The following is a 53,413-nucleotide window of genomic DNA, read 5'->3' on the forward strand; positions in this document are numbered from 1 at the left end:
CTCTCTTTGTTATGAAACTTTTACAACATACCTCACATTTGAGAGGCTTTTCTATACCAAGAGTATAAGCATGTCTATTAACTTCAACTCTAGTTTGAAATCATTTTTTACAAAATTCACAACAAAAAGGTTTTAGTCCAGTGTGAATATATTGATGTCTTTTCAAAGTAACTTCGTGCTTAAAACACTTGTTACATAGTTCACACACATATGGTTTTTCGCCAATATGAGTTCTATGATGATATTGTAGGTCACATTTACAAATAAATCCCTTTTGGCATAATTCACAAACAAATGGTTTATCGCCAGTATGAGATAAAAGATGGGTTTCTAAGTTAGAATATTTATCATAAGTTTTACTGCATGATTCGCAAGTATAAAGAGATTCTCCTGAGTGAATCAATCTATGTTTAGTAAGCTCCCAATTCTCATAAAAACTTTTGTTACAAATTTCACAACTGTAAGGTTTAATTTTAAAATGAGTCATGTAATGACGCTTGAGTTGATTTCTGAGGCTAAATCTTTTGACACAGACATCACAGGAATGAGGTTTCACTTCAAGATGAACTAAATGATGGAGATTGATGGTAGTTCGTTTAGCAAACGATTTTCCACAGTCCTTACATACGTACGGTCTCTCTCCAGCATGAATACAGCGATGAGAATACAAATTACTCTTCTGACTGAATCCAGAATTACAAATATCACATATAAAACGTTTACTCACCAAGCTGTCCATCTTTAAGGAATATCAAACTTTTTTTAGTAAATTTTTAGTACCAAACGACATAAATTATGTCAAACATTGTTCACAGAAATACAAAAAATAAAATACTAAAAATACTTAATTCAAAATTACAATTCTTGTGAATAATATAAATTACCTACTGTTTCATAATTTTAACATAAAAATGATTGATTGATTGAAAGATAATAATATGATCGCATAAAATGATCGATTTGTTACCTATAAAAATGAGCAGAAAATATTTTTATTTTTGAATTGATTCTAAATAAATGTGTTTTTCTAAATTCCAGATCCATAAAAAAAAAAAAAAAAAAAAAAACGGAATCAATACAATTTTCTTTATTATCCTTATCTCTATCGTTGGGGCTACTTAATAATCAACCAGAAATATATTTTTTACGAACAGATTTTTTTTCAAAGAATCTTTAACAACCATGTTAATTTGAAATTTCAAAAATCTTTTCCAATCTATATAATTGGAATGATAAATTAACTGTGACCGAATTCAGAAAAGCACAACATGTTGACATGTTTGAAACTGTTTTTACTGAACATTACAGTTTATTGTCAACTTCAGAAGTAGCAATGGATCCTGCGTATAGGAATCGAATTTTAAGAAATAAGGACTATTTATCTAAAAAAATAAGTTTAGATAAATTAAAAAAATATTTAAAGAAACATAATATTTTTACTAATGCTATGTTGGATGATATTTATAATTCCCCATCTAAATACGACTTTTTCATAGAGCTAACCACAAGAGGTCCTGATGCTTTTGACAAATTTCGTCAGGTTTTAGTGGATGCTGGATATTCTGAAGAAGCTAAATTTTTGGAAACTAATTCACCTAATACTGATCTAACATTGAATGTGATCGCTAGAAAGCGGTTATGTTACAAAATGAATTCGAAACCGTTCATTGGACATTGCTTTATAATAAATAACGTCAAATTTGAGTCTCATTCGTACAGATATGGTTCAGATGTAGATGCTGAAGCTTTGCACGTCTTATTCAGGAAACTTGGCTACAACGTGACAAATGAAAGAAACTTGACAGCGGACGAGATGCGAGCTTATTTGAAAAAATTCAGCCAGGAGGATTGGTCTGCCGTAGATTCATGTGTTCTTTTTATTTTAAGTCATGGAGACAATACGGACAATCTGGATATCATCTATGGATCTGATTCCGACTTTGTGAAAAAAATTGAAATCTATCAAATGTTCGACAATTTTAATTGTGAATCTTTGAGATACAAACCTAAACTATTTTTTTTCCAAGCTTGTCGTGGAGATGAAGAAGATTATGGGAAATATCCAAATGTGTCAGCTGATGCAGCCAGAATAGTGAAAATTCCAACGATGTCCAATATGTTAGCAGTACATAGTTCTCTTCCAAATCACAAATCATATAGGGATCATGAAAAAGGTACCTGGTTTTGTCAAGATTTAATTGAAGTCTTCTCTAGTGATTATTTAACTGAAGACTTAGAAACTATGTTAAAAACTGTTGCTCTAAAACTTGAATCTAGACTATCAATGAAAATGTGTAAGCAAGTTCTTCATATAGATCATTTTGGTTTTAAAGCTGCTATTTTCTTTTGCATGGAAAATGTTGCTGACATTTGTGAAATTTATGACCCCCAAAAGCTTGGAATGCCCTAAATTTTTGTAGAAAAAGACTAACATAATTTTATATTTTTTATATATTATTGTTTTGAAGGATGTATTTCTTGTTAATATAGGGAAAGTTTTCCAAAACAGGTAAAGAATCATATAATGTACTGTTTTGGAATATATTTGAAAAAGAGACTTAACCTCTTACTGTAGTTTTTAAAGTTAAAATTATATGGCTTATAAATTGAATTAATATTGAATGTTCATTGTCATTGGTTAACACAATGACTGTGAAAAATATTTTGAAGTTAAGGTATTATTATTTATTTAGTTATTTTACAATTGGCACTCGGCATTTTTAAAATTTTAGGTCTTTTATTTCAGTTTGCATGATCTCTGTAAAACTATTAGGTTGTTAATTGTATTCTGTCTTTAAAAATAAATGTATTTTATGAATTCTTATAAAAGTTTGTAACAATGTAATGAAATGAAGAGTTTTTGTTACATTGGTGAATCAAAGAAGATAATTAAAATTAATTATTACATTAATAAATAAATAAATCATATTATCTGTGGAATTCATGTGCCTTTTTTTATACTGTTCCTTGTTCAAATTGTATAGAAAATGTATAGGTAAATCAACAGTTTTATATGAATATTTGAGCTATTACATCTTTGTGGCTTTGTTGTAGCCTAGCCTTATAGTTACTGACTATATGTTTCAATAAGAAATAATAATATAAATGTGATTGTTTATGATAAATGTTCTTTATTTCGAAACGAGGGTGCTATTAATATCAAGTGGTATGTACTCAATTTTCATTAACATTCTTATTGATTTAAAATTGTTGTTTTATCTTCTTAACACTCATATTTGTTTAAGTGCCATAGTGCTTTAAAATTTATTTAAAAAGTCTGTTTAAAAACTTTCTTATAAAATTAAATTATTAATGTATAAAATATTGACCTGATGTCTTTATTATATATATATATGTGTGTGTGTGTGTGTGTATAATTACACCAAGGGGTTAAATGAGTTTCTTTCAGGTAAGTGTTCTAGGATATTTTTGGCAAATTGGTTCTGTTTTTACCTGCTGTAGATTTTATTGCAGTTTTTGTGCTGTTTCAAAATGAAGCTTTGCTAAGTGAAATAGTTGCTGCTTTCATTCTCATTATTTAAAATGATTAATGTTGTAACAGTCTGTATCAAATATTAAATGTTTTTGGATTCGAACCAAAATAAAATTCGGTATAATATAGTTTATTATAAAACCCAATAATGCCTAAAGAATATATTTAAAAAAATTCTTTGATAGTAATGTGATGAATGAAGCTGTGAATAAATTTCTAAAAGTTCCTCGCAACCTGGTTGGAGTTGATATACACTGCTTATTCTATTATTTTAAATTACTATACTATTATTTGAAAGTCTACAGAGATAGAATCTCTAAATAAGCTATCTTATTTATCAGTCATAGTTTGTCCATCGCAGGCCTAGATATATTTTACCCTATGAGCCAAAATACTCCATTCAACAGAGCCCTGACTTGGATGCTTTCCCGCACATAGCTTAGATTTAAGGGAGAAGGGTAATTCGCAACTGTATCCGATTATGTTTTCTAAGAGGTGCTGCTGCCCCTGACAATGATTGTTGCACTTTTTTTTTTAAAAAATAATTAGAAGACAGTAGTTACAGGAATGAAATGTTTATCACTAAAGAAAAACTCTTAATTCAAACAAAGATTTCAATTTTTCTTATACATTTTACTATGATTAACATACTGTGGCTCTTTTTGAATATTTTTATGCATAAGATATGACAAATTTCTTATTTCTTTAGAAACAAATTTACAAAAATCTTTGTTTATTTTTATTGATACCAATTGTTTAGATTTTTTTCTGATTTCTTTTTTTTTTTTTTTTTTTTTCCTGCTAGTAAAATTATGTGCTAATAAATTTTTTGATTTAGTGTGCTGGGTTTGTTGCCTTACCAAACAAGATAAGTTTAAAATTATAAGATTACCATTTTTTATTAATAACTGTCTTTTTTTTTAACTTTTCATAACCGTGCACATTTTATTATCATCATATTTTAAATATCATAATTGTTATATACAATTAAAATCAATTGTAAATGTAATTTCCAAAAAAAGTGAAATTTTTATTCAATTTAAAAAAAGTTTTTTGAGAAAAAAATTTAAAGGTGATTCAAACCTGTAGTTTGAAACATTGTAGATGATAATATTTTATGTTTGATTTGTTCACATTGATTTTATTTTTTAATATTTATTTGAAATTATATAGCAACCATAAGATGCTAAAAAAAAATACTTAAAATCTTTGAATTACGTGCGAGTATAAATTTAGCAGCATCAAATTAAACAAACCTTTCCCTAAAACTGCAAATGGCAACTATAGGGAGTCATGTCAGTATTGAAAAGTAGTGAGGCTTTTCAATTTTAGCTCAGAAAGTATAATTTCTCTGAAGAAAGGGATGATTCCGTTTTTATTGATGAAAAATTTTCCTGAGTTTTGAGGCACTGGAATTCTCACATTAGTGGGGCTCATATAGTTAATTTGCTCAATCTTTGTCATCTAGCCATTCTAATAATTATTTGATTTGACAGTTTTTATCTTTTAACTGAATTCTTACTAAACTTGTTATACTAAGAAGTAAATATAATTCAAGTAATTTAATCAATATTTTCAGGACATCTATAACCACGCACACTTATCTTTTATTCTGTTAGGTGACTTCTTTTTGAGAAGATATGGAAATATTTTTGTAATTTAATGTGTTTTTCATATATGTATATAATAAATAAAACTTCATACAAATGTTATTATTTTTATTATGTTGTTTTTATATATCTTCAATCTAGCAAAGTTTAAAATATTTTCTAATTTTTTCCGTTCCTTCCATGACCTATGTACTTTAATTTCCTGAAATATTTTTTATTGTGTTTTATACACTCTAAAGTATATATGATTTTAAAATTGTTTTTATTTATACTTTGGATGTGTGGTTCATCAATTTGCTCAATAAACATTTACTGCTGAATAATTTTTGAAAAATAATTGTATATTTTAGGAATGAGTATAAATAAATTTTTACTTAAAAATGTCTGTTGTCATTGTATATTCTTCTATTCTTTACATGTTATTTTATTTTAACGTATTAATCTTTGTTAAATTGTCTTCACAAAACCAAACATTTAAAAAAAATCAGATAATGAAGTCCAAGAAAAGAACATTTTTATGATCAAAGAAATGTTAATTGCACTATTATTTTATTGATCTGAAATATTATCTCCATAGGATTAATTCTACTTTTTTGAATTATCATGAGAATTATAATTTATCTCTAAAATGATATGTATTGAATGCCTTCTCAAAGTCATCTCAGCAACTCAAAATAGGGTCATATACATAAATTTTCCATATTGGACAAACACTGCTAGTGAGTATTTCTATGAGATTCTTAAAGGTGTAAATAATTATGTAAACTATTTTATCTGAATAGTTCATTAAACTTTTAAATATATTTAATAAAATTTCTTTTCATTTATCACTAATTAATAATTCATTACCATTTATGATTTTCTATTTAAATAAAAATTTTTTCCTTGTGTTTTACATTAGTATATTTGCTATAACTTTCATTTTCTCAACTATGTTGTTTGCTTCTGAGAAACTGTAAGAATCTCTTTAAAATACCAAAATCAACAATTTCTTGTATAATATTCCTAATGAAAGCTATTTTTCATTTCAAAATTATAACAAACACATCTGCTAATTTTATGCTATCTTTCCATGACTGCATATAAAAATAGTAATAGTCAGGAATCATCGAAAGTTTTATTTTAAAAATATTATTTTGATAATTAAAATGGCTCATTTTTCAGTTTTTTGAAAATCAGGTATTGATTTAGTAATGGTTCTTTAAAACTTTTTGGAATAACTGCTAATTACCTGCAAAAAAGTCCACAGTCATGTTATTTTTATTATGTATGTATGATAATGTTAAAGTATGAAATTCGTTATTTCATAATCAGAATTGGTCATTTCATGAAATTATTAGGTATTTTATGAAATAACTGAAATATGCAGTTTGTTGGTAATATGTACATCTGGAGTCAAAAAATTTTTGATCATTTTTGTTGCTATTGACTAATTTCATTTGATGTAGCATACTTAGTCTAGGACTTCTGATAAAGAGGAAGTATGTTTTATAAAAAAGGGTGGTTAGCTTCCTAGAGATTGTGGGGAGAATGGTCTACGTATGTGTGTTTGTTTTTAATTTTTTTTTTTTTTTTTTTTTTTTTTTGTTGGTTTTTAGATGGAGGGCATAGAATACATTTGAACTTGTGTCATGACCAAGAAAATAATCTTTTCTAAGGGGAAAAAAAAGTTTTTTGTTTGTTTGTTTATTATTGTTTCACTGAAGAGAAATATTAAAATATGTATAATGATTGCAGATTAACTTACATTAACTGAAAATACTAAATGCCATGTAAAATAAATGTTTATTTAATATTGTGTGCTTGGAACATGCAAAGAAACAACGTAATGTCTGCTGACTGTTATCTGTGATTTAATCTATTTTAATTGAATAAAATGTAGAGGGCGGTTATAATTAAAATGCAGGTGTTTGAAGGACTGTAAAAGAAAAACTACTTGGAGAATGTTGAAGAAATTTGGTATATGTTATATTTACAACATGGGAAAATGAATTACACAATAAAAGTTCAACTTTTTGTCATAGGTGGCGCTTTTTAATAACGATATTTTATACATTGTAATTATAACATTTTTCTTTGTTAAAATATGAAATGCGTAATGTGTTGCAATATTTATTCAATATGGGATCCTGCAAGTCCTATCAAATGCTTCAGACGCAAGACAGCGTGATCCACAGTAGTACCTAATGTTTCCTGCTGAATTTCCAGGACATGTCTAGTAATGCTGCTTTTTAAAGCAACAACAGAGTTAGGGTTGTCCTTGTAGGCGCGATCTTTCAAATATCCTCACAGCCAGAAATCGCAAGCCACACATTTTGGAAACATCTGCTAACTATACGATCCTCACTAAAAGTTTGGTGAAGCAGTTGTGTAACACAATGAGCAATGTGAGGTGGTGCTACATCTTGCATGAATATTGTTGAATCGAGGCAGTTTCTGTCTTGCAAAGCAGGGATAACATTACTTTCTAAAATTTGAGTGTAACTAGTGCCTGTTACGGTGCAGCGAACTAATCCTGCTGGTGGAAGAATTTCGAAAAAAAAAAAAAATGGACCAATAATAAAGTCAGCAGTCATATCACACCAAACTATAACAAACGCTGAATACAAGGATTTTCAAAAAACAGTATGCGCGTTGGATGAGCCCCATATCCTACAGTTATGGGTGTTGATTTGTCTAGATAAAGTAAAATGCGCTTCATCAATCCACAAAATCATTCGAATCCATGATTCGTCTTCATCAATTTTGACAAGAATGAAGTTGGCAAAATCAATTCTTTGTTGTGGATTACCTGGTTGCAAGTGCTGCAAAAGTTTAATTTTATATGAATAGCGTGTTAAAATGTAGCCCAAGACTTAGCGCACGGTCGCCCATGGTTTAGATAAAGTCTTTGCTACACTTCTAGCGCTGATCCACTAACCCTGAATCAATTGCTTCCCTAATCTCTTCCACAACTTTCTGATTCACAGATCTTCTTCCTCTAGTTCTAGGGAGAACTCCGAGTTCTCCTGTAGCTTCAAATTTATTAATCATTTTCTTTAAGCCATTCACAGACTCTGCCCTTTTCTCAAATCTTTAAGACGGCGATATTCTTTCAAAGCAGCACTATAACTGCTATTCTTTTGGTAGTAACATTTTACTAACAGAGCACGTTCTACCTTTGACAAAGTCATGACTATAGCTTAAAGATACATGACTTTTATCATAATGATTTTAAAATTGAATGGTATTCATTTTGACATAGTACAGAGCAAAAACAACATTTTAATAATGTACAGCGCCATCTGTTACAAAAAAATGAACTAAAATTTTTTTATTGTGTAATTCATTTTCCCATGTTGTAAACATAACATATACCAAATTTCTTCAATGTGCTTCAAGTAGTTTTTCTTTTACGGTCCTTCAAACACTTGCACTTTTATTATAACCACCCTGTATATACTGACGAAGGATGTATGGTTATTCCTTTTCTAATTAATAATTAATTTTGAATCTTTCCTTTAAACTACACTACTTATTTAGAAGAAAGCGTGGAAAATCGTTTTAATGATGTGATTGTATATTTTATAAAAAAAATGGCAAGTCGAAAAAATAAGCCTTTTTAAATTTTGAAGAATCGGGGGCTTTTTAAAAATTTTGTTCATTATAAAATATTTATTTTGTTTTAATAGTCAGAATATGCAATTTTCTACTCTCAGGTAATTAATTTATTTGTACAATGAGTTAACAAAATAAGACTATGAAACATCCAGATTACCTTCTGCAGTTCATAATCGTTAAAAAACAGTTGTTGGTGGAAAAATTTTCTGAAATAGTTCTAAGCTTTTTAAAATGAAAATTTCCAAATGATAGAAGGTATTTGCCTACTAATACATTTACTGTTGTACCGAATGAAGGGAATATGATTATTTCTTTCCTAATTACTGACATAAATGTTTTTTCAATTTTGGTTTTAAGACCACATGCCAAATTTTATTTTTCTAGTTCTCCCCCTTTATCCACGTATTAATTAAGTCACTAAATCATGAAGGAATTGAAAATGTGTGTGGGGGGGGGAGGTGTGTTATAAATTTTCTATGGAGATGAGAAGGAAATGAAGTTTTACAGCAAAGTTAGAAAAACCTACATATATATATTCTACTACAGTGGAATTTGGCTGATTTGAATTTGACGGGATCTCAATAAAAATTCGAACGAAAAAAAAAATGCACTCATCAAAATGACAATTTTATAAAGTTTTTTTAAAAGTCTTCTTAAGTTTTAATTCAATATGCAAGTTTCAATAACCACCATTTAATTCATAAATAAACAGTAAGCGATATTCATAAATAAATTATTAAAATTTTTTAAAAAATTAATAATTTTAATAAGCAAGTAATATTTTTTAACAAACATTTTGAAAACAGCTTTTACTCGATAAAGTTTCAAAATAAAAGTATCATTCCCAATTAATATATTGAAATTTATTTTTAAAAAGCAAGAATTTATTTTTTTGCTTGATTAATTAAATACAGTGTGCAACTCTCTCCTCGATCGAATGAAGGGCCTTTAAAGTTATTCACTTAGAATTATTAATCATTCACAGGATGTAGACATTTCACTAAAGAAAACAATTTAGAAATAAACACTAATTTTAGTTTTGACTTTCAATTAGGTCAAATAAAGTTGAATTATGCAATATCTTAACATTATTTTAAAAGAATGTTCCTAAAACTAGAGAAAAAATTCAAATTAAAAGCATTTGAATTTTTTTTTCAATATGTAAAATCTACTTAATTATCCAGTTTCAGTTAAATACAGACCATACAATTAAGTCTGTGGCTTCCGCTACATAATATAATTTTGTGGTCCCCAGTGGTTTAGAAAGAGCAAATGGCGCCAGGGGCATGGTATAACAGGTCTTAGAAATTCCATATATCTGGCGCCTTAGAAAAGTTGGATGATTGTGCTAATGTTTTATCTCTGTGACGCTCCCTAAAACTAGTGGCCGGGAATCTACATCTCTTGTTCCCCTTAATGCTGCGCCACTGACAATATGGCGGGTTCCGTGTTAAGGTTCAAAGCAAAAGGAAATCGTGTATGTAATTTGCACCTTTTCTCTTTGGAGGATTTTACACAAATTTGTCTACATATCTATAATTTGATATTAAGACTGCATATCGAATTTTATTTATTTGCTTTTATTTTTATCCAACATATTTGAATTTTAAAACTTGGCCTATTTTGTCTTTATGACACCTGGGGCATTTACGCCACTCAATCGCCATGCCACTGATTTAAGTACAATCAGTCGATTGGATTGGATTTTCCAGGAAAGATATCTAACAGGAAGCTTCAATATCCAAGACGATGACCAGAGGTGAAATTAAGTACAGGGTGGTTATAATTAAAATTACCCTGTCTAGACCTACGTAGTGTCCGCTCTAGTGGAAGGATGTTGAAGAAACTTGATACTTAGGTTGTATGGATCATGGGGAACAGAAATCTGCAATAAAATAAAATTAGTTCCAATTTCAACCGCTAGGTGAGAAGGCGGCGCATGAAAAACAAAAAACAAAATTTGTAACTTAAAAACTTTATTTAATTACAATATACGTTCATTGTGCATTCCATTTACGTCAAGCACATGTTCAAAGCATGTTATGGCGTGTTCAACAGTGGCAGGAAGGGTTTCTCGATCAATTTCAGCAACATGACGTGTTATACTTGCTTTCAATTCATGCAGAGTCCGTATGCTTCCTCCATAGACACGATCTTTCAGAAATCCCCACAACCAGAAATCACAGGGATTCAAATCCGGAAAACGTGGAGGCCAGGTAGTTGTAAAACTTCTTGAAATTTCCCGTTGATCTTCAAAATAGGCACGAAGCAATGCCGTCACTGGTCGAGCAATGTGAGGTGGTGCACCATCTTGCATGAAGACAGTAGTCCCTAAACATTCTCGTTCTTGTAACGCGAGAATGACTTGCTGCTGAAGAAGGTCGCGGTAACAGGCACCCGTAACGGAACACTTTTGAGGGCCATGAGGCGTGTTCTCCTCAAAAATAAAGGGACCACGAATGAAATCAGCAGTAAAACCACACCATACAGTAATGTAATCAGGATATAGAGATTGTTCATGCACATCATTAGGACTTGCAGTACCCCATATGCTACAGTTCCGAGTATTAACTGCTCAGCCTAAGGTAAAATGAGCCTCGTCCGACCACAAAATGTTCCAAGGCAATGAATTGTCGACGGCTGTTCTGGTTAAAAAATTCTAGCAAATTGATTTCGTTTCTCCGGGCCTGCAGGATGCAGCGCTTGTACATGGTGGATGTGTATGGAGACCACTTTACAATGGGTCGAAGAACTTTTCTTACTGTAGACGAAGTTAGGGACAAATCACGTGTCACCGCTTGAGCACTTGATGAAGAATATTACGAATCAGACTCTCTTTCCACACGACAAGAGCGACATCTTCCGCAGTTTCATTTGAAATCCGTTTCCGTTCTCTTCCTTGTACCACACCCAACTCTCCAGTCTCTTCAAATTTAATAATCATCTTTTTCAAAACCTGCCTGGACATAGGCTCTTTTCGTAAGTCTTTCAAGCGCCGATATTCTCGCAGTGCAGCTGACAAATTATGCTGTTCTGATAAAACAACTTTATCAGTAAAGCTCTTCCTTTCTTCTCTAACGACATGGCAAAGAATGATTTTGCGGCAGTGAGTACTGGCTTTTTAAATTACTCTAAATTTGCATAACGGCCTTTATCGTACATGAAAACCGCCATTTATCGGCCGAAATTTGAACTAATTTTTTTTTATTGCAGATTTCTTTTCCCCATGATCCATACAACCTAAATATCAAGTTTCTTCGACATCCTTCCACTAGAGCGGACACTACGTAGGTCTAAACAGGGTAACTTTAATATTAACCACCCTGTATTTTGTGGTCCTATGTAGAGAACATTAAGATACTTTTTTTTAAATATAGTGATCGATTTAGTTTCACATCTGAACACATTTAACTTGCTCAGCATGTCAATGATTTATTTTAGGTTAATTTTTTTATATTTTAATAATTTTGCGAAAATAAATGTATTTTTTATTTAATTATTATGACTCATGATTACACAGCATTCACGCCTATGTTCAATTATATTCAAGTAGAGCTTGGTGTGGATAAATGCTGTAATAACTGCAGAGGGTATTTACACATTTTCATTACAATTTCGATAAAGAATTTTGAACAATGAATAAAATAATAAACCAAGATTTACAATTTAAAAACGCTAAAAAAAAAGCATAATGTTCCTCAGCTACTTCGAGGCATGCGGCTGAACGCAGAACAGTTTGTAGAACTCTGTATGAATAATGGCGGTTTCCGCACAGACTTCGGAGGCGATCTCCTCATGCCTCGAGACTTAAGGGAACTAAAAAATCTATTCGACACATATTCCAATACTAAGTCGATGGCAAAATTACTAAGAAAATTTTCTCTCCTTGCTTTTCCTTTAAAAAAAAGGAGGAGAAGAAAATATAAAGGAATGAAAAGAAAAAATTAATTCGTAAAGGGAAATCAACGTGAACAAAATTACGGAGAAAAAATATCAGACCAATAAATAATTTCAAAAGCATTGATATTTAGGTTTCATAAAACTGATAAAAAATAAAGAAAAGAAAACAATATTCTTAAATCAGCAATATCTTTTAAATTAAAAACATAAAAAGAATTCCTATCAGTTTTTTATTTAACCAAAGAAAGGGATGGATTTTGAATAGAAACATTTGCATCAAATGTCGCTTTCTGATGCTCGTATTGCGATTCCCCCCCCCCCCCAAAAAAAGTGCCATCTCCTTTCAAATCGGATATTTTTATTTTCAATAATGTAAGATCATTTAAATTAGTAAGAATAATTTCGCACTATTTTTTTTAATCAATGAGAAATTCTATGTGCAGTTAGTTATAAATGGTAATTAAATTTTGAAGTGAAAATTTCTTTCATGACTTTTTGTTTACATTCCTCCAAATTGATATCTGGCGAGAATCCATACCGATTTGTAATACAAGCTTTGAGAAATCTTTGCCTGTTCTGAAATAAGAAAGATTTGCGGAATTTAAGTCAATCGCATTTAAAAGATTTATTGGTCTTATTTATTGAAAATGGCGTATACAGGAATAAGATTAAGATAAAAAGGACAGACAAATTATCCCAGTAAAAACGAAAAAAAAGTGACATTTTAGTTTTCTGATATCTTTTAATACCTCGTTCTGTGTTTGTAAAATCTTACTTCCATTCTATTCATTTCCTTAACGCCATTTCAAAAGTATCATTTTAATTTTACTTAATATATATATTTGTGCCCCCTCTGAAATTTAATTTAATAATTTGTTATTATTACAATTTTTGTCCTTATCGTTCAAAAATGTCTATTTAATTTTATTTTCTTTGTCAGAAAATATGTTAATAGACTGAATTAAGGATACCAATGCATTTTAAGGTATATTTCTATTTGAATGTATTATATAGGAACTCACTGTTTTGCTTTATAATTTATATTACATAATATAATTACATTATATTACATTATTATTTCTTCCTCTTATTGCAGGTCATTTCAAACTTTTAAGAAGCCCAGCACTGAGTATTTTTTCTTTTTCGTATGGGGAAAGTAAAAATCTCGTAACTGTACTAAAGTGTATTTCAAAAGAAATCGCCAAAAAAATTCAACCTCGAGATTTTCATAACATTTTAGATTATTCCGTGTACCAAAAGCACGTCTGTGAACAAAATGAATTGGAAGATATGAATTTGGATATGCAATCTTTGCACTAAAGTCGTATATTTCTATCAAATTTTGGACGAAATATATTTACCTCCGCACCCATGAGCATGAGCATGAAAACTCGAAAAAGAAAAAAAAAAAAAAAAGATTATATGATTAACAAAAGTGATGAATTAATGAAGATCCTTTAAAAAACAGCATTACTATAGTATAGCCTATTTTTATTGCACAAAATATTGCAAAATTATACAGAAAATTATACTATACATCTTAAATATTACAAATCAGTATCTAAGCAGCAGCAGATTGTTTATGACAAGTCAAGGTCACTGATATCCGCATGCAATAACTTGTTTTACCTTTAATGCTTCTCATTTGCCTTTTTGAAAAAGCCCGATTAATGGAAAGGTCGAAATGGCTAAAAGTCAGATTAAGGAATTTCTTGACAACTGAACGGAAAGATAGAATAAATACCAAGCCAAAGGTCAAACGGGAGTACTAGCCGATATCGCCTCAAAACAACCACACCCAGAAAAGGAAACAAGCGACACATCTCGATAACAAAAATTGGAAACCGAGATAAATTCCAAAAACCTCCAGGAGAACGCGCCAAATGTCTCTAGTAGAGCGACAACTACCAACTACATCAACATAAAAACCACACACTTCTGGAAATACTTAATTAGTTAAACGTAACAACAATAGAAACCATATCTCAACAATATAACAAAAATAGTTATACAGTAAAAGTTACAATACAATAATAGTCATATAATAAAGTTATATTATGAAATGAATGGAAAGCCAGACTACCAGTAACCACTATCTTTTGCATTTTATCCTGAACTTAATTATTTGATAAATGTGAAATTCAAGTTTAAAATAGATACAAGAGATTTGCTCATTATAAACTTGGGTATTACAAAAAAGGAGGAAAGATGTTTCCGCGTTTTTAACATTGTTACCATACTTTGCTATAGTAGCCTCTTAAATTCAAACTGAGTTGTTGGAGATAGAGGAAGAAAAATATATATCCCCTTTTATTACTGCGCAAGTGCAGCAGAAGGAAATCTAGACTGGGCTAAAGGAAAATTGTTTTAGATTGTTGATGGATTCAAATATTATTCGCAGAATGTAATGACATAGGCGTTAAATTTTTACATCGTAATAAGTTGAAATGCTGCAGTTACTCAGTGCCTATACACGAGCCGGCATTATAATTATCAGATAAACCTACAATTCATATTCAAAATAGATGTCATCATAGAAGCATGCCTCAAATCAACGAGGTTTGTTCCTTTTTACGTAACCAAAACGAACAAAAAATCTAATGAATCACCCGGTCTACGTCAAATTAAACCATTACACAAAACTGATTATTTGTTTCTCTATTTAAACAATCATCGAATTATCATTAAATCGACGAAATTTGTCCTTTCTAGCATAACTTCAAAACAGAATATTTGTCTAAAGAATCAAGAACTCTTCGTGTCAAAAAACTATGCGAAAATTATCGCTATCTGCAGGAAAGAAGAAAAAAAAAAAAAAATGAGAGGGGAAAACGAAAAAAAGGAAAACCCCTGTTTCGGGGAAATACATTGATTTAATGTAATTTCTGTGGGAATAAAAATGTCGAAGAAGTTGATAATGTCAGTTACGATATGTTATCAGAGTGATAAGAGATAAAAATCTGGGCATCATCGATAAAAAAAAAAAGTTCTATTGAACTTCCTCGCTACTTCTATCGAATGGATTAATGAAGTCATGAACGAAGTTATCTAAAATATTATGATGATTCGATTTTTATTTTCAATTTTCTCATCCCCTCACCCCTAATTTTCTTTTTCTTTTTTTTGTCACGAAGTATTTTCTTCTTGACGAAGAAATGAAATATGTGGATAGAAATATGCATGAGAAAATTGATTTCAGTTTAACACATTCGGGACCAGGGCAGGAGAAAACCCATCAACACAGCAAAAACATTTTATTATTAAAATATTATACTATTCAGTTTTATTTAATTATATTAACGTCTGGTTTGGAAGCAACACTAGAGCTGTATTGCAATGGACCTCATAATTTTGAATCCCGGTCATACAAATCATAAAGGAAGTGAATTAAATTGTAAAAGAAAAACTAAATAAAACTTTTTTCAAAGAGATGTAGATATATGTTATTTATTTATAAATATATCCAAATTAGCCCTTTTGTAATACTCATATATTTCACAGTAATACACAATAACTTTGCGCCATTTATTAGTGGATGCTATCTTCTTCCTTTCTTTCTCTCTCTTTTTTTACAGTTTTATAGAAAAATGTTGTGCATCTGAAAATTAAAAATAAATTTTAATCTTTTATAGCAAAACTCATTTATATTCTCATCTCGATATGTGAACATATGTCACATATTTGTAATTTCGTGCTCAGAGAGAAATTGGGATATCGCATATATACGACACCTGATAGCAAAAGGGTAAATAATGGAGTCATGTATATGTGACACATTCCAAGGTCGCTATGCCAGTTTTATCTTGAAATCCCTAGCAAATCGAGCAAGAAGTACGTGCTGCGTGATGTGACTTTACAGCCCAAACTAAGACAACCTGCAGTTAAATGCCGTGGGTAGTTATTTTTGTTGTATGACTACAAAATTTTGTGAATCAATTCCATTATAAAGATAGCTAATTTGTGAATTTTGTTTGCAAGTGAAACGTACTTTTCCTTTAGTATTTTAATGTTTATTTTATTTCACTCATTTCATACTTTTAAAAATGGAATTTTGTAAGCACGTTTTCACACGCTTTCTGATACCCTAGAATTCTAAAATTTTGTACAGCTGTGTGTTCCGAATAAGGAAACAATATTTTAATATTTTTAGAGCTTAATTCGAAATATATCAAGTAATTTGAATTTAATTTGTATTTTATATTAAAATTGACATCTAAAAGTGATACGAGGCTCCAAAATAATTATAATAATTAATTATGAAATATATAAAAGACTAAAAAGTTCAAAAAGAAATAAAAAAAAAAAGTTTCTGGAAACATGCTATTACTTATATACTTAAAAGTAGAACACATTTTTCTAATTAAAGGTACGGAAATCCTAATAAAATTGCAAAGCCATGAAACATTATAAACAGTCCTATGAGAAAATTAAACCACCATTTATATCGTAAAGAATAACATTTCCAAACGTGTTTAAAAATTAAAAATATTTTATAAATATGATTAAAATACCAATTTATTTTAAAGAGTTTTCATTGACTCGTACTTTCAGAATTTTTGATTCGATTTCCATATTTTTGATACAAAAAATGTGTCCTACTTTTTAGTACATTAATAAAAGAGCACTTTAAATTTTTTAAATATTCTTTTCAAAAATTTAAAGTATTAAATTTTTAATTTTTTACAGAATTCAGGAAATTGGTGGTAAAATTTAACACAGAAATAATTTGCAGGTGTTACAGCTCCACAGTTACAGTTACAAAATAATAATAATAAATTACAGTTACAAAATAAATAATAAATAATAATAATGAAAATCCATGCCCAAAATAGCTGCCACCTTCAGATCGCAACTCAAATGTGATTCTATGACTACAATTGTAGTTCTACAACAAATTTTGATTTCAATCTGTCGGAAAAAGGGAGTTCAAAATTATATTAAATTTTTTTTGTACTCGTGTATCAACCGCATTATCAGCGATCATTCGCCAACCTAGATTCAGTGAAACAGCTACATTCAAGTCAACTATCAATCTTTCGTGACTATTTCGTCCAAAGGCAAATACACGAGTTTTTTTTTTTTTTTTTTTAGCTATACTATTAAGAATATAATTTTCAGATGTGAAAATAAAAATTTGAGCACTCACGGCTTTGATCAAGATTTACAATTTTAGATGGAAGAATGGAATAACACCTTTAACAGAAGATATGCGAGAAAGTTTAGCGGAGATTACCCTTACTGGTTCAAATTAAAAAATATCGCTTACGTTTTGGAACATTATTCTGACAACATTTCTAATTAATTAAATTTTTTAAGTTTCATATTATGTTATTTTATGATTCTAAAAAAAATATTTTGCTTCATAATTTTAGAAAATGTCCGCTCCCATAAATAAACAGGTTTAAGATGTATGAAAGAAAGTTTCGTCATTTTTTTCCCGTTATTTTGCTAATATTAATTTTAAATTTTAATTATTATTACTATTTTTATTTAATTTCAGAATTTATTTTACTTTTATGATACTGAAATCAGTTCTCTTGACAGCACTTCGAAATTAAATGCTTTATGTCCTTTTGCCAACTTAAAATCAATAAAAAAAATTTGTGGTTTTGAAGGAGGAGAAAATGAGTTAGGATTAGGGAGGGGGAAAAGGTACTTAAGAAATTTGCAATGCCTAAAGATCCTATAGGGCTTCGAGATGCATATTTCACAAATGCACATTTATTTTGAAACCAGGGGCAGTATCCTAAATTTCAACCAATCACATGTCTATTTTTTTATGAAGCAAATGTAAGAATGTAAACAAATACAGTATTTCAAGATTCTTATTCGAAACCATCGTTCCATTTCCTATTGGAACATTATTTATATTAAAATTCTAAAATATTATTATGCCCGAGAGATTTATAAAAATAATTTTCCACCTGAATTTTTCTGTGGAAATGAGCGTATTAAGAGTGTTTTTAATTAATTTAGCCTGTAGCTTCATTTTAATATTTGTACAAATACAATGACTTTGAAAATGAAATAGAGAGGCTTCTAAAAAATACAAGAAAAAAACAACAATAATGGACCCCCCATGTATCGAAAATATCTGTATAAAGAAAATCCGACCGAATTAACCGAATCCGCGTTAACCGAAGCCTTGATTATTCGAAATGACTCTGAAATTACAAATTTTAAACAACCGAAGCAGTCTCCTCGTTTCTTTTACTCGTGCTCCTGAATAAAAGCGTTATCCTTTCTCCTGTTCCCATAAAAACTGTGATTTTTGGGCTAGCCGTGAACACCACGAGTACTCAGATTTTTATTTTCAGAGTAGTGTAGGGAGGAGTAGTGTAGGCATTTTAAAGCATCTTTTTGTAGGCAAATTAAAACCAAAATTTGACACGAGTTTGTGAGATACTAAAGCCGTTTACCAAATTTTATCTATCTAGCTCTTTTCCATTTTGTAGTTCTCGCGTTCATTTGCTTATCGACAAGTACAGAGACAAATTCTTGGTGAAAAGAATTTTCTTCTAGAAATCTAAAAATTTGCTATAGGAACTATGTATTATTTTTCATAAGTTCAGCTCAAAGCGTTTTGGCGTTATCGTGTTCACAGACAGGCGAACATAATTCCAAAAATATGTTTTTGAAACTCAGAGAAGTCTGAAACAAAATTTTATCAAAATCTCGAGATCGAATTTTTTAACGATTTTAAAATTTTCTCTTTCAATAATTTATTGCATACTTCGTGTATAAGAAAGTAAAAGCTCATTTTTAAATGCACGAAAATAATCAATGCTTGATTCTGTCCAATGGAAAGATTGTAGGGTATAGCTGTTCGAAAACTGGGGAGGAGCGTAACTAACAAACAAACAAAAAATTACTGTTGAATGACTAATTTATTCATATACTAAAAACTATTACTAAGAATATATATTGATATACCATCTACTGTAATTCTAAATATATAAAATAAAGAACATAAGAGTAACCTACAAAAACAGTTTTGAATTCGTTTTGCACTCAAAACGCTTCAAGATTATATACTGTAAGGTTTACAAAATAATAATATTCAGGGCTTAACCAAAAAAAATCGTTACCCGAAACGTCACGAGCGTTCTATTAGTTCAGTTAATCGGGGTTGTAATGTATCAAATTTTTTTCAGAAATCTTATATTTTCAATAAAAACGCAGTTTCTATATATCCAATACAATTTCTACTTATGGAAGAAAAAAAAATTTGTATAGAAAAAATATGATTACCTATTGTAGTCAAAAAACGATTGATTTCATTCGTAAGAAGGAATATAAATTACATAGGGAAAAACAAACCAGTTTCACGGATACTTAATGCAATATTAATTTTCGAAAAATCGAATGTCGTTTGCGAAAAAACTAGTTTCTAATTTAGAGCGATATTTTTATTTTAAATTCAGTTTAGTTTTGGATTCCTTACTGTGCGCACAGTCCTCAAACAAAAATATTAAAAAATAGAAGAGAAGCTCAGATTGTCAGAAGATTTACAATGTGGGAGCGCGATAAAGAGACAAAATAAAAAAGCGATAAAAAAAAAAGTACGAAATTTTGACAAATATAAAGCTAACAATTTTGGGAAAATCAGCGTTATTTATGTATTTTTTAAAAATAATTTTTTGATATTTCCACGATTAGAAATTTTCTTTTACCCTAAAATATTAACTATGCATAGTTAATTTTAATTAGAAGATGATGAAAAATTTGAAAAATGCTCTTCTATGTAATAAAATTTCTATATACCGAATTTTTCCAAAAATTTCCATGTTCTATATGTAGAGATCCGGCAGTACGTGCATGCATATTGCTATGAATGCTTCATTTCTAATAAAGCTTGTATTTTTCGTTCTTACAAGCTTTAACTGAACTTGTTTCATGTTTGTAAAAATGGATTTTAGTAATTGATTTTTCACTCACTTCTTAATAAAAGGAATTCTGAAATTTTTTTACATACACTCTTTAAATGCGTGGCAATTTATTATTTTCAGATCGTAATTTTCCATTAATTATCAGTTTTTTATTCCATATTAAAAGTACCATCTAATAGAAAATTTGAGAAAAAAATAATTACGGGATTCCAAAATATTTGTAATGTGAAATTTAGTGAGGATTAAAATGTAGAAAATTCTAAAAATGCGCTTTTGTTTTTGTACACACAAGTACAATTTTTTTTATATATATATATATATATATATAAAAATACTGAGATCGAAATGGAAGAGTACAAGTGTAAAATGTTAAAGACAAAACTATAAGAAAATTGATCCGTAATCGATTCATAAGAAAGAAAATTCCCAGTATTTAAAAATTAAAAATGTATTATAAATATAATTAAAACTCCAAATCTCAACATTTCCTTTTTTTTTTATTAAAATCTGAAGTAAACCTGAAACTAAGATAATAATGCCAACTTTTAAATATCAAAATTCGATGACCTGCCAGCTTAATCTTTGTATACTAAATAAATAATGGTCGTTAACTAATTAGAATTTTAGACTAAAAGCATTCTATTGTTGAAACGATACGACCATTAGTTAAATTTATCTGCTTATCTTTTCATCACTGAATGTTTGAGATAAATTATGACGCAGAAGTTTAAAGATAACAGATGTTTGCTTATTTATTATTATTATTATTTTACAGTCGTACTTTCCTTAAAAATAGCTATTGAAGTTGAGCTGGAATGACTCTGTTATCAAATGTAAATGAATTCGCATCTGGTGAGTTCATAGTCATTTCCTGTTGGTAATGTAGCAGCTTTAGATTGATCTGATAATGACACTGCTTATATTTTCTAGTGCATGAATTCTTCGTTCACTTTTAAGCTAGACTCCACCTTCAAAAAAAAAAAAAAAAAAAAAAAAAAATCTTTGAATGTTTAAAGTGTTTCGACTCCACTCCTTGTGGTGCATAAAAACATTAAAATTCTTATTGATAATAGATTATCTGTTATACTGTGTTGTTCGGAAAGCTCCTTCCATTTTCCGACAGCTTGCGCTGATAACTGTACAGACGCTGGATTGCTGATATCAACATTTGAAATCAGATATTTTCTATAAACGTAGTGCCCTTGTCTTTTCCTCTGTTTATTCACTATCAACAGTGATTTGTTTGGCGTCGACACAGCATTTAATACTTTTGTTCACTACCGCAAAGGCAAGGATGTTTTTCAAGCTTCGAAAAGATATGTGCTGTTTGCAGAGACAGCGCCGTAAGTGAATGAATAGTCACAAATGGTTTGTGAAATTCAGACAGAGCGAATTTCCCTTCCGAGAGCAATAACGCCCTGGTAGGCCATTCGAGGTTGATGCCGGCTAAAGTACAGGATTAGCAAGAAATAAGTTACCCTCTTCAGAGGGCTCTAAAATGCTTTTTATTGATCCAAATGTGATAAAATTTGAACTACGGATCATTGAGATGATGCGTTTTACATTTATTAAATAAAAAAATAGTACAAACATTCACCATTAGATGGTGTTGTAATACACATAAAACCATTTAATATGGTTTATAATTGTTAAAAAAGTAAAATTTAAATTGCTCAATATGTCCTCCTTTATTTTCAACAATATGCTCTAATCGGAGAACCATATTTTCTGTAGATGACCGGAGTGAGTCTGCCGGAATATTAAGAATATGACACCGAATGTTGTCCTTCAGATCTGGTAGAGATGATGGCCTTTGACGGTAGATATTGTCCTTCAAATAATCCCATAACCAAAAGTTGCAAGGGGTGATGTCCGGCGAGCGAGGAGGTCATGCTATTTGGAAATAATGGCTGATAACACGGGCTTCTGTGAAATGCTGCATTAACAATCGCTTTACACGACGATCATTATGAGGTGGTGCACCATCCTGCATGAAAATGATGTCTTGAAGGCCTCCACGCTGTAGAAGAGTTGGGATTACAAAATCCATCAGCATATCATGGTACCGTTGTCCTGTGACGGAACAGGTTTGGATTCCATTTGAAGTTATCTCTTCAAAAAAATACGGTCCAATGATAAAGGTAGCTGTAAAACCACACCATACTGTCACTTTTTCAGGATGCAAGGGTTATTCCTGGATAATATGGTTTTCCTCTGCCCAAATTCAACGGTTGTGGGTGTTAACTTGCCCATTGAAGTAAAAGTGTGCATCATCACTCCACAGAATGTTCCATGGTCAAGTTGTGTCAACCACTTCAAACAAGGAACTGAAGTGCAAAAGCTTCACGGACCTCTAAGTCCCCGTCCTGCAACAGGTGCACAGGCCATTGATTTTGACTTGATTTTGTATGGATAAAAATGCAAAATTAGCCGTACGATTTTTCGTACAGTTGAATACGGCATATCCAGTACACGGAAAACTGACAAATTCACACTATTATGCGGTAGCTGACTACTGGTTTCAACGAGCGCGGTCGCAACATTTTCGACGCTGGAAGACGGGATTTTTTTTTTTCTTCCTCTAACTGGAAGAATTCCAAGTTGCCCAGTTTTTTCAAATTTCTGCATCATCTTGCGTAGGGCACCTGGAGACATTGGACCTCTTCGCATCTGTTTCATACGACGAAATTCCTTTAGAGCTGCAACGTTTTGTTGGTTCTGGTAGAACAATTTCACAAATAGCGCCTTTTCTTGCAACGCAGACATGACAAACAGAGAAGAAACTAATGTTTGTGCAGAATCCACCTTCTTTTTATCCAAAGAAAAATGGTAATAGATATGCACCGCAACGCAAATTATGTTTCACATTTTCAATATATGCAAATAAATGCCATTTGTGTTGCAGCACCATCTATTGGTGAATTTTTGTACATTTTTTTTTAAATTAATAAATGTAAAGCGCATCATCTGAATAATCTGTAGTTCAAATTTTATCTTATTTGGACCAATAGAACGCATTTTAGAGTCCTCTGAAGTGGGTAACTTTCTTGCTAACCCTGTATATGACGCTGATCATGAATAATAAAAGAATTACTATTCTTGAAATAACACAGAGAAAGTTCGAATTCAATCATTCATGAGTATTTGATATAAATTTATTTCGGCTTTTACCTTAATGCCTTGGAACCCTTCAAATTAACAGAAATCTTAAGATTGGCCGCATTTTTACGAGATATTTATTTCTCAAACACAACGAAAATGACCCGTTTTTGAAATGGATGGTAACGGGCGATGAGCAATGAATCCTCTGCAGTATTGCAGACCGAAAACTGCTGTGGTTTCATTCGAATAAGCCGCCATGAACCACCTCAAAGGCCATTATCCATTCTCAGGAAGTTATACTCTGTTGCTAGTGGAATTATATTGGTACTGTGTATTACGAGCTTCTAACATTTTAGTAATAAATAAATTCAATTAGATATTGTGACCAGGTGGAATATTTTAAGCAAGCCTTTCACCAGAAGAGCCCAGAATTGGGTGCTCGTAAAGGAGTGGCCCAACATCAGAATGGCGCTAGACCACATGTGTCTTTGACCAGTCCCACGGCGGAAGTTGCAGGGGCTTGGCTTGATTGGGCATCTTCAAATTCACAACTTTATCGCCCTTTGCAAAATTAACTAAAGGAAAAATATTTCAGTTCTTTGGAGTACTTCAAACAGGACATTAAGCAATTCTTTAATGATAAACCCGTGACTTTCGATGTGAGTGGAGTATTGACACTTCTCAAATGATGGCAAATCATCATAAAATAAAATAATGAGTGTATTTTTAATATACTTATAAACAATTATTTTCAGTTTACTTCAAAAATCGACGAAGATTTTCCAAACAACCCAGTAGCAAAAGTAGGGATTAATATGAAAATATATTTATTATAATTAAAGGACAAAACATTACTATACGAACATAAAACACATCAAGATACATGAGCGTGAGCTGTACGTCTTACAGACTCACTACCCAACTCTCGTCTGCCAATTATGACGGGAAAGCATCACGTGATTAATGACGTGATGCAACATCGCCAACATGGCACCATACAGGATACGAGATCTGTCAGCAGTTCCCACATATATATGCCACTCTACTCTAAAAGTATTTGAAGAGAAACGTAATTAAAGAAATGATGTTGTATACTCTTAAAAATTTCCACAAGCTAGATTCATGAAATTTGGCACATGATTTTATGATCGAAATCGTAAATCTGTGACAAATTTTGGAGCAATTCGTCTACGGGGTGATAGTCTCTTGTTGTATAGATTTGCAAGTATGTGATCGGAAAAATTAAAAAACGCATCTACTTGCAGAAATGAAAAATGGTATGTGATCGTGTCGACAAAATTGTGAAGCTTTATCAGATTTTGTACCTAATTGATCAAAAAGAATATGCCTCAAAGGCAACGCGTTCTATTTTACTACACTACGAAGCACAAAATGCGCTATTTTGTATAAGTATATGAGAAAATAGAGGAGTAATAATATACTCAAGCTTGTATTATTATGAAATATTATTATTAAAGACTGAAAATACTACTCTACTCTAAAAGTATTTGAAGAGAAACTTAATTAAAGAAATTATGTTGCATACTCTCAAAAATTTCCACAAGCTAGATTCATGAAATTTGGCACATGATTTTATGATCGAAATCGTAAATCTGTGACAAATTTTGGAGCAATTCGTCTACGGGGTGATAGTCTCTTGTTGTATAGATTTGCAAGTATGTGATCGGAAAAATTAAAAAACGCATCTACTTGCAGAAATAAAAAATGGTATGTGATCGTGTCGACAAAATTGTGAAGCTTTATCAGATTTTGTACCTAATTGATCAAAAAGAATATGCCTCAAAGGCAACGCGTTCTATTTTACTACACTACGAAGCACAAAATGCGCTATTTTGTATAAGTATATGAGAAAATAGAGGAGTAATAATATACTCAAGCTTGCATTATTATGAAATATTATTATTAAAGACTGAAAATACTACTCTACTCTAAAAGTATTTGAAGAGAAACTTAATTAAAGAAATTATGTTGCATACTCTTAAAAATTTCCACAAGCTAGATTCATGAAATTTGGCACATGATTTTATGATCGAAATCGTAAATCTGTGACAAATTTTGGAGCAATTCGTCTACGGGGTGATAGTCTCTTGTTGTATAGATTTGCAAGTATGTGATCGGAAAAATTAAAAAACGCATCTACTTGCAGAAATAAAAAATGGTATGTGATCGTGTCGACAAAATTGTGAAGCTTTATCAGATTTTGTACCTAATTGATCAAAAAGAATATGCCTCAAAGGCAACGCGTTCTATTTTACTACACTACGAAGCACAAAATGCGCTATTTTGTATAAGTATATGAGAAAATAGAGGAGTAATAATATACTCAAGCTTGCATTATTATGAAATATTATTATTAAAGACTGAAAATACTACTCTACTCTAAAAGTATTTGAAGAGAAACGTAATTAAAGAAATGATGTTGTATACTCTTAAAAATTTCCACAAGCTAGATTCATGAAATTTGGCACATGATTTTATGATCGAAATCGTAAATCTGTGACAAATTTTGGAGCAATTCGTCTACGGGGTGATAGTCTCTTGTTGTATAGATTTGCAAGTATGTGATCGGAAAAATTAAAAAACGCATCTACTTGCAGAAATAAAAAATGGTATGTGATCGTGTCGACAAAATTGTGAAGCTTTATCAGATTTTGTACCTAATTGATCAAAAAGAATATGCCTCAAAGGCAACGCGTTCTATTTTACTACACTACGAAGCACAAAATGCGCTATTTTGTATAAGTATATGAGAAAATAGAGGAGTAATAATATACTCAAGCTTGCATTATTATGAAATATTATTATTAAAGACTGAAAATACTACTCTACTCTAAAAGTATTTGAAGAGAAACTTAATTAAAGAAATTATGTTGCATACTCTTAAAAATTTCCACAAGCTAGATTCATGAAATTTGGCACATGATTTTATGATCGAAATCGTAAATCTGTGACAAATTTTGGAGCAATTCGTCTACGGGGTGATAGTCTCTTGTTGTATAGATTTGCAAGTATGTGATCGGAAAAATTAAAAAACGCATCTACTTGCAGAAATAAAAAATGGTATGTGATCGTGTCGACAAAATTGTGAAGCTTTATCAGATTTTGTACCTAATTGATCAAAAAGAATATGCCTCAAAGGCAACGCGTTCTATTTTACTACACTACGAAGCACAAAATGCGCTATTTTGTATAAGTATATGAGAAAATAGAGGAGTAATAATATACTCAAGCTTGCATTATTATGAAATATTATTATTAAAGACTGAAAATACTACTCTACTCTAAAAGTATTTGAAGAGAAACGTAATTAAAGAAATGATGTTGTATACTCTTAAAAATTTCCACAAGCTAGATTCATGAAATTTGGCACATGATTTTATGATCGAAATCGTAAATCTGTGACAAATTTTGGAGCAATTCGTCTACGGGGTGATAGTCTCTTGTTGTATAGATTTGCAAGTATGTGATCGGAAAAATTAAAAAACGCATCTACTTGCAGAAATAAAAAATGGTATGTGATCGTGTCGACAAAATTGTGAAGCTTTATCAGATTTTGTACCTAATTGATCAAAAAGAATATGCCTCAAAGGCAACGCGTTCTATTTTACTACACTACGAAGCACAAAATGCGCTATTTTGTATAAGTATATGAGAAAATAGAGGAGTAATAATATACTCAAGCTTGCATTATTATGAAATATTATTATTAAAGACTGAAAATACTACTCTACTCTAAAAGTATTTGAAGAGAAACTTAATTAAAGAAATTATGTTGCATACTCTTAAAAATTTCCACAAGCTAGATTCATGAAATTTGGCACATGATTTTATGATCGAAATCGTAAATCTGTGACAAATTTTGGAGCAATTCGTCTACGGGGTGATAGTCTCTTGTTGTATAGATTTGCAAGTATGTGATCGGAAAAATTAAAAAACGCATCTACTTGCAGAAATAAAAAATGGTATGTGATCGTGTCGACAAAATTGTGAAGCTTTATCAGATTTTGTACCTAATTGATCAAAAAGAATATGCCTCAAAGGCAACGCGTTCTATTTTACTACACTACGAAGCACAAAATGCGCTATTTTGTATAAGTATATGAGAAAATAGAGGAGTAATAATATACTCAAGCTTGCATTATTATGAAATATTATTATTAAAGACTGAAAATACTACTCTACTCTAAAAGTATTTGAAGAGAAACTTAATTAAAGAAATTATGTTGCATACTCTTAAAAATTTCCACAAGCTAGATTCATGAAATTTGGCACATGATTTTATGATCAAAATCGTAAATCTGTGACAAATTTTGGAGCAATTCGTCTACGGGGTGATAGTCTCTTGTTGTATAGATTTGCAAGTATGTGATCGGAAAAATTAAAAAACGCATCTATTTGCAGAAATAAAAAATGGTATGTGATCGTGTCGACAAAATTGTGAAGCTTTATCAGATTTTGTACCTAATTGATCAAAAAGAATATGCCTCAAAGGCAACGCGTTCTATTTTACTACACTACGAAGCACAAAATGCGCTATTTTGTATAAGTATATGAGAAAATAGAGGAGTAATAATATACTCAAGCTTGCATTATTATGAAATATTATTATTAAAGACTGAAAATACTACTCTACTCTAAAAGTATTTGAAGAGAAACGTAATTAAAGAAATGATGTTGTATACTCTTAAAAATTTCCACAAGCTAGATTCATGAAATTTGGCACATGATTTTATGATCGAAATCGTAAATCTGTGACAAATTTTGGAGCAATTCGTCTACGGGGTGATAGTCTCTTGTTGTATAGATTTGCAAGTATGTGATCGGAAAAATTAAAAAACGCATCTACTTGCAGAAATAAAAAATGGTATGTGATCGTGTCGACAAAATTGTGAAGCTTTATCAGATTTTGTACCTAATTGATCAAAAAGAATATGCCTCAAAGGCAACGCGTTCTATTTTACTACACTACGAAGCACAAAATGCGCTATTTTGTATAAGTATATGAGAAAATAGAGGAGTAATAATATACTCAAGCTTGCATTATTATGAAATATTATTATTAAAGACTGAAAATACTACTCTACTCTAAAAGTATTTGAAGAGAAACTTAATTAAAGAAATTATGTTGCATACTCTTAAAAATTTCCACAAGCTAGATTCATGAAATTTGGCACATGATTTTATGATCGAAATCGTAAATCTGTGACAAATTTTGGAGCAATTCGTCTACGGGGTGATAGTCTCTTGTTGTATAGATTTGCAAGTATGTGATCGGAAAAATTAAAAAACGCATCTACTTGCAGAAATAAAAAATGGTATGTGATCGTGTCGACAAAATTGTGAAGCTTTATCAGATTTTGTACCTAATTGATCAAAAAGAATATGCCTCAAAGGCAACGCGTTCTATTTTACTACACTACGAAGCACAAAATGCGCTATTTTGTATAAGTATATGAGAAAATAGAGGAGTAATAATATACTCAAGCTTGCATTATTATGAAATATTATTATTAAAGACTGAAAATACTACTCTACTCTAAAAGTATTTGAAGAGAAACTTAATTAAAGAAATTATGTTGCATACTCTTAAAAATTTCCACAAGCTAGATTCATGAAATTTGGCACATGATTTTATGATCAAAATCGTAAATCTGTGACAAATTTTGGAGCAATTCGTCTACGGGGTGATAGTCTCTTGTTGTATAGATTTGCAAGTATGTGATCGGAAAAATTAAAAAACGCATCTACTTGCAGAAATAAAAAATGGTATGTGATCGTGTCGACAAAATTGTGAAGCTTTATCAGATTTTGTACCTAATTGATCAAAAAGAATATGCCTCAAAGGCAACGCGTTCTATTTTACTACACTACGAAGCACAAAATGCGCTATTTTGTATAAGTATATGAGAAAATAGAGGAGTAATAATATACTCAAGCTTGCATTATTATGAAATATTATTATTAAAGACTGAAAATACTACTCTACTCTAAAAGTATTTGAAGAGAAACTTAATTAAAGAAATTATGTTGCATACTCTTAAAAATTTCCACAAGCTAGATTCATGAAATTTGGCACATGATTTTATGATCAAAATCGTAAATCTGTGACAAATTTTGGAGCAATTCGTCTACGGGGTGATAGTCTCTTGTTGTATAGATTTGCAAGTATGTGATCGGAAAAATTAAAAAACGCATCTACTTGCAGAAATAAAAAATGGTATGTGATCGTGTCGACAAAATTGTGAAGCTTTATCAGATTTTGTACCTAATTGATCAAAAAGAATATGCCTCAAAGGCAACGCGTTCTATTTTACTACACTACGAAGCACAAAATGCGCTATTTTGTATAAGTATATGAGAAAATAGAGGAGTAATAATATACTCAAGCTTGCATTATTATGAAATATTATTATTAAAGACTGAAAATACTACTCTACTCTAAAAGTATTTGAAGAGAAACTTAATTAAAGAAATTATGTTGCATACTCTTAAAAATTTCCACAAGCTAGATTCATGAAATTTGGCACATGATTTTATGATCAAAATCGTAAATCTGTGACAAATTTTGGAGCAATTCGTCTACGGGGTGATAGTCTCTTGTTGTATAGATTTGCAAGTATGTGATCGGAAAAATTAAAAAACGCATCTACTTGCAGAAATAAAAAATGGTATGTGATCGTGTCGACAAAATTGTGAAGCTTTATCAGATTTTGTACCTAATTGATCAAAAAGAATATGCCTCAAAGGCAACGCGTTCTATTTTACTACACTACGAAGCACAAAATGCGCTATTTTGTATAAGTATATGAGAAAATAGAGGAGTAATAATATACTCAAGCTTGCATTATTATGAAATATTATTATTAAAGACTGAAAATACTACTCTACTCTAAAAGTATTTGAAGAGAAACTTAATTAAAGAAATTATGTTGCATACTCTTAAAAATTTCCACAAGCTAGATTCATGAAATTTGGCACATGATTTTATGATCAAAATCGTAAATCTGTGACAAATTTTGGAGCAATTCGTCTACGGGGTGATAGTCTCTTGTTGTATAGATTTGCAAGTATGTGATCGGAAAAATTAAAAAACGCATCTATTTGCAGAAATAAAAAATGGTATGTGATCGTGTCGACAAAATTGTGAAGCTTTATCAGATTTTGTACCTAATTGATCAAAAAGAATATGCCTCAAAGGCAACGCGTTCTATTTTACTACACTACGAAGCACAAAATGCGCTATTTTGTATAAGTATATGAGAAAATAGAGGAGTAATAATATACTCAAGCTTGCATTATTATGAAATATTATTATTAAAGACTGAAAATACTACTCTACTCTAAAAGTATTTGAAGAGAAACGTAATTAAAGAAATGATGTTGTATACTCTTAAAAATTTCCACAAGCTAGATTCATGAAATTTGGCACATGATTTTATGATCGAAATCGTAAATCTGTGACAAATTTTGGAGCAATTCGTCTACGGGGTGATAGTCTCTTGTTGTATAGATTTGCAAGTATGTGATCGGAAAAATTAAAAAACGCATCTACTTGCAGAAATAAAAAATGGTATGTGATCGTGTCGACAAAATTGTGAAGCTTTATCAGATTTTGTACCTAATTGATCAAAAAGAATATGCCTCAAAGGCAACGCGTTCTATTTTACTACACTACGAAGCACAAAATGCGCTATTTTGTATAAGTATATGAGAAAATAGAGGAGTAATAATATACTCAAGCTTGCATTATTATGAAATATTATTATTAAAGACTGAAAATACTACTCTACTCTAAAAGTATTTGAAGAGAAACTTAATTAAAGAAATTATGTTGCATACTCTTAAAAATTTCCACAAGCTAGATTCATGAAATTTGGCACATGATTTTATGATCGAAATCGTAAATCTGTGACAAATTTTGGAGCAATTCGTCTACGGGGTGATAGTCTCTTGTTGTATAGATTTGCAAGTATGTGATCGGAAAAATTAAAAAACGCATCTACTTGCAGAAATAAAAAATGGTATGTGATCGTGTCGACAAAATTGTGAAGCTTTATCAGATTTTGTACCTAATTGATCAAAAAGAATATGCCTCAAAGGCAACGCGTTCTATTTTACTACACTACGAAGCACAAAATGCGCTATTTTGTATAAGTATATGAGAAAATAGAGGAGTAATAATATACTCAAGCTTGCATTATTATGAAATATTATTATTAAAGACTGAAAATACTACTCTACTCTAAAAGTATTTGAAGAGAAACTTAATTAAAGAAATTATGTTGCATACTCTTAAAAATTTCCACAAGCTAGATTCATGAAATTTGGCACATGATTTTATGATCAAAATCGTAAATCTGTGACAAATTTTGGAGCAATTCGTCTACGGGGTGATAGTCTCTTGTTGTATAGATTTGCAAGTATGTGATCGGAAAAATTAAAAAACGCATCTACTTGCAGAAATAAAAAATGGTATGTGATCGTGTCGACAAAATTGTGAAGCTTTATCAGATTTTGTACCTAATTGATCAAAAAGAATATGCCTCAAAGGCAACGCGTTCTATTTTACTACACTACGAAGCACAAAATGCGCTATTTTGTATAAGTATATGAGAAAATAGAGGAGTAATAATATACTCAAGCTTGCATTATTATGAAATATTATTATTAAAGACTGAAAATACTACTCTACTCTAAAAGTATTTGAAGAGAAACTTAATTAAAGAAATTATGTTGCATACTCTTAAAAATTTCCACAAGCTAGATTCATGAAATTTGGCACATGATTTTATGATCGAAATCGTAAATCTGTGACAAATTTTGGAGCAATTCGTCTACGGGGTGATAGTCTCTTGTTGTATAGATTTGCAAGTATGTGATCGGAAAAATTAAAAAACGCATCTACTTGCAGAAATAAAAAATGGTATGTGATCGTGTCGACAAAATTGTGAAGCTTTATCAGATTTTGTACCTAATTGATCAAAAAGAATATGCCTCAAAGGCAACGCGTTCTATTTTACTACACTACGAAGCACAAAATGCGCTATTTTGTATAAGTATATGAGAAAATAGAGGAGTAATAATATACTCAAGCTTGCATTATTATGAAATATTATTATTAAAGACTGAAAATACTACTCTACTCTAAAAGTATTTGAAGAGAAACTTAATTAAAGAAATTATGTTGCATACTCTTAAAAATTTCCACAAGCTAGATTCATGAAATTTGGCACATGATTTTATGATCAAAATCGTAAATCTGTGACAAATTTTGGAGCAATTCGTCTACGGGGTGATAGTCTCTTGTTGTATAGATTTGCAAGTATGTGATCGGAAAAATTAAAAAACGCATCTACTTGCAGAAATGAAAAATGGTATGTGATCGTGTCGACAAAATTGTGAAGCTTTATCAGATTTTGTACCTAATTGATCAAAAAGAATATGCCTCAAAGGCAACGCGTTCTATTTTACTACACTACGAAGCACAAAATGCGCTATTTTGTATAAGTATATGAGAAAATAGAGGAGTAATAATATACTCAAGCTTGCATTATTATGAAATATTATTATTAAAGACTGAAAATACTACTCTACTCTAAAAGTATTTGAAGAGAAACGTAATTAAAGAAATGATGTTGTATACTCTTAAAAATTTCCACAAGCTAGATTCATGAAATTTGGCACATGATTTTATGATCGAAATCGTAAATCTGTGACAAATTTTGGAGCAATTCGTCTACGGGGTGATAGTCTCTTGTTGTATAGATTTGCAAGTATGTGATCGGAAAAATTAAAAAACGCATCTACTTGCAGAAATAAAAAATGGTATGTGATCGTGTCGACAAAATTGTGAAGCTTTATCAGATTTTGTACCTAATTGATCAAAAAGAATATGCCTCAAAGGCAACGCGTTCTATTTTACTACACTACGAAGCACAAAATGCGCTATTTTGTATAAGTATATGAGAAAATAGAGGAGTAATAATATACTCAAGCTTGCATTATTATGAAATATTATTATTAAAGACTGAAAATACTACTCTACTCTAAAAGTATTTGAAGAGAAACTTAATTAAAGAAATTATGTTGCATACTCTCAAAAATTTCCACAAGCTAGATTCATGAAATTTGGCACATGATTTTATGATCGAAATCGTAAATCTGTGACAAATTTTGGAGCAATTCGTCTACGGGATGATAGTCTCTTGTTGTGTAGATTTGCCAGTATGTGATCACAAACATTCAAAAACGCATCTACTTGGAGAAATGAAAAACGGTATGCGAATGTGTCGACAAAATTGTGAAGCTTTATCAGATTTTGTACCTAATTGATCGAAAAGAATATGCCTCAAAGGCACCTCGTTCTATTTTAGTACACTACGAAGCACAAAACGCGCTATTTTGTATAAGTATATGAGAAAATAGAGGAGTAATAATATACTCACGCTGGTATCATTATGAAATATTATCATTAAAGACTGAAAATACAACTGTTTTGTGTAAGTTAGTGAAAGTGCAAAATACTACTCTTTTTAATAGTTCAATTCTTTCACAACTAGCATTGTATATGTAAAGCTTTGATTTTCTTACTTGAACCAGGCATCACAAATATATGATGTCTCATTTTTATTACACGAGTTGGACGACACAAATATTTGATGAGTGTTCTTCAAGAATTATAATTGTTTCTACTAAATCATGTGACAATAAATAATTTAAGTTATAAAACAACCAAATGTATAGTGGCAGGACTGGGAAAATACTAGAAATTAACGGTTTTAAAGCATCCCCGATCCAGTATGTTAGCAAAGGAGGGCACGATGGAGTCATAGATATTCCAGATACCATAGAAATGAAACATTAGACAGTTTATATCACTTTATAAATCAAAATATGATGAAGGTGTAAAATAATAATATTATGACATAGACAATTTTTTTACATTTGCTACGTCACTGCTAAAATATAGATATAATCCTTTCAGGATATAGATGAAGTGCTTTTACTAAATTAAAATTATAATATATTTGCAAATATTCACATCATTAATATAATATCGTCGTTGACTTTGAAAAAATTTTATCTTTCTGAATTTTTTTAAATACACCCGCTTTCGTTTCCGTCCGACCTCGCAATGATCGCATCCGGTTTCAGAAATTATCTAGTGACGCGAACTTCTGTGACTCATGCTGGCGTTTACATCACTGATGACGACATGGGCGAAAAGATCATATTTTTCACTATGCGCCACTTACCTTCTCTACAATTAAGCAGGCACATAGAATCTGTTACTGTCTTACAATCGAAAAAAGAAAATAATAATAATAATAAAATATTTTTTACAAAATCGGGTCGAACGTTGGGTTTTTAAGAAATAACAGATACATTTGTTGAAGAGAAAGACTAAAATAAATAAACTTAATGTGAATAAAAATTATTATGGCTATGTATGCTCGTATTTATGTTCCATATCGCCTCCACGTCAACTGGATCGATTTTAACTAACTGCACACTTATCAGTTAAGACAAGAGAAAGAATTCTGCCAACTTTTAAAAGTGTAGCAGTCCGTTAAAAATTCAATTAATTAGAAATTAGCCGAAATTTTACTGCTTTCTTGCAGTTATTTCTATTCAAATTACTCAATGAAAAATATTTTTATACTATCTTTAATTTACTATTTTACCTTTTCAATTATATTAATTTCATTTACGTGTAATTTTCCCTTCAACTTTTGTTCATTTTTCAAAATTTAATAAATAATTGAACAGACGAAATAAGAAATCGAAATAAGAAAATTTATAGATATTATGTTATAATGATGAAACTGAGTTAACTCTACTTTCATTTATATATATATATATATATATATATATATATATATATATATATATATATATATATATATATATATATATATATATATATATATATATATATATACATATATATATACATATATATATATATATATATATATATATATATATATATATATATATATATATATATATATATATATATATATATATATATATATATATACATATATATATATATATATATATATTAAAGTAGATTCTAGATACGCGTTTTATTGATTTTATGTTAAGAACTCTAAAGTAAAGGAAAGTTAAAAAGCAGGTGACTAACAATTTATATCAGGAATTACTAATGGTTTGCTTTACTTTTGTGCTTTTTTTTATTATAGAAAAGTTAATTATTTACTTAATTCTCACAAAATACTAATCATTTTTACCCATATTTCGGTATTTTAAAACAAAATTTGGAGCGTTTATATAGAAAGTATATATGAAAGTTTACATAGAAATTAGCAATTAGAAAATTAGAGGTTTATAAAATAGTCCGATTCAGTTGATGTTCTCATATTCATTGAGGGGAAAAAAAAAAAAAAAACTCTTTAAACGATAAGAGAGATCTTGTGTATCATATTATTTTATACAAGGGGTGTTCAGATGAAAAGGTACGAAACAATACTGTTTGTATAAATTAAGACTTTATTCAAAGTATACACCATAAGCCTGAAGACAATGATCCCATTGATTAACGAGCCAAAGGATTCCTTGTTGCCAGAATTCCTGTGGCCGTGACGAGGTCCAGGCCTTCACAGCGTCTTGGAGTTCGCCATCCGAGTTGAAGCGCTTCCCTTTCAAATGTTTTTTCAAGGGACCAAACACATGAAAATCGCATGGCGACATGTCCGGGCTGTAAGGCGAATGATTGAGCTGCTCCCACTTGAACTTGGTCGATTCTGCGTATGTGACCCTAAAGACGTGCGTTATCATGGAGCAAAACCACACCCCAGCCTTTTTTCCTTGAAGGACCTGCGTAATCTTCGGAGTGTCTCACAGTACACATCGGAATTAAAGGTTCTTCTGTGCTCGAGGAATTCAACAAGTAGCTGACCTTGGACGGCGAACTCAAGGACGCTGTGAATGACTGGGTTTCGTCACGGCCACAGGAATTCTGGGAACAAGGAATCCTTCGGCTAGTTAATCAATGGAATCGTTGTGCTGAGGTCTATGGTGTATACTTTGAATAAAGTCTATATTTCACTTATACCCACAGTATCGTTTCGTACCTTTTCATTTGAACACCCCTTGTATAAAAGTAGTGTTTACACTAATAATATTAAAAATTGAAGTATTTTAATCCCAAGCAAAGTGTGGTACATCAGCTAGTCTTAAATAATTTGCAAAATATTGTTAATTTACACAAAAAAAGTATTGTGTTAAAAATTATAAACATATCTCAATGTTTCTAAATTATAATATTCTTTAAAATCAATTATTAGTATTATAAGCACAGAAAAATGCCCTAGTATATCGTTCGTCTAAAAAAATGAAGTACATTCATAATTGATGTTAGTGGCGAGTTTAATTTAAATACATTTTGTGATTACAACACTGATTAAAGGTTTCATTTGTCTAGAGTAGCGCACATTTTTTTTGGTAAATCCATTTCATTAGATATTATTATTATTATTTCCTTTCCCCCGTCATTCGACTTTCTTATTTTTCCATCATCGACTTTCAACTTCATTAACGATATCAAATATCAATAAACAACGATATCAAATATCAATAAACAACGATATCAAATATCAATAAACAACGATATCAAATATCAATAAACAACGATATCAAATATCAATTCAGAAATTTATAACAAAAACATTGGAAAAATCGATTCTTTTTCTTATTGCTTTGAGAAGTTAATCAATTATCAGCATCAAATAACAAATAATTTATTTTTTTAAAAAGGGAATGAGAGCAGAATCTTCTGCAGGATAAACTTCCTTTTTTTTTTTTTCTTCTTTTTTTAATAGTAGAACATTTTCATTGTCAGAAGTAGAAATAGTAAGTGCGAGGAATTTTCCATTACTTTATCTTTGATTCTTTCTTTCAAACAACACTAACACATTTGCTGGGAGAGACGTAACTTTCAGTACTTTAAATGATAAAAGAAGAGAGGGAGAGTGATAAAAAAAAGGGGGGGACATCAGGCGATGAAGAGCAAGAGGGAAATTCACTTCCATTTACTTTCACTTTCGAGATTTCTATGTTCCTGCTGCCATCTGCTGGTAAAATTAAAAAACATATTTTAATTTGTTTTTCAGTATTTGGTGTTTTTGTTTTAAAATGCCACTTTTTTTATACGGCATCGGAAGAGTTCTGTCATCATTGAAATTGATCTAAAAAAATTTTTAACTTACAAAAAAAAAAAAGAAGAATTTTCTTACCTTTTTGTTTGATTTTAGGACAACAGTAAATGCTTAAAAGAATAAGAAATATTTTTTACAATGAAAATGTTGCAAAATTAGAAAACTTTTCTGAAAAGCTAAAGTTTAAAAAAAATTTACTGTGTCTACTTATTGTGAGTTTTTATTGCATGTACAATTTCAAATAAGAAATGTGATTATGCTGCAATGTTTATGTGTTTTCGTGATTTATACCGTTATCTTTTGTGACCCTTTATAGGGTGGTGAAAATTTTTGTTATTCCATTTCTATATGTTGAATTTTGCCATAACAGCAAAGTTAAAAATAAAATAATAAATTTAAGCATTCGTTAAATTTGACTTAAAGAAAATATATTGAAAATAGTAAACTGTCCACTTTTAGTGAAATCTTTTTGTGCAAGTGCAGTTTTCTAAGCTGATTTCACTTTTCTCATGGGCAAGATTGGTGAACAAGAAGACACTGATTTCATTTTTCTCATGGAGAGTAGAAAGAAAATGTACTGTAATCATAAAAAAATATTACTTCAAAATTTTGATGAATCTTGTTATAACGGCAGTTAGTCCATAATTGCTCTGAAAATTTTCCATATATTAAATAGATAGATAGTTATAGATATATAGATATGGGCCCTTTTTTACTTTAATTTTTATTTAGAGTTTCTCTTATCAGAATGCATATCAATGTACATGTATATATGATTAGATAACATCAGAAGGGGATTTAGTCCTTTAGCAGCTGGCCTAGGCAGTATACATAATGAGGCACCTTTTTTAATATATTAGTAAATATAATTTTGCCAACATATTTATATTTTTTTAGGTAAATATTTATTGTGGTAATTTGTTTTTATTTATATGGTACTTATACGACTTATGAGTGCAGCAATCACGTTTGTAAACAATATTATTTTAGAAGACGTCCAGTGTTTATAAATACTGTAATAACTAACTGAACTTAAAAACATATAGTAATTGGATTATTTTTACTTGATAATATATCAATCCTAATATTTTATAATTCATAGAATTTGTATTTTTCATGAATTTATTTATTTGGCAAGAAGATTAAATGCCTATTTTTAATCCACCTGTTTGCGGCTCCCTTTAATTCTAGTTACCCCAAGTTAGTTAGCTAGCTGTCTAGTTGGAAACTCACAGAACATAATTCTGTGCCAGGTGACTTGTTAGTTCAGAAATGAATAGTGCTACCAAAAATATTTCTTAAGAATATACAATTCCAAAATAACCTACTAATTCTAAATAACCAAGATTTTTAATTGTAATTTTTTGGATTGCATTTCAGAAATGTATCGACCTACATTTTTCCGATGAGAGCATTATAACAAAAGAAAATGAATGCATATTAAAAGCGACGAATTTTCATTGGGGCAACACGAACTAAAATCAGAACTAAAGAATAGATAAATTGAAAAATAGGGGAAGATGGGATTAAGAGTGCAGAGACGAGCCTTGCGTGGGAGGGAGGGACAAAAGAAAACAGAATGGCTCAGTTGGCCGTGTGCCGAATTCGTCTTCTATTGTTGCGCAGTGAGCAAATTTTGATACTTTTTGGAAATGATCTCCGAGCAGCTAACTTGTGCATCCCCTATTTATCGCTTCATTTTCGTTTTTGTTTGTTTTTAAAATCATTTGTTCGTTGAAAATGAAACGAGTGCATTGTGGAAAAATAACAAATCAGGATTAAGAAAAAAAACAAGATTTTAAAATAATTTCACAGGCGCTGCAACTCTATACTTCTATTCGTCAGGAGTAATAAGCAGTAAATGTAGCTCAATTTTTGCGACCTAATTTAGATACGCATTTTCCAAACAGTTAACTGGTTAAATAAAAATAAAAGTGATCTAGAAGGTTAATTTAACCAGGACCCAAGACCGGGCTGTTTGAATTTTTTATGAAGGTGCATTAACGTTCCCTAGAAGTGCTTGGAATAATTTTTTTAAAATTTTAATGAATCTGAGCTAAGAAAAAAAAACACGCACCTTTATATTGTCACTGAACTGACCTAAGAGTAGACTGGAGCGGGCCCACTCCTAAGCCTTAAGACCATCCTGAGAAAGTCAATAGATGCGAACTATTTAGAAATGAAATGAAATAAAAATTTATAATTTAGATTGAATATTTAATGAAACTCTTCGATGTAAATTGAAATAAGTGAAATTTCTCAGTAACCTTGCAAAAGAAAGAGGTACTTTTCAAGAACATAGGTTCTCTGCCTGTAACAAACGAGGCCCTGAGAATACTTGGAGGACCAGTTAGGAATATGTGAGATAATGTTGGTAATGGTGAAAAAAATGGTAATGGTTGGTAAATGTTTTTTATATTATTATTTTTTTATTATTTTGGTTGTTTGTGAAGAGGACCAATTAGGAGTACGCTAAATTATGTCGGTAATGATGAGTAACACAGAATTCAGAGATGGAGACGGGGAAAAAAAGTATACCGTTCTGAATAAAAATCTTGTTTCCCCAAGTTCATATGAAAAGTAAAAGTTATACATGTCTACTGGGCACCATGGAAGGAGAATCCCATGAACTAGTATTAATCCTTTGACAACTAATGGGACATATACATCTCACTGACTTTTTTAAAACAGTTGTTAGTAAAAATACTTTTTGAGAGTTATTTGGCCGTCATGTCTCAGCCTCTGGCTCATTGGGAAAACATTTCGAACAAATATGTTTCATTCCGAGCTCATTTTCTTCACTTGTGTGCAAAATGAAAAGAAAAAGAAAAAAAAAATTCTTAGACAAAAGGTTAGAGCAATATAACATTTAATACTTTTCACGAATACAGAGCTTGTGGGAAGAAATACATGTATTATACGCTTATTAATAACAATATTGCAATAAGCTTGAATCAGCTCCAAATGTCAGATTATATGTATGTTCACTTGAATTTAATTTTATACTCATCTCCATGGAACAATCTCAAGGATTCAATCGAAATTTGCTTTTATTTTAATAATTGATAGTGAGGATGAGTAACTGTTAGCTTTCAGCGCACATTAATCCCGAATGAATTCGATGCTATTTTCATTTGTTGGAATGTAGAGTTACAGTTACATTACAGTTACTCATAATAATAATGATGATGATTAATGATAAATAATGTAATTTGAGTATTATTAATACAAAAAAAATGGAATAAAATATAAAATCAAAAGTAAGTTTAACGCAGCTCTATACACGTTTACGATATATTCATTTGACTAAAATAACATGAAGACAGTGTCTTTAGTTGAACATAATTTTATAAAATTGGGTTCTGTGAAACAATTTCAAGATTTCATTGAAAAGATTCAGTGAACAATTGTTAGCTTTCACTTCATTTTAATACAGAAACGATTCAAAGTTGTTTTCATTTGTTGGAACGTAAAAATAATATATTTAAAAAAATGCAATAAAATACGATATCAAAAATAAATCCGACAAGTGTTATTAAATTAATTCGTGTCGTTTGACTTTTAAGCTAACTTAAATCTTTAACATTATTATGGGGGAAAAAAAAGAAAGAAAAAGGGGGGAGGAAAGAAATTGGGGGGATTGTGGGGAACGACAATAAAGGGATACTCAAGAATAAATTGACTAATCCAATTGTACGGGGGGAAATAAAGGTTGGGGACTGCTGCTACATAGAGAACAGGTATTGTTCAGGGGTGTGGTTGTTAACTTAAGCAGTGCTGCAATGCTATGACTTGGGCTATTGTTCAACTGCGGGAAGCGGTGGAGCGGATGATAGGGACGGTATACAGGGGATCACTCCACATTAAATGTACATTTTTTAATATTTAAAATGTATATTTATTGTATCTGGATATTGAAACAAATAAACAGTAATATGTTAAATATGAAACGATGCTTATTTTGTAATTATTAATACATTTTTTTCTGGATAGACAATGATATAATGCATATTGTATTTCATAACATAAATGTAATGAAAATGTTAAAGAACGATTTTTAAAGCTTACCTTAGTTTCAGATTATACCAAAACCAAGACGTTTCTGAGTAAAATGACGAGTAATTATAGGACGGCTTTGACGAGTTGGCGACTGATTTGCTACCTCAATTTGCTAGAGGGATAAAAGTGTGAAATAAGAACGGTTTGTGAGGAAATAGTAGTGTTTTTATAAACATGATTCAGTTGAAGTTGGCATGTTCTTCCCCCTTACTTCTTTATAGGGCATTGTTGGCCATTGGGTGTTATGAAGGAGCAAAATGCAGACAGATATGTTAAATTTTGATTTACATCTGTCTTATGCTCAAGAATTTCATTGCAAGAGCTTCAATAAGCAATTGTTAACTTACACCTTATTTTAATACAAAATTAATTCAAAGCAGTTTTCTTTTGTCGGAACGCAGAACTACTACCATTATTTAAAAAAAAAGGACTAAAATGCAAAATCAAAAATAAATCCAGCAATAAGTTTATTCGAGTCGATCGACTTTGAAGCTAAACAAAATCTTTAATAGTATTAAAAAAAAAAAAAAAAAAAAAACCTCCGCACAAAGGGATTGTTGTGTGGGGGGGGACAACAATAAGGGGATACTCGAGAATAAAATGATTAATCCAGTGTGGTACGGGAGGGATAAAGGTTGGTGACCGTTGCTTTATAAAGAGCAGGCACTGTTCAGGGGTGTGGTTGTTAACTTAAGCAATGCTGCGGATTGAATATTGCTCGGCTGCGGGACGCAGCAGAGCGGATGATAGGGAGGGTAAACAGGGGATCACTCCACATTAAAATTCTGTTTTAATAGTTAAAATGCCTATTTATTTTATCTTTATGTTGAAACAGATGAATAGTAATCTGTTGAAAATGAAACGATGCATGCTTAGCAGTTATTATCTATATTTTATATATCTGGATGGACTATAATATAATGCGTATAGTATTTCAAAATATGAAAGCAATGAAAATATTAAAGAATGATTTTTAAAGTTCATACTAGTCTTAGATTATACTAAAATTAAGTCATTTCAGAGTGAAATGACGAAACAGCTAAGTATAGAGGGGGTTTGATGATTTGGCGGCTAATCTGCTATTTCAGATATACGATTTCATTTGCTGAGAGAGATAAAAGCGTGAAATGGAGAGCGAGTCTCGAAGAAATATTAGTGTTTTAATAAATATGATTGTGTTGGCCTCTGCATATTCATTCCTTCTCTTTTTATAAGAGGCATTGTTGGCGAACTCAGTTTTATGAAGGTGTGCAATGCAGCCAGATATGGTAAATTTTGATTTGCATGTAATGGGTCTAATTTGATATGTCTTCTAACATATCAAAATAGACCCATCTGATGCGGACAAGTCTTACGTTACACATTCGAACTCGTCAGAATCAATTTTTAATTAAAACCAGCGAGAGATCTTCCCCATGTGCTTTGACATTCTGCATATACTAAAAATACATACCAAATTTTATTCATCTAACTCCTTATATTTCGTCATCTATTCATCTAACTCCTTATATTTCGTCATCTATTCATCTAACTCCTTATATTTCGTCATCTATTCATCTAACTCCTTATATTGTTTACATCCATTCGGACAGACAGACAAATGTCCTCTATATGAATTTTGTTTAAATTTCAATGGAAATTTACAAAATTAGTGCAAAGACCACATACCAAATTTCATCCATCTAGATCCAAGCATTTTTATGTTATCTCATAGACAGGGAGAGAGAGCGATGAACAGATAGGCGTAATTCTAAAAACGTGTTTTTCGGATACAGTAAGATCTGAAATTTAAAAATTCATCAAAATCACAATTAATGTATACAAAAAAGTTAAACGATTATGTATACAAAAAGTTTTTAACGATTATGTATACAAAAAGTTTTTAACGATTAATGTATACAAAAAAGTTAAAATCTGGGTTTTCAGAATCCAAACAAGAAATAAATAAATAAAATTCATGTCTTCGAAATTTTAATACGTTCACATTTTTCTTCTACTATACACCAGTGTCATATTAGTTTTATTTTCAAATACCATTATATTTTCGACAAAAACAAGATAAAAATAAGGCTGTTTCACGTTTTAAGTTATATCTAGGGAATAGAAAAGCTGTGCAAATGGTGTTGCGAATCGTTCCAAGCCCTTGGTTCTGTTTTAAATTGCATTCTCGATTTTCGTCTTTTGGCAATGAATCTATGAGCAAAACTCGCTATAATGTGGAACTATGCGAAAAGCCGAGGAGAGAATCGGAATCGAATTATGAAATAGACAACCACCAAAAGGCCCACCAATTATGAAGAGGCACAAAACTTCGAGGTTTTTTTGCGGTATTTTTTAAAGTAATTAAATTTTGTGCTTTCATTTCATTAAAAGGCACTATGTACTCGAACTTACTAAAATTAAAATCAAGTACCTTTAAATTTTAGAGTATTATTTATATAATTGCAGGGCATTTTCCCCCTTCATATTTTCAAGCTCACTTTAGATAATTATTTTTTATTGTCTGGCTCGCGTACTAGTCAACAACCCTAAAGAATTTGTATCTCAAAATTTTTAATATTTTATAAAGTTTTCAATTTTTTAACCATTTTTTAAAAATTACTTTAAATATTAATCCTAATTTTTTTATATGTGATATTTTCTGAAACCTACTCTCTTAAAGGTGATTTGCAATTAACTGTTCCATTCTTTTAGTTTTTCGTAATATTTATTACTAAAAAATTAAATACATAGATAGTAAATTAAAACCAACAAAAATATTTAGTTTTTGAAGGAAAAATGAGTCCCACAAAATTTGTGTTACCTAAGGATCCCTACAGAGGCTTATTCTGTTCCTACAAATACTTAGGAGCATTTCTTGCTTTTCTAAGCTCTCTGAAAATATAAATAATTTATTATTTCTAATTTTTTGTCACGAGCTTCAGAAAAAGCCTATATCAAATCAATATGAACATGGAGGTAAAGACATTTCATCTCCATGTATGCCATGAAAAACATTGTGAAGTTCATCGAAATTTATATCCCCTTCCCTAAAAAGATAGCAGGCTACGTATAGATTCCCACCCTCCCATTGAGTCATAAATATTTAAAAAGGATCCTAGTCGCAAATGAGGTGAGATTTCAGAAGCATGAAGCTATAAAGCTATTTATTATTTCCGTTTAAGAAATCTATCTAGAATTGATTCCCAAGTTGTAAAAAGAATTGCGCTCACTTCTCCCACACTTGCATATCGAAATTAGAAGTTTTAACGAGCGCGAGTTCCTATGAAATTTTCGCGCCTACTCCCTAATAAATATACTTGTCTATTATTAACCACATGCCATTGGCGAACTATAGATACAAAATAGCATATGATCTTTAGTGACTATTTTCTGCTATGCGGTTAATATACAAGTACCAGAAAACTAAACATGTATTTTGGATGCCTGTTTTCCAACCGATTAAAACCATACTTGAGCACAGAGCCACAATTAAAGTCACATAATCACATGCACAATTATACATATTTAAGTCATTACGTTTTTGAGATATCACATTTACATACTCGTAAAAAATACACACCATCAGCCGGTCAACCAATTGATAGATGTAGTTTAAAATTTGATGAAAATCTATAGTTTAGATTCTAAAATTGTGAACCAAATTTCATTTACCTAAGTTGTTACACTTCTGAATTATCGCGTTTATATGCTTTCAAAAGTTAAACCTGCAGTCGGTCAACCCCTTGACGAATTTGGTTCTAAATATGACATATATTAAATGTTACATCTATTTAACAAATATTTTTCAACTAGCTTTCTTTGCTTTGTAGATATAATGTTGAATTAACCAGACTGACAGACTTTTTTTCAATGGATTTCGTTCACCATTTGACAGAAATCTACAAATTTGAGCTTAAATACATTTACCAAATTTCATCCGTCTAGTTCAAAGTGTTTTTGAGTCATCGTGTCCAAAAACAAGCAGACATAATTCTAAAAATGTGTTTTTTGAGCTCATAGAAATCTAAAACGCGAAAATCCATCAAAATCTCGAAAAAATAGAGAGCAGGAGTTCCCAAATTGTGGTTCATTGCCAACCGGTCAATTTTTGTCATTTCAAGACCTTGAATACACATCTATCTTTCTATAAATTCTAAAAGTGTGATATGGGTTTAAAATCTTTATTAAGTCATGTACGAGAAATTTCTTTTATAATACTGCATTTAATAATAAATGTCTTTGTCTTCGCAAAGGTTCTTTTTTTGCCCATAAAACCTCTTTCAGAGAGAACATCTGCGGTTCGTCTGTGAAAAAATTTTATGCCCCAAGGACAAAGTGGGTCATTTTAGATTAGTTTTTTAAAAAAGTAGATCATAATGCTTAAAAGTTTGGAAACACTTGGTAAAGGTTTTAAAGCATATCATGTTTGTCCTAAGTACAACTAAATAATTTCTGAATTTTGCGCGCTGTAATGACACGCAGGGCATTTACCTTGCTCTCTCTAATCTTGTTACGCCATTAGCCGGATGAAGGCGATACAGCCACAACGGATGACAAATACATTTAATTCGGTCCTAATCAAAGTTTTTAAAAAACTTGAAATTCGAACAGGAAATAATCTAGTTTTAAAGTTTCAATTACTTTCACGCCCGAAGAGTTAAAGTCTGACGAACAAACGGCAGTTTCCTTTGACAGACAAGCATCCCACCATTGTGGTAACCCTGGGCAGTTGACAATTAAAGCAAGTATCCTTAAAATCTATGTTAAGAGTGTATTGAGAGTTTTTTTTTTTTTTTTTTTTTTGACAACCAACCTTTAAAACTTTGCATGCATTTTTTAATGAGATTATTTAATATTTTACATTTTGCAAAGCACCTAGATTATTACCTTTATGCATATCCTGCGGTCTGTCGTAATATATTTATATCAATAAAAATACATAAATTTCTAAAAAGGAAAGAGGAAAGGGCAAATTTGCATTTCCTAAGGGCCCCTACATAGCGTAATACAGCATTAAGGAAAACAATCCTACTTGTGTAATTGCAAAACTGAATGGTAATGTCACAAGTCAATCAATCATAATCTGAAAAATTGGAATCTGTAGTCCATTATCTCTACCAATAATAAAGGAGAAGGTGTGTCTGTGTGTGTGTGCTGGCTTCCTACAGGATAGACCGTTTGGCGAAGAGCTGCCAAATTTGGCAGAAATATATTTTGAAGGTTGGGATTGTGCACTTTGGAGGATATTGTTTTGAAATTTTAAATATAATTTTAATTAGTTAAAAATTAAGCAATATTTTGGCTTTTTTCCCGAGTCAACTCCCGAAATTATTGCTGCACAAAACTGATTTTGCACCATTTTAAATTTTAAAAAATTGTCTTTTTAATGATATCAATTTAATTGACGTTCAAATTTTTTTTGGATTTTGCCAATTTTTAAAAAAGTATTTTTTGCATTATTTTCAAAATTAAATTTCATTGTTTGATTGAAAATCATTGAATTTCATTGCTCCATCAAATATCTTCTTCTATTTTTGTGTTTCAAGCTTAGAAAAATGATTCTGTTTAATATCTGAGTAGTTTGCATGAAAAATAAGAAAATGAAGCTGCAATACTGCGAAAGTCAAAAGATAGATTATCCGGACAATTACATTTTTAATAGCATTATGATGTCATAGGATTCGACTCTATTCAGATGGTTTATTTACACAATCAACAGAGTGTAACAAGTTAGAGAGTTACCAAGTATTCCAAGTATATTAAAATAACACGGCTTTGATGTCTGTACCAATTTTTGTACTAATAATTTCTTGGGGGGATCAGGAATATTAAGTTATGCATAAAAGATTTAACTGAAAGTAAACATAACCAAGATTCCTGCCAAATCAGCTGGTCGCCAATCGAGGCTAGTGAGCAATAAAATAAACAACTCTACGCCTGGACAAGAAGGGGGAAAAAAAATCCGAAGCTGTTTGACTACAATTCTATGCTGTATTATATAATTTTCTCTGAACTGGAGGAACTCATTCGATGCTTAATTTCTGCTTTCATGCCTAATTAGTGCAATAATAAAATCTCTCAAAACTCATTAGCATATTAAGATGCATTTAGATTCTCTCGAAGTCAAAATGCAAATTTGATGACTTTTGCAAAGTACTTTATTGCTTTTGTGCTCGAATAGAAATGAGTAAATTAAAATATATCAGCTTAATTCAGCGATTACATTAGTAACATGAAACTTGATTAATGTTATTGGCTGTTAAATGCATTATCCTTTGTTAGTTCCTTGAAAAAGTTATCTTCGCGGCTTTTTTTTTTTTTTTTTTTTCTAATTAGCTGCTTTGATTCGGAATTAGCAGAATTTGCTTGTTTCTTTTATGATATGAATAAAATCTTGGTTTTAGGAAAGGCGAGTTGCAAGTATGAACCCTGATTCTCCGTGTTTCTGGCCTGAATTTGCATTGAATCTAACGTCAGAGATCACGCATCCACCTGTGAATGTGGTAAGAAAGTTTCGAGTAGGAAATGCCGAATCTGGTGTTGTTCTCTGCATCTGGCCTCAGTTCAAAATTAAGCAGTTCGTCCCAAACTGGCATTTATGCTGCTTAAGAAATAAATGTTAATGTAAATAAACTAAACTTTACGTGAAAAGTAAAAATTTTATTATTTTGAAAATTAGTTGTCATTAATTATTTATATCGATTAAATTACAATTAGAATCGAGGATAGATAAGGCTTCGACTTCGTAATATAGACTTATGGGTAGATACCAAAATGCAGGAAATTTTTTTAAAGAAAAATCCGGAGGTCAAAACCAAAATCATATTAGTGTTTGGCATTTATAGAAATATTTTAAATAGTTTGGGATTTCAATCACTTTTATAACTCATTTTAATTTTGCATAAAAGTTTAAGATTAAAAAAAAATTTAATATCGATTGTAGCTTAATTCTCTTTTAGTATTATTTTCCGTACTTCACGCTTTTACGTTCCCAACCAATCAAGAAGATATCTCTCTGTGTGAGATTTTGTATATAAAGTGATCGAGCGATACCTTGCAGATGGCATGCCCATAGCCTAATATATCGATATAATTAACAAAATATTATTTCATGAGAGAAAAAAAATCTGTTCTGCATCTTCTGTGCAAGCCATGTTTTCCCTGGAAAATATTACAAATGCCTCATATTTTAGTACGATGAAATGCCAATTATAAGGTTAATTTGATATTGTTGAAACAAAGCGCTTTTACAAATATCTCTGACCTTATTCATTAATCTTCTGTAATCACAAAGGACTCTCCGCCTAGCCTTAACATCCTGCTTGATTCAATCCGCCATTAAATAACATCGAGCACTGTGGCCGACACAATAGCCTCCATTACGATACAAAGTACAATCCGTCATCGATGATTGGCCCCGATAGCATCACCAGCATTTCTGTGCACACCAAGGAAGCGAGAACCGAGCATCATACCGGAATTTTTCATATATGAGGTGCCCGCCTGAGGGATATCAATCTACTGTGAGAATAACTTAAGTAACTGCTGTAGTTTACTTACTGTCCCATTTTAAAAACGGCCATTTCTGTAATGAACATTTTGTATTCAATTCTCAAAAAGTAAGAGGTATTGCTTCTTTAAAAGTTTATAAAACAGCAAGCTTATTGCAGAAGACAGAATCTGTCAGATATTAGAAGTAATTTTAAAAATAGCCCCCTTCAAACGAATGAAGGTAGAAAGACTACATTTGCTCAGAAAGGATGGAAATGAAAGGAGATTTTCTTTTTATAACGAAACCGGAACTTGTTGATGGCATAAATCGTAATTTAAATCACAGATGATTCTATAGTTGTAGGAGAAATGAGTTACATAGAATAAAATACTGAATGAAATAAGGATGTTCAAGGGGCATTCAGAAATTCAACTATCAGAAGAAAAACCATACTTTTCGCAGCATTAAATACTACTTTTGGTACTATGGCGAAGAATGAGAGACAAGAAAATTGCTTACTTCTGCGAAATATTGCTAATATTCGTCCGACAGCCTATGTTCCTGAACGGAGGATGACACATAATGCCAGACGGTTCTTCCCTCATTGCTTTATCGCGCGTAGAGTATCGCAGAGACAACTGCAGAGCCATTTGCTGATTTCAATTGTAAACTAAGCAACCAGTAAATTCTGGTTTCGTAACGGGGAAAAAAAAAAAAAATCTAGCACCATTTTCTTTCTTTCTGCTCAAATGACATCTTCTTACCTTCATTCGTTCGCAAATTATTTATTTTTAAAGGCCCTCCAATGTTTTAAAACAACCTGTATTTCAAAAGTAAGTCATGCATCAGTCACATTTCCACAACCACAGTTTTAATTACGAAAACTGATAGCCCAACATTCACTGTTTAATGACGTGGAATCAATCTATAGAAATCTAATTTATTAGAATTCTTGCACAACTAAATGATGCGTTTCAAATACAACTTACCTTTACTTTTCGAGGAAATCTTTTCAGTTTCATTCCATGTTATAAACGGTTAGGCAATCACATATTTCATAAAATGGGCACTGTTAACATGAAAAAGACAGGAAATAACAAGTGGTTTCCCTTTATTGATATCAGCCAAGTGACAGGACCCACAGATGATGATTGATTATGTCGTCTTTATTTTGTCTATTCTTGCGATTTTTAGATTTCAGATGTTTGTTTTGAAGAAAAGGCTTTCGTTTGTTCACCCCCCCCCCCAATCGCTTATTATCACTGCGAATTCGTGCTTGTACAATAAGTTTCTTCACGTGAAAATTGTACCTATTCCGATATTAAGTTATCCGTGAAGGCGAGGAGGGGTGTAGTTTTTTAATTTTTCTATTGATGATATAAATATCAGTTTACAGATATTCAAGAAGGATTAAACTTTATTAGAACAGAAATTTATAACAAATGATTTTGTGGTAACTGAAGCAAGAATTGAGTCTATCAATGTGATCAAAAGTATTCGAATACTTTCGGATTTAAACATTTTTCCGTATTTCTTTAGAAGAATTGGACTTCACTTTTGTAAAGAATGTACTTGAATTCGTGTTTTTCAGTGAAGATACGACCACAAAGGCATTTAGAGGATGGACCAGAAACTGGTGAAGAAGAAAAGGTTTTAGGCTAATCCTATTTCACAAAAAGCAGATAATGATTTAAAATTTTCAACAATAATTTTATTAACTGTGAGCAACATTTACAAGTATTTTCTTAAAAACAGCAAGTATATTAGGGAAATATAATGATTTTTTAAAAAATCCCAATTTTTTTACAAGTTGTGTTCTTATAAAATACAAAATTTTCCACCAAATTATGCAAAACATATAGAATATGTGATAACGCAGTATTAAAGCATTATATTAAATTTAAAGTAAATATTTGAATATTCGAGGAAATATGAGTATTTGTATTAAATAATTTTTAACTGAGCATGTGCAAAGCATGGCATATTTTTTATTCCATAATTTTGAAGCCAATTATGTTAACTTACATAGTCAACTTTACAACCAAGTCATCTTACATAAAAAGAATATATGATGCTTAATTTATTTCAATCTAAATTATGTTCTTAATTTATAAATAAGCAGGGATATTTTGCATGCTTTGAAATTATATATATATATTAATATAACTATCCGAATATTCAAGTTTAAAACATATCAATTCATGTAAAAGCCTTCACCACTTAGCTACTGTTAAAGAGCAACTAAAACTCAGTTGACTGCAATGCCGATGTCTTTCAGAATTATAGAGGTTTCCTACTGGGATTTTTTATATAAGTTGCCTTGTATATCTGGCTTCGAAATTACGAAAGGGGAAAAAAATGTGATTTGTTTCACGCAAGCGCAGTTAAAAGTTATTAACTACAAATATTGAAATTATTTAAATAAAATTTTAATAATATTTCTTTAACATATTGTTGCATAATCTGTCAGTTCTGAATACTTTTATTGAAAAGTTTGCATGTTATTAGCCAAAAACGTGCCCCAAAATTTGAGATATTTTTTTAAAAAATGTTTTTATATTTCAGTTTAAGACATATCTATTGTTTTTGAAAAGACGTATAAATACCGGGCACTGCAAGCAAACTTATTGGTAAAAGTTGCAAGTAGTTATCAACTTTCTGTGAAGTGAAATCAAATTATTTTCTTCTCCATCAGTTTCTCATCGATCCTTGAAAAGCCCAACTGATTGATTCGTCACTAAAAAATATACGATATTCTAAACTGTAGATCCTTGAACCGAATGTGTCAAAGACTTGATTCTCTGTCAGTTTGTACTTTCACAAGCATATAAATGTGATAACTCAAAAAAGCGATGACTTAAACATATGAAATTTGTTTCATGTTTTGGTTGTTTCTTATGGCACTTGCCATGGACAAGCCCGTTGTTACGAAGACAGCGATTTAAGCTCTCGGGGGAGCGTCTCTTGTTCTTACAGCAGCGCCAACTCTGGCCAAGAGTACGACTTTACTACTCACACATCACTCATTCGCTTGCACAACCTCTTTTTACAGGAGAGCACATTCACACATGTCACAAACAGAACAACTACTATGCCCAAACCGGGACTCGAACCCAGGACGCCGAGATTACGCGCTACCCCTATGCCAGGACGGCGGCGTATGGTTTTGTAACTACCATTGCAATACTGCATAAAATGTTGGTTTCACTGTCAGAAAAATGACTCCCTAAATCCAAATTCGGGTTTCTGGTACTTGTAAATTAACCACTTCCCAGCAATTAATCACTGAAGGTCTCACGCAAATTGGTTCTTTCGTATTATTATTCACTAATGGCATACCTTTTATAATACAGAAGTACATTTACTAGCGAATATACGAGAAAGTTTCAGGAAGACCACTTCTGCGGATTTTTCTGAAGTGCCAAAGTTAGATTAGTTACATTTGACACAGTTTCCCTGAAACAGCTTGCTCACATCGGGAGGCAAACTAGATACAGTCAGTCGGTGAGCCTTTTGATCTTGCTTTTTTAGAAATAACACACGTGAAGGACTGGAAAATCGCGTTTCTGCAAAGCCAAAGAGGTTAAAAGAGCGGGGAAAAAAAAATGATTTCTCGAGCTAAAGTGGCATTTTGAATCTCCTATATTAAATGTCTCTCTATACAGAAGCTATTCTGAAATTACCGAGAAGCAGATCTCTGGATATAGATTACATATATATAAATGGAGAAATAGTCAAAACTCATTTCCTTACTTTCTCATACGCGAGAAAGTATTGCAATCGTCAAAAAGTTGGAAGCCAATATTTTAATCTTCGCGTTTTAGTCCTCATTGGGTCCAGAAAAAAATAAAAAAATATTTTGAAACAAATTTCTCTGTCTGTGTACAGAAAGAGTGAAAAACGCAAGCTAAGTTTGCTAAATGGATGGATTTCGGTATGTTGCTCATTCAAAAACATTGTAGATTTCTATAAATTTTTGGAAAAAAATCCATCCTACAGGTTTATCTGCTTTCCATCCGTGTGTATGTAAACATGATAATTCGCGAATATGAAGAGCTAAATGGATGTTATATAGGACATGG

General features: G+C 30.8%; 1 protein-coding gene and 1 long non-coding RNA gene across 3 annotated transcripts; one reads left to right on the top strand and one right to left on the bottom strand.

The window, feature by feature from the left end:
- The first annotated feature begins 1,276 nt into the window (after positions 1–1,276).
- Positions 1,277–4,106, top strand: LOC129960817 (caspase-2-like). The gene has a single exon (XM_056074479.1). The coding sequence runs from the start codon at positions 1,277–1,279 to the stop codon at positions 2,408–2,410; it is 1,134 nt and encodes a 377-aa protein (XP_055930454.1). The 3' UTR covers positions 2,411–4,106.
- An 11,968-nt stretch (positions 4,107–16,074) lies between these two features.
- LOC129960646 (uncharacterized) lies at positions 16,075–50,451 on the bottom strand. 2 transcript variants are annotated; one of them, XR_008783647.1, is made up of 5 exons: positions 50,321–50,451; positions 43,526–43,638; positions 41,867–41,969; positions 39,876–39,967; positions 16,078–16,201 (listed from the first exon to the last, which is right to left on the bottom strand). It is a non-coding gene; the product is annotated as an uncharacterized LOC129960646 (long non-coding RNA). The 2 variants fall into 2 exon arrangements; XR_008783648.1 differs by lacking the exon at positions 39,876–39,967 and having other exon boundaries at positions 16,075–16,201.
- Positions 50,452–53,413: the final 2,962 nt, after the last annotated feature.

The sequence above is a fragment of the Argiope bruennichi genome, chromosome X2 (genome assembly GCF_947563725.1).
Source record: "Argiope bruennichi chromosome X2, qqArgBrue1.1, whole genome shotgun sequence".
Classification (NCBI taxonomy): domain Eukaryota; kingdom Metazoa; phylum Arthropoda; class Arachnida; order Araneae; family Araneidae; genus Argiope; species Argiope bruennichi.

What these genes read in the sequence shown, in the direction of transcription:
- LOC129960817 (XM_056074479.1), top strand. Translation starts at nt 1,277, where the DNA reads ATGTTTGAAACTGTTTTTACTGAACATTACAGTTTATTGTCAACTTCA.